This window comes from Eurosta solidaginis, chromosome 1 (assembly GCF_040869045.1).
Source record: "Eurosta solidaginis isolate ZX-2024a chromosome 1, ASM4086904v1, whole genome shotgun sequence".
Taxonomy (NCBI): domain Eukaryota; kingdom Metazoa; phylum Arthropoda; class Insecta; order Diptera; family Tephritidae; genus Eurosta; species Eurosta solidaginis.
The window spans coordinates 171141698-171213786 of record NC_090319.1 but is presented as its reverse complement, the minus strand read 5'-3'; the positions used below and the strand labels follow the sequence as shown (position 1 = coordinate 171213786).

Genomic DNA, 72089 nt, shown 5'->3' with positions numbered 1-72089 from the left:
CTGATTGTTGTTAGGCATCTGCCGATTATGATTATAAGCAACTGGTTTATAACCAGTGTCCACAGTATTGGTGATAAAACTCCATCCTGCGGCGTTCTTCTGTTTACAGATTTCGTTGCCTGGCACAGATCCCATTGCGATGTGATCATTCTGCAGCTTAACATGGAGCCGATCCAATTTGCTAAAGCTGGATGAACTTCAATCGAGTTGAGACAGTTTCCTTACCATCACTGCAGCTCTAACCATGCTTTCCGTCTTTGCGTAATAAACGCTGAATACGCGAGAGCTGAGTCCAGAAACCTTCCATCCAGATGAAAGCCATGGCTCCTATCAGCGCCACATCAAACGAGCCCTCCTCCAGAGTCAGGAGGAGCTCGAAGCCACTTTATTGTGTTTTAGGTTTATCTGTAAGCAGGAACGTAGCGACGGGGAGTTTGGGGTTGTAAACCTCCCCCTTTGCCTCAGGATCATTTGATTTTTTAGGTCGATACAATTCAAATATTTGATGTTTTTATGTCTAAGTTAACAAATTTCTTTATAACTCTGCTACGTATTTACTTTGTTGGTGACATTATATTTTTAATATGTAAGCATATGTATGTGCGAAGTGAACACATATATTTTAATCATATTCTGTTTTATAATAATTCTGCAATTTATTAAATATACAAATGTACATGTTAACTTTTACTATAATTTCATAAAGAAGTTTCCTTGTAAATTTGCCTAACGATCATCTACATACATATCAGAGAACAGCATAAATCGAACACAACAACGTTCGATTACATTCGGCAACATGATCGTGTTCAATGATCCAACTTGCTTAAACGAACATAATCCACATTGATTTAAAATCAACCAACTTATTGCATGCGTGAATATAACAAATTCAGGCGTTTGTTCGTTTGCCTCAACAGCGATTACATTCATCGCACAGTGTTTCGTGTAGAACAAGCTAGCTGGACAAAATTATTTTATGAGATTTTCCGTTTCATATGCAGTCATTTATTACAACTACGTCATTTTTTTTCAGCCATATGTTCTTTTTTTATTTTTTTTCCAAAATTTTACTTCATATGCATACATTTGCTTATTTCATATACAGTAACTCATGCGAATAAGTGACATATGTAGATCCAAAAAAATTTAAAGGAATTGTACTTAAATTGAATGGACTACAAATCTCAATACTCTAAAAAATTCTGAAAATTCGGAAAAAAATTTTAAATTTTTTATGAAAATTCGTCGAATTTTTCAAACATTTTTTTAATATAATTTGGTTTTTGTTATAAATCGTGACAAATTTTCTTGTGGGAAATTAGTTAAAATAAATTTGCGAAAGCGAAAATTGTAAGAATTGTCCAAAAAGGGGTGTCTACTTATTTATGTGAGTGACTGTACATATGTACATACATATTTCGTATTTATTTGAGTATTTATCCTGGCACTACAATTTTTACAAAATTATTTTATAGTACCAGTCAGGAATGTAAAAGTGAATTACAACAATAATAATAACAATGTAAATAATTAAATTAATTATGTGAAAATTACTTATTACAAAAACTTAAAAGTAAAGTATCATACAAAGTAGAAAAGAAAATAGATTTAAATTAAATAAAACCTGATCCAACAAAATTTATAGGGTAGGTTATCTTTTATAATTATGTTATTATTCGCTATCATCACTTTCATTCGATGAGTCACTTCTGGAATAGTCATGAGCATCAGCAACACTACTGTGAAAGCTTGAAACAACTGGGGTATTTATTGACTCCTCAACATTATCGGGGGACAGTAAATTTAAGACTTCTGAAGTCAGACTTTTAAATTTTTTCTTAGGTATCTCCCTAAAACTGTTAACTAAAGGATCCGATGTTATAAGCAACATATTCATAAGATCTCTATTCGTGGCTTCACGCGTCTGCTTTTGTGTGTTATCATCCCTGAATCATCTCAAATCTTTGTTACGGGCTTCCTGTGCTTCCTCAGAAAGTTGACCAATAGGTAAAATTGCTGATTTTATAATATCAGTACTATGCACTAAGATTTTATGAATAGTAACAGGCATATTAAACCACGGATAGAGATCTATGTATAGTTTTTTAGTCTCGACCGCAAATTTTTCAAATCTTTGGATATTTATATTGTACCGAGATGCTAATGCGCGAAGGAGAGTGTCGAATCTTTTGATGAGCCTTACATCCAATCCCGTAATCTCAGCACTAGCCTCAGAATTTTCGAAAAACCTGCGAGCAGTGTTGCCGTCGTTGGTGTTGCCGAAATCTGGTTTTGGTTTATCTACTATCTATCCAAGTACACTTTTAAATTTATTCTGGGTTTCGTTGGAACGTAGCTTTACACTCTCTTTATCTGCCTCATTCCTAAGCTGCCTTTTTTTTACTTCGAGGCGATAAATTATGTGAAGCAGGCATTCAAAATATCTTATCCATGCATGGAGAGTAGACAAACCAAAACCAAGATTATCTCGGTTAGGCGTAAAGTCCCGTAACTCATTATTCATATTTTTTGAAGTGGCACCACAAATATAACACTTTTGTGCGGAAGAAGTTTCAGTCAAAGCATTGCAAACTTTTCCGTCAATCATTGTTAGAAGCATATTGTGATTTACGGAAACTTCGTATTCTTCGAGCATGTACTTTGTTGGCAACAACGCATTTATCTCCTCTAAAACTTTGTTCGTTTCAAAAGCAATAAAATCTTTTATTTCTTTAGAAAAAATAAATTTAATTGGACGACAATACATGGTAGAAGAAGGTCGAGGGTTCTGCCAACAATGTTACCTTTTTCATCCTGTAATTGAAGAGGAACGAAAGAAAATATAAACAAAAACTCATCAGTGTCAGAACTGCATGTAAACTTTTGCTTATATGTGCTATGGCCAGAGCTTCCATAGCAACCCCACTTGCTGATTAAAGTATACGTCAAGTTTGTAGGTAATAAACTAACAATAACTTCTTGATTTGCTAAAACTAAACGCTCAACAATTTTATCTAATACGGACTGGACTTTAATTTCCGCACGTGTTTCACCCACATCAATTTCATTTGGATAGCAATTTGCCCTAACTTTTCTTAGACTATAAAATGATGGATAAACCTTATGGCCTGCCTTGATGCGCCACTTCCGAGTCGTTTTGTACCCATGAGTCGTCGACTTGCTATCTACGTAGTATGCTAAAGCTTCTACATTGCTCAAGCGACTTGCATCTGTCTCACATGTCATATTTTGCCGGATATTCGAGTGGTTTCCTGTGATTTTTTTATAATGTTAGCAGCATTTCTGTTGCCGACATACGCGTTGATACTTCTGCCACATAAAGTAACTCACCAGGCCTTCTAGATTGCAAGAGGTCATCCACTCGACGCCGTTTGGTTTTTTCACTGCAGCCAACAAAGCCCTTCTTTCGTCTTCCGGGGCCGGGGTTACCTGAAGAAGTGGTTGGTTGGTCTGATGGCAACTTTGAATCCACCGTTATTGTAAATGTGAAGTCTGGACCCGAAAGCCACACCGAGTTTTTATTCAAAAATCGCCCCTTATGTCTTCCAGAAGTGTTACACTTTTGATCCAGCTTCGACGAATATGCCGATATTTGTAAGCTTAAACTTTTTATCGAATACTCGGCTGATTCGTTCTTAAGTACAACAAAACTCAATAATTCTTTATATCTGGCTTCCTTCGAATGTTGAACCCAAATGTCAAAAAACTCCGTTCTTGGTACGGTTATAACTAAACTGTTTTGTGTTGTTGATTTTCCGGTGAATAGTTGATGATTGTCGTGCTGCCATCTTAAGTGTCGTTGATCGTTCTGATTTGTTATCAGTTGTGCAATATTTATATTACATTCAGAATATATATGAGCAAAAATGTCAAAGAAATAGCAAAAATCCCGTTATTTTGTTTGTTTTCTTTCATTTCTCATTACACTTTTCTTGGAATAAGAACTTTGTTTTTGTCCAGCTAGCTTGTTCTACACGAAACACTGTGCATCGGAATGAAAAGGCAAATATTTTTAACATTTAAATAATGTTAAATTTACAGCATTTTTTTGAAGTACACATCTCCTATTTTGAAATATGATGCAAATTTGACATTATTTTCCATGTGGAAACACATTATTATAATGTAATATCTACATTTTTTTCATGTCAAAAACACATTTCAAAAATTAAAATTCAAATTATTTGATAAATGAAAAAATAATGTGTTTTTTCAAATTTTAAACTGTAAAAAATATATTAGTGTTTTTTCCGTGTAGATATGACTTTTTTAAATTAAATTTTTTTCTATTCGATCAGTTTCTTTCTTTTGAATTTTATATACGTATACGTTAGATCTCATGCATGGGCTCAAAAAGCATGAATACTACTTATTCCTGAAGGAGGTACTTCGGTTTTTTTTTTATCAATTTATCTATGATTAATATTACAGGAATGCGATTCTGAGGCTTTTCCTACTGTTCACATGTTGAAAATCTTGTGTACGCTTCCAGTAACAATGGCAACGAACGAGAGATCTTTTTCAACTCTTAGGCTGATTAAAAACTATTTGAGAAACACGAGGAGTGAAAATAGATTGAATGGCTGTGCATCACTAAGCATCCACCGTGATCGAATTGGTACCGTTGATGAAGTTTTAGATGAAATGGCAAAGAAAAGCCGACACATGCGCTTAAGTTTTTAATGTAACCTTTTTCATATCATATTCTAAATACACATACTTTAATGTTAAAGCTAAAGACAACATTCTTTTTGATTTATTTAACTGAAAAAAAAAAAAATCTTTTGAGGTACATGGCTTTCCAGTACGACCCGCTTTGCAGGTTTTGAGGTTTGGTTCCTGTCGTTCCGGCTAATTCGCCTCCTGGTTCATGGACTGGGGCGTTTACCATTCCCCTTCTACCTTTTAAAAGTGGGCTTGTCAGGTTTAGCCGATCGCTGCCTCCTGGCTCTAGGAGCTTCTTCCTCTTCGATGCGGTTGCAAAATTGAGGGTTGTTCGCAGCAAAGCTCTCTTCTGTGAATTGTCTTCGACATTCTTCCACTGTGTCACGGGCCCATGCCAAGCGATCGCTCTCATCGTTGGTTGGGTGAACCACACGGTGAGGACAGATTTGGAAGAACTGGAGGTGGAGGAATTTTGGGATCAGCATCCATAGTCGGAGCTGGAAGGGAAACATCTCATAATGCTTAAACTTCTCGGACAAAGCGGAAATCTCTCTGCCTATTTCAGAGAACCCATCTCGGGCCTGTTTGAATGCCTCGAAAAAGTCTATTTCGGTAGGCCTACATTTCAAACAAGCCCAACGCACTCTCTTATCGTTATCATTAAGTGCGTCAACCACTCGTGCTGACAAACCGGCGCACTTCATATGGGCAAGCTCATCGCAAAGCCAGCATGCCACGAAGGGATGCGAGTCACTTTTTACTAAGCCATTTGGATATAGACACGACATTTTTAATAAACTTTAAAGAGGGTGAAGAATAAATATATATATAAATGCTACAGAAAACCGAGAATTTATAAAATAGGAAAAGTATGAATATTAATTGAACGATAGCACAACAGGTTATACAGAAAAAATACAACAGTTTGAAAGTAGTTGTTAGAAAGGGATACGCTGTATGCGCAGTTTGAGATGTACTGTAATAATACTGAACAGACCACGCAAACAGCTGTGACACTGAGGAAACAATGTGCACGCAAAAAATAAAAACAAAATACACTATTAAAAACTGCAGCCTATCAACAGACACAACACAAAAATACTCGGCAATTCAACTGCAAGTAAGTATGTACATATGTGTATATGCAAATTGATTGAAATTTAAATTTTTGATATTACAAATTTAAGTAAAAGCAAATTAAATTTAATTTAATTTTTTAATTCAGCATACACAATTATTTGACTTCCACAACTATGTGAACAATAAAACTATATTTAGGAATATTAAACACTATATTTATTGAAAAACAAGAGCACCGATAAAAAAACAACAACACAGCTTGGCGTTTGCGTTTGTATCTTCCGAACACAAGCCGTAGGGGAACGAATACAGCAAGAGCGGCTTAAATGGAAGCAGCGTTTTAATTCGCGACATCGTGCACCGAAGCCATATAACGAAGGTGATTTAGTATTAATCACTCATGTACGTCTCATAAATAAATAAATAAATAAAAAATGACCGTTATTTGGAGGAAGATTTAACAGACCTACAGAGGAGTCGCAAAAAATATTCCGTGGTGGGTTCCAATGACAATATGAAACCTTGGTGCACCTTAGGTGCCGAAGATTGCGACGAGACAAACACAATTATCAACGATTCTGAAGAAAATATATATATCGCTTCCCAAGGCAGTCGGTTCTGTGTACCGGAGCGACTCGGGATTTTTCCCGACCAAGGACTATCATTTCAGTGTTACCGTATTTAATTTGCTGTGTCCCTCCCACAAATTGTCATCCTCCCAGCAGCTCCTTGCAGCGAGAGTGCGCCATACTCTCCTGCTCCGGGAAGGTATCGGACCCAATTCGGGTCCGTCTCCTAACACCGGTCTTGAGAAATGGTTTTGCTGCGCTTGCAGGAAAATAATCTTTTTAGGATGGTCATACTCTTATTAGTGTGTCACGTGCAAGGGATGGTTGCATCGGACAGGTTGTTCTGGGCTAGATCACAAAAATCAGACGTCCTCGTAACTTTTATAAATCTTTTATGGCTCCTTGCTGTTCACGCCCAAGGGCGACACCAGCTCATACGGCGGCTCCCACTCATAACTACGATCTCCGTAGTAGAGTGGGTAGCAATGCCGGCAGCAATCGTGTAGGTCAGGGAAACAGACTCTTGCTCCCTACCACCTTTTGTACCGTTTGCCAGCATAGAACATATATGTTTGCGACATCCGCCCAATGTAGCTTCTGCCTTGGACGGTGCCACTTTCCTAGATGTTCTAGTCTTCGCGACGGAAATCCCCCGACGGGCTTCATTGCGCTATGTTGCCAGGCCGTATACCCAAATACACCGGGTACCGCAATGTTTACCCAGGGACGTACAGTCCCAGGCCCACAACAGCAATTGCGTCCTAGCCTTTCAGAACCCAGCTGTACTTCAGAATTCTGCAGTTAATTTCATGAAGCGGCACAACATCCGCTTTGCTGCCATTCCAGAGACTAAACTCACAGCAAGATCTGCTCTGCAGGCCTGTTCTGGGAATAATGTCCACAAAAAAGATCGCGAGAGCGGAAATGGAGGCGAACTCACCTTTATCATACACCACTCAGTGCAATATCATATATTTGATCCCGACATCGGCCGCAGGGACAATGTCCTAGGCACGGCTTATCTGTGCGGTCAGGCGATGTAAACCTAGAAATCATCAACATCTACATCCCTCCTGCCACCTCCTGCCCAGTGGATACCGCCTTAATATTAGCGCCTTACTCACTGGCGATAATCGCATTATCTTAGGCGATTTGAATGCCCATCACGCATTCAAACTTGCAGGCGGACAGCAGGGGTGAGATGTTGACGGATCAAAGAGAAGAAACGACGTTCTGCACAGTAAACGGAGACGCCCCCACTCGTATGGTAGGAAGCTGTCACAGTTCGCCAGATATGTCAATCGTGAGCGCAGGACTCGTAAACTGCGTCAACTGGCAGCCGATGGTAACATTGGAATCCGACCACTTGCTACTACTTATTTCGCTCGAGCGTACCGCCGCCTACATCGTCACCGAAAAACGCACTTTCATAAACTTTAGAAAATGAAAGCGGGATAAATACAAATCCTTTACAGACGGCCGCTTTGCTGCCCTCGCTATTCTGACTGATGCTCGCCAAGGGGATCGTGCTTTCCGCAAGGTCATTGAATCCTCCTCGGCCTCATTTTCCGGCGGAGGCGGCAAACTTAGCGAGAGAACGTGCCCTTATAAGATAGTTCCATCCCGGTGACCCCCAAATAAGGGATATAAACCAACGCATCAGATTGCTTGTGGATGAACACAAGCAGGCGAAATAGGAGGAGCATCTAAGTAGTTGTAAACTCTTCGCCGGTGTGGGTAAATTTTGGTCCACCGTAAAGTCCCTATCGAATCCCTCCAAGCACAACGACAAAATTTCCATCGTCTTTGGCGATAAAATGCTGTCGGATGCGAAAAAATGCGCAAGCGCTTTTTGCCGACAATATATAATGCATTCTACGGTTGAAAAATTTATACAGAGAGCCAACAGATACGTACATAAACATAAATACAGCGCGTCCGCAATTACCATCACCGTCAAAGAGGTTGAGGATGCCATTGGTCAAGCTAAACCATCTAAAGCAGTGGGCCCAGATGGCATAGCCATGCCGATGCTTAAAAGCCTAGGAAAAGAGGGTTTCAAATATTTAGCACATGTCTTCATGGAAAATGGAAAATGGCCAAGGAGAATTAAACAAGGGGTGCCACAGGGTGGTGTCCTATCCCCACTTTTGTTTAACTTCTACATATCAAAACTACCTTCGCCACAAGAAGGAGTTACTATCATTTCGTACGCCGATGACTGCACAATAAGGGCCACAGGTCCAGGCATACAGATCGATGAGCTTTGCAACAAAAAAAACTGCTACCTCCCTGATCTCTAGTTTTTCACCTTGCGAAATCTGACGTTATCACCGACTAAATCATCGGCGACCTTATTTACAATATGGACGTCCGAAATGTCGACCATTTTGAACATCCACGCCAATGCCACTACGCTACGGACTGTCTTACACCCCAAAATCTTGGGTGTGACGTTTGATCAGGATCTACATTTTGGTGAGCATGCAGTCGAAATTGTACCAAAAACACATAGCCGTAATAAAATCCTCAAATCTCTTGCTGGCAGTACTTGGGGAAAAGATAAAGAAACGCTCATTACCACTTACAAAGCAATCCCCGATATGGTCGCCAAGCCTAGAGACCACTCACTGGAAGAAGCTACAGGCCTGCCAAAATACTGCCCTCAGAACCGCCACGGGTTGCCTTCTTATATCCCCAGAACACCATCTACATAATGAGGCGAGAATACTCCCCATCAGGGAGAGAAATGAAATGCTAACCAAACAGTTCCTGTTGCATACCCAGAAACCTGGTCATCCCAACAGACGTCTGATTGATGAGCCAACACCGCCCAGGGGCTTAAGGAGTCATCTCCGTAAGCATTATGAGGAAATACGGCACCTGAGAGCACAGCCGTATGAAGCCCAAAAACACAAGCAGGTCCTCAGTGAATTCTACAAACAGGCGTCGGACCTCTATGTCAGGAATTGCCCGGTGAATCCTGTACTGAAAGAACAATATCCTAAACTTGCAGAAGAGGAACGCGCACTCCCTAGCTCAACTTCGATTTGGATACTGTAACAGGTTAAACTCTTACCGATTCAGAATCAACCCCGACATACAAAATGTATGCCCTCCTTGCAATGTGCCCCCACATGACACCAACCATCTCTTCAATTGTAATGTGGAACTAACGTCCCTAACACCCCTCTTATTATGGTCCACCCCTGTTGAAAAAGTAATTTTCCTTGGACTCCCGTTAGAGGATATTGATGACAATTTGTGATCGGCCACACCTATTGGATGGGGCGAAGCACTGCTACAACAACATCAACAACAAGATATAAATATATAAAGTTCCAATAATGCAAACTCGTCCAGGGGAGACAATTCATCAGGAACGGCCGATCTGTAAAGTTGCTTGGCAACCCTTTAGCGCATGACATAAGTACGATCGAATAACAAGGCAAGAGGGAGTAGAAAAGTATCAGTGAAAGCGAACGGTCGACAATTCTGAACATTTAACAATTATTAATTTCTTCTATTAAACATAGATCTTTAATTTATTTAATGATTTGGGAAAAATTTAAACAACATGACATCGGGATGGACAAGGCGACAGCTGTTTCGATTATACCTTATACTGTGGGTACATGCACGCGCTTTATTCAGCATCACATAAATAATGTTTTCCCTTATTTTTAGAATTTTTCCACTTTTGCTTTCTTTTAAATTTTCATGCATAGCACCCTGTAGTTTCCAACACTATTTTAAGCTTAACATCCTGTTCTAACATATGATTTTCGATACGAAAATTACCGATAACCTATGTGTTAGTAATTAACATATGGGTCTTGAGCTTACATTCGGCCCTAAAATCTTTCTTTTACTGAAGAACCATCGTGCCGAGAAGATCAGCGTTAATGTGTGTGGAAGTGAAGTTAGCTTAGAAAGTCTAAATATTTACTCGAAAGTAAAAGTAATATCTCGAGTGTTAATTACGCTAACTCACCTGCACTTAATCATTAAGTTCTAGCGATTCGGGATCGCTAAAGCCCGACATAGAAAGACAAAAAAAAAAAAAATGAATTCAACCCAAAAGTTATCATAACCTGAAAAAGAAGTCACATGTAAAATTATAAAGAAAATTAAGCTGCTTTCACATATGTACATTCTTCTATCTGTATATATGTAGATATACATACTTACCTCGGCTTAACCAAAAAGAAAAAAAATTAATTTTTAACTGAGTACTTACCTTTAGATACATTTTAGCCCCCTGTTAATATGGATTTACACTTACCTTTGTCATAGCTACCTAAAAGATTAAAATTTTGAATATTTGTAATTAGCATGGATTAATAGTTTTGTCTCGTACATACACATCTACATAGATGAAAATGTGATAAGTGTCCAAAGCTGACCTAGTTCCACAAAATATTATCAGTTAACATTTTTGTGCCCCTTTCTTCCATATTTTCTCAATCTCAACCAAATTAACACCAAGTCAAATGCTAATCTTTGCAAAGTTTGGGGAGCCTCTTAATTTCATTTCATAATCTATTAGTTTTTCTTTGTTTTTACCAAAGAGCTTAGCTCTTTGCTTGGTCTTATTTACGCCCACGTCGATGGCGACCAATTTATAATCCCAATCGAACCCAATGCGGGTCCGTCTCCTGACGCTTGCCGGAAAAAAATCGTTTTAGGACGGTCATACTCTTGTCAGTCTGTCACGTGCAAGGGATCGTTGCATCGGACAGGCAGGTTGTTCTGGGCTAGATCCCAAAAATCAGACGTCTTCGCAAGTTTTATAAAAGTTTTGTGGCTCCTTGCTGTTCACGCCCAAGGGTTCCCGTAGTCTACGCCTTAGCGCCTTAGAGTTTTGTTCATTTATATATAAGGCAGTTGATGATAGAAAAAGTTGTGCAAGTCTTTTTGTGGACATCACAAAGGCATTTGATATGGTGGACCACAATATTCTAATCAAGAAGCTAAAAGCTGGTTTTCGAGGTAACATCTTGGTTTGAATCCTACCTTACAAATAGAGTTCAAAAAGTAAGAGTTGGTAATAATCAAGTAAACCGAGCCTTATAACACTAGGATTACCCCAGGGCTCGTTTCTTGGTCCAGTTTTGTTTTTAATCTACATTAACTCTATATTTTCGTTACCATTTATTGGTAAAGTTACAGCCTTTGCTGATGACCTTGCCATCGCATATGGGTCTAATAACTCTTTTAACCCTTTTGCTGATATAAATTATGATGTTTATTTGTTAAAATATTGGTTTGCAAGCCATAAACTCGTGGCAAGCAACAAAACTAAGCTAATGTATTTTAGTCTTTGCGGTAAAGAAATACCAAGATCCGAAATAATCTTTCATGCGTCAGATTGCATGCGTCACAGGTTGTGCTCAACAAATTGTACTCAGCTGAACTCTTCTGTAATTTTTTACCAGATAGCAAGATGCGACAAGAAATGTTTCGGGATCGAAATTGTTCCTAATTTCAAATATCTGGGTATTATAATAGACCAAAATCTAAGTTGATCATCGCATATCTCTGCTGTCAAGCAATATATGCTATCAGACGTACGTTCTTTCTATACTTTAAGAAAAGTATGCCCTAATAGATTACTGACATTGGTGTATCATGGATTAATCCCCTCAAAATTGCATTACGGGGTCAGTTGTAGGCACCACCCCAGCCTACAGCACTAAGATTAGTCGCTGTTAGTCCTTCAGAAGTGTCTTATTCGAAGAATTTGCAACACTGGTCGTCTAACGCACTCTATGGATCATTTCAGAAAACTTAATATCCTTCCCTTACGTCACTTATATTATTTGAAAGTTTTAAAAATTTTCTTTAATAGAGGCGGGTATACACAAAGAAGTCCTATGTACATCCGCTACGGTCTAAGAAGCAAATCGTCTTCTCACATAACCGTGCCTAGCTTTCGGACGACTCCTTTTCGTAACTTCTACACCACATTATCATGTAAATTATTTAATAAACTACCTGCAGAGTTACAAACGATTAGAAAGCAAACTGTGTTCCTGAGGGAAGTGAAGCAGTGGCTTCTTGGTTTCAATCGTGAGGATATTGAAATTCTGTTGCGACCTATAATGTAATTTCTCGCTGTCTTTAAAATATAGTAATAACTAATTATATGAAAGTATTTACTTTGCACCTCCAGTTTTTTTATATTCAATAGTTATATTAAGCTCACTTAAAGATATTTCCCTTTTCTTTGGTTTTGTTCTTTTTTATATACATATTGTCACGAATATTAGAATCACTAAGTGATACTCACATCACATCGCTAGGGTGATTCTAAGCAGTATGTGCGTAAATAAATAAATCATTAGGGGGACTCATGAAAGCATATAAACTTATAAGGTGTAAAATTATATCAATTTACACACGCGGTTATATGAACGCACCTAGTAATACTCTTGATAAACTTGATTGTTTATCAGCTGTATTATTGCCAAACAAAATTTTTTTGATTGTTATACCAATTAAAAAATGCCAAGATTAAGTGAAAAATCAAAACTAAAACGCCTTTATTTGCTGATGTTGGAGATTTCTGATGAAAATGCCTGCTGTAATGTCTGCAAGGTTGCATTCCTTTGAGTTTACCGCGTTTACACAATGAAATGCGCGCGTAAATTTATACAAATTGTGTAAATGATTTTTCATAAAAAATTTAACAGCTCGTTTACGCACTAGATAAATTTATACGTTTACACACTTTATAAGGCATTTATACGGTTACATGAATCCCTCTATTATGTACACATTACGACAAGAAATATTTACATACACGCAGCGGGGAATACACATAAACACATTAATCGTCGTTTACCCACATGCATACAAGGCAGCGAAGAGATAACTCACACACAGATGTAGATAGTTAGTCAACAGTCAAAGTATTACTCACATATATACACGCATACGCCTATGTGTGAGTCTATAACCCTGCTAACCATGAGTGGATAAAAATTCGGGTAATCGTATACTGACGCTATCCAAAAAATTGGATAATAAGTTGGATAATTTTGTTCGGCGAGGCGCCGATATTATCCATGGTGAAATGGGATATTTCGTGTACGTGTGATCTTCCATCTCTGTCGCACTCATTCAGAACCATCATATCAAAAGTGAATAGCTGAACTGCTCTCACAATGTAATTTTAAAAAGGTTGCATACTTTTAGGCGCTCCAGAGTTGCCAGCCCAATGATAAATTAATCCATAATGCGAATTGAAAATACCTAAAAAATTGCAAAAACCCCACAAAATAACCAAAACCCCCCAAAAAATGTCCAAAATTTTTCATTCTGTGTTTTTATTGAGAAATTACGATTTTCAACTTAAAAATACAGCAAATTCATTTTAAGTAAGTATGAATAATTTAGATAAATGCATATTTTGCATATTTACATTAAAAAATATTTACAAAAATTCGTTTCAGTTCATTCATTATGTTAAAATACATTTATGTATTAATACATTTCATTTTTCTATTGACTAGTGTTACGTTTTGCTTTTCATTTAAAATCCAAATAAATATTTTTCTTATTTAAAATATAGTTCAACTTAAAAATACAACAAATTCATTTTAAGTATGAATAATTTAGATATATGCATATTTTAGATATTTACATTAAAAAATATTTACAAAAATTCGTTTTACTTCATTCATTATGTTAAAATACATTTATCTATTAATACATTTCATTTTTCTATTGACTAGTGTTACGTTTTGCTTTTCATTTAAAATCCAAATAAATATTTTTCTTATTTAAAATATAGTTCAACTTAAAAATACAACAAATTCATTTTAAGTATGAATAATTTAGATATATGCATATTTAAGATATTTACATTAAAAAATATTTACAAAAATTCGTTTTACTTCATTCATTATGTTAAAATACATTTATCTATTAATACATTTCATTTTTCTATTGACTAGTGTTACGTTTTGCTTTTCATTTAAAATTCAAATAAATATGTTTCTTATTTAAAATATAGATTAGATATCATTCTTTCAATTAAATTTAATAATATAAAATTTAATAAAATAAAAAAAAATAAAAACTAAATACTTTTACTTTCAAAATTTAGTTTTAATAATTTAAGAACAGTTGCAAGTTTTTAAAAAATAAATATATAAAACTATAAACATAGTTAAGCTCGAAAAAAACTTATGAAATTTGTTCAAATATATTATCCACTGACTTTGTATTGGGTATTTATAAGTAAGAAAAGTGTTTAACATAGGAAAGGAGTTCTGATGAGAATTCAAATAGAACGCTTTGTCGCATGCTTCGCTTGGACTTGGCATAAGTTGATCATAATTCAATATTCAACGAACTTTGTACAGCAAAATTTATATCGAAGAAAGCGAGGGATGCTACAAAACGTTCTATGTAAATCGGTATTGGGAATTGGAGGTTATTAACAAAAGAACAATATTATCATAAATGGTGGACTTGACTATTTATTATATTATAAATAATTTAACGTAATATTCGGAATCGGAAGTTTGAAAAAAAAAAAAACAAAACAAAGTATAAAAAGAAAAAGTGGATTTCACAACTTATTGTTAGTTAACTATACTAATCTTAAAGTAAATAATATAAAGTAAAGAAATATTAGGAAGTTATTTACACAGTTAAAGAATAAAAAATATTTTTGTCTAATAACAGCAACTATCGCCACTTTTATTCATTTGTCGTCAGTTCAGCAGGTGATTTCATTTAATACTTTGTATATTTTACTCTCATTTACGCCATAGTGAATGCGATAGTCGCTGTTATTACACAAAAAATTGCTATGCATTAAAAATTAAATAGTAGTCAGCAATTTAACCCCAGATTTTTTTTTCGTCTGACATGCTTAAATCTATTGCGACTTAAAAGTACATAATGCCTAATAGCTAAAATCTTATCACTATGTATACTTGCGAATGCCCCTATTGATTATTAAAAAAGCAAATATTAATATTTAGCGACAAAAAATTACTAATTTCAAATATGTTGATACCTACCCAGAACCATATCTACGACCTTTAGACTTGTAAAGGATTTCTTCCCTAATCCGCCGTAGCAGTTATACTCCCACGCCAACTCGTCAGTAAAGAGTGACTGCATGACACTCTCGATTGAGCCTTTTGTGCCTTTTAGCCGAAAAATGATGGCCGACTATAAAATTATAAGATTATATATATATATATATGTATTCAATTGTAGAGTGCTTTATTTATATATTAGATCTAGTAAAAATAGGGGCATACCATAGCATCAGCGTGAGCCTTATTGGTAAGGCACTCTTCCACCTTCAGCAAAGTTTCTTCTGATGACATAGGGAGCAAACTTTGTAAAAAGGTTTGTTCCTCGCTGCACACGTCTCCGGAGATACGGCCGATGCTTCTTTGCGTTTTGGCGGAAAGCACATTAACCTCACGCAGAACTTGGCCTTGAGTCTGCACCTCTGCACGTTCGGGCATCTAAAATTTAAGTTGAGTTTCATTAAACTAAAATTTGACTTATGGACAAATCAGGATAGCGGTAGACCAAAGCATTAAATCAAACACCAAAGATTTATCAATTGGTTGTGAATTAATGCCAGCACTACCACTCTATGGACTGAATTTATTAAAAAAACCCACCTTGTCGGCAATCACTTTTTCTAAAGCGGCTAGTCGTTTCAACATTTCTTCCTGCCGGGCCTCTATCCTTGAAACTGCAGCCAAAAGGCGTTCCATTTGAGTGACCTCTTCAAAGTCACTCTTTTCAGCCAGTGGTTGGGTGGCAGCACGTTCGTAAAATGTTTGGGAAGTTTTAAAGCGTCGTGATACTAAAAAACAAGAAGCATACAATTATAAAGAATTTAATGAGAATAATCATTATGATAGGCAGAACTAAGAATAAAAAAATTGCATTACCATTTGCCTGACTGGTTCCCGGCTCCTCTTCCTCGACAAAATTTTAATCCATATTTGACCTATGAAAAATTATAAAATAGATTATGTAATAATGGCACTAAAATAAATTTATTACCTACTGGGATTGCAAAATACTCAAAGTCTAGGTCTGCCTTACTTATGCTATAAATGCTCTCATCTATAATCTGACCTACTAAAATACCTAATCCAGATGAGGAAACAATGGGCTCTCTAAAAACGTCTGCAACTTGTGTCAAAATTACAACATTAAAAGTGTTTCCTTCGCTCTGTTGGTTGACTATTTTTAGGGAACCCATTTTACTGCTATAAAAAAAACTATCCCTGTCTTTGGTAGAACTTATAACAAATTTATCCATACTTGAAATTTTGCTGAAATCCGTAAAATTGCGCCTTTCTTCAATTCTCAAAAATAATTGCTGCAGTATATTATTTGGACTATTAATCATTTTCTTAATATATTGCATATAATTTTCGAATTTATATGCTGAAAAGTTATCTAGTGGACCGAACTGTTTAACGCAATCAGTTAAATGTAAAAGCCCGTGAACATTAAAACTAACAAAATCCGCACCGTATAATTCAGCAAACACTCTAACAAATTCTTCTAACATTTCATTCGCGACATTGGATTCTACTCTACAAGACTTCTCACAAGAGAGAAGTCTAATACCGCAATGTAATAGCAAAAAGTGAGAATACAGGTTGTCTGGAATGCAGTCTTTTAAAACGAACAAGCCTGAATACAATAAAAATTGGCGGTATTCTGTTGACTTCCAGTTTTTTACTTGATCCAAATCTCGGCTGCGTCTAGGGAATTCAGAGGGAACGTAACTGTTGAGAAACTTCAATTTTGCATTCATTCTTGTTACGTTCCCTCTTGTTACAAGCTTTTCAAGTAGTTTCTTCATTACTCCTAAGTCCACTAAATGCATAGGTTCTAAAGGGAACTGAGAAACCATGTCAATATTTACGGATTCTAACACATTTTCATTATCCCTAAATTGATCTAAATGATGTTGCATATCTACTCTATTCTTAAAAGAAATATCTGTTCTGGGTTCTGCTACAACTTGAGAAAAGCTCATCCTAGCTCCGAACCTCTGACCTACTTGTTCACATTTAGGGCAGCTTCTTGCCCCCGTGTGCGACTTGACACCAGTTACAAAAGATCGTGCTGGTGAATCGCAAGTGAAAAGCCTTATATCAAATTCTTTTAAAACTTCAGCGGATCCTACCTTTACTCCGTTCTGACGTAAATTATTTACTTCTGCGCAAAATTCCAATAAAAAACTATTTACGTCCGGCGGCTTACTCATTCCTGAGTAGCAAGCCATGAAAAAGGGCCTTGATTTGGGAAACTCTACTACGTGACCTAAAATTGGCCATAATGCCCTATTAGAACTTTTGAAAATTTTCAGTCCGTCTATGCCTACATCTATGGAAATCCGTTCCAAGTCTTGTAAAAAATTAAATTCTTCAAATGCGAAATTGTACTGTATTCCCAAATACAATAGCTCCCCCTCGGGAAAAGGTCTAATATAAACTGCTTCCCTACTTGTTCCCATAACTGTTCGAGCATCTAACGGTAGTCCTTTGAGTCCGGCGCCCTCCAAGGAACGTAGAAGGTCGGTAAGGCTGATTTGAGTTGTTTTTTGCCGGATCGCCCAACCTTTCAACGCTGATCGTATTCTGTCTGTGAGGCTTAATGTCTCCTCCAAACTTTCTACCAACTCATCGTCGTCAAATAAAAACCTCTCACTGTCGCTATCGCTATCGATATATTCTTCGTCAATATTTAAGTCAAAAGTAGTGGGCTCCGCATTGGGAAGTGGCTCATCATCGCTTGCTACTCTGAGAATAAAAGTATCCCTGCTAGTAGATGGTATATCATCACTGCCTACTTTGGAAGATTCGTTAAGGCCTATATGTGCTTCCCTACTAGTTGATGGTATATCATCACTAACTACTCTAGAAGAGTCGTTGAGCCTACGAAACTTGTTTACAGTTTCATCATAAACTGCCTTCTCCTTCCTCAAAAGTTTGTTAAATGTTTTCCTATTCATGTTTGTTTTAATGATAAATAGCTAATGGTTATATAAAAAAGATAAAAATAACTATGATTATAATAATGAAAATAAAACTAGTAATATTATTAATAATAATGATAAGAATAAAATAACAAATATAATAATGGCTAATATAATAATATTTGTAATAAAAATATAAAATGTGGTGTATGTCCTTTATAATTGACCCATAAATGAACTGCAAATAAGAAAATTAAAAGAAAAAATTAGTAAAATTTACAAATAAAACAGAAACAAACACATAATGAAAGCTACAGATGAATTAAAATAAGGTCAGGAAGTCTAAGTTGGGGGAAACTGAACATTTTATACCAAGCCGATTTTAGGCACAAAAAAAAAACTGAAATTGTTCAATAATATACTACTTACGGTCTAATTCTGATAGTAATCGGTAAAATAGCAATGCATAGTTTCGCGATTGAAATAAAATTAAAAATTAAATAAATGCTTCTAAACTACACCGGGTACTCCAATGCTTACCCAAGGCGTCCTGTCCCAGGGCAACAACAGCGTCCTCACCTACCACAACTCAGGCGTAGTCACCCGTCACTTACCCCTAGCGTGCTGACGCCTCCCCCGCTGCCCTTCAGAATTCTGCCGTTAAACTGTAATAGATAACTGTGAAGATCACTGAGATAGTCGATTTCATGAAGCGGTACAACATCTGCCATGCTGCGATTCAAGAGACTAAACTAACAGCAAGATCTGCATTGCAGACCTGTCTTGTGTATAATGTCCACAGAAAAGATCGCGAGAGCGGAAATGGAGGCGGCCTTGCGTTTGTCATACACCACTCTGCGCAATATCATCTGTTTGATTCCGACATCGACTGCAAAGACAGTGTCTTAGAACGTCATGGCCTATCTGTCCGGTCAGGCGATGCAAACCTAGAAATCACCAACATCTACATCCCCCATAAAATAAAATGATAAAGTTTCCATCGCCTTTAGCAATGCGCAAGCGTTTTCTGTGGGCATTTAGTAATGCATCTTTCTGTAGGCAAGGTTATAGACGTCGTGCAAGCAGACGGACGCATTAACAAAAACAAGACTCACCCATTACCATCACCTCCACAAGGCCAAGCCCTCTAAATCAATAGGCCCAGGCGAAATAGTCATACCCGTGCAAAAAACCTTCGCGCTGAAAAAATAAACAACATAACGCACGTTTTCAACCTCTCGCTGAGGTCCTTAGTCGTTCCCGAACAATGGAAAATTGATAGGATATTTCCACCACTAAAGCCTGGGAAACCAGCAAACGAAGGCGAGTCATATCGACCGTTCTCACTCTTTTCGTCAGTCTTTGCAAAGCCACCCATAAATATTACTTCCTCAAAAAGCATAACACTACCCGCGTTAAACGCCATAAACACTCAGATAAGTTACGGACTGAACCAGGAAAAACCGCAGCATAGGATGGTGCTCGTGGCACTTGACCTGTCCAAAGCTTTTGATACAGTGAACCACGACATGCTACTCGAACACATAGAAGGTCCACACCTTCCCCTTTGATTTTACAGGAACAAAACCGGTAAACAGGTGGTGGGGTTGATGGTGGTGTCGTATCCCCGCTTTTGTTTAATTTATACATACCAAAGCTCCCTTACCCACCGTATCTTATGCCTACGACCTGGAACCATTACCGACTAATTCCTAGGCCACTCTGTTTACGACGTGGAAGAAATAGATGACACATTGGAATGGGGTGAAGCACTAGTAACACAACAAAATAAAACCGAATATCACGATCGCAATGTTGAAATAGTGTCCAACAATGGTTTAGAGATAGAAACTATATTCGCGAAAACACCTTTCAACACAACTTTTTTTTTCTGTGTACACAGGAAATAATTTTTTGTACAAAAGGATTTTGCACGGATTAAATTTTGATTGCACCCCATTGGCGACCGGCCAGCGTCTTTTGACACCCTTCCCGATATTATTGGACGCGCATAAAGAGTGTCATGCTTTCGTATAGAATTGCCATCATTTGAACGCCTCAAACATTTTTTCCCGTTTTCGGATTCGCATTCTGGGTCCTAGACGCATATTTTGGTAATTCTATACGACAGTATGACACTGCTAATACGCGTCCAAAAATATCGAGAGAGGTGTGAAACGACTCGTCTTAACATCAGTACTAATAATCCGCAACCGGAAAATAAAAATTTTAACTCGTTCAAAAGATATTAACGAAAACCCGAAAAATGTCCCGAGGGTCCCTCAGAAACCGGGGGTGGTATCCATAGTATTTCTCAGCAGAACACCTTTCTGCGTTGGCGGCCTTCGGCTGCGCTTATAAAAAATTACCCTGGATGGGTCCAACACCGGTTTGGAGACCAAAAATAAAACGCGCAAAACACTTATGTTCACATTTTTTTTTGTGGGTAGAATAACATTACAACACCCACATGAAAATCGCCAACTTCAACTGCAAATATATCCGGACAGAGATTAAATTTTTCTTTTCCGCCTTCGGATTATTATTGTCGAGGTCAATAAGCGTCTTTTGACACGTCTCCCGATATTTTTGGAACCGTATTAGCAGTGTCATGCGGTCGTATAGAATTACCCATCTTTTGATAAATCTCCCGACATTTTTGGACGTGTGTTTATAGTGTGATGGGTAGTTCTCGACAATAATCCGAAGGCGGAAAAGAAACATTTAATCTCTGTCCGGATATATTTGCAGTTGAAGTTGGCGATTTTCATGTGGGTGTTGTAATGTTATTCTACCCACAAAAAAAATTGTGAACATAGGTGTTTTGCGCGTTTTAGTTTTGGTCTCCAAACCGGTGTTGGACCTACCCAACGTACTTTTTTATAAGCGCGGCCGAAGGCCGCCAACGCAGAAAGGTGTTCTGCGCAGAAATACTATGGATTCCACCCCCGGTTACGATTACCTATAGGCTCATCTTCATCAATACCGTATCCTTTTCATCAGCTTCTAGTACGTTTACTTCACTTATTTCCTCGATGATTAAACTGCAGATTATTTAGACGCGTATAACAATCGCCACAGGTATTCACTGGGAATCCGTCATGAGGCTGCACTGCAATTGTTGTAAATTTGGTCAGCTTTTTGGGTAAACCGGGTATGACGAACAAACCGTAGCTAGATCCATTCTGCATCTTTTTTAGGCAATTCCGACAAATCGAATTTATGGTACACATTTTTTCTTCCTTCATTGTGCATTAATTGTTATTAATTTTTACTTCTATTTATTTACAAATACACTATCTTTGCAAAATTTTCTGCGCTGTCAATAACGTCAATATCGCACGAATTTAAGTCAAAGAATAATAAGGAAAAAACAGATGTTGCGATGTTGCGAGTTACCAGAGAACTGCTATTTGGAACAGTTGCCTATAATATTACCTATGCAAGGTTCAGTTGGTCTTTCTTATACATACATATATTAAAATATCATTTGTAAAGATATGAGCGGTTGACTTTCAATAGAAATTTTACGTGACCCACGCTTTTTTTTTATGTTTGACCAATGCCCTTGATTGATGAGGAATGTGATGACTAGTACCTACCTAATTACTTCCTAGGTAATTCTTTACGACAGCATGACTCTGCTAATACGTGTCCAAAAATATCGAGAGAGGTATCAAACGACACGTCTTGACATCAGTATTGATAATCAGAAGGCGGAGAAGGTATAGTCTAGTTGATGGGTCGACTGCTAATACGCGTCCAAAAATATCGAGAGAGGTGTCCAGCGACGCGTCTTGACATCAGTATTAATAATCCGCAGGTGGAAAATAAAAATTTTAACTCGTTCAAAAGATATTAACGAAAAACCGAAAAAAGACCCGCTGGTACCTCCGAACCCGGGGGTGGAATCCACAGTATTGTTGCGCAGAACACCTTTCTGCGTTGGCGGCCTTCGGCCGCGCTTATAAAAAATTACCCTGGGTGGGTCGAACACCGGTTTGGTGGGTACAACATTTTGATGTTTTTGGGTACAACAAAAACATCAAAATAACAACCACATGAACATTTTCAATTTTGTTTGCAAATATCTCGGGAAAGAAATAAAATTTTCTATTTCCGCTTCCGGTCCAGGGTCAAAAGCGTGTTTGGGACACCTCTCCCGATATTTTTGAACGAGTTTTAGTTAAAGTAAAGAATTACCAAATTTTAATTTCCGCTTTCGGATTCGTTGTCTTAGATCCAAATCACGTCTTTTGAACCTTTCACGATATTTTTAGACGAGTTTGAGCAGTTGTGTGCTAAAGTAATGAATTACCGTCGATATGATCTGGCAAAGTTGATTTTGCGTAATTGATAAGCTGATTTTTGTTTACTTTTTACCAAGATACAATGTGCAACTCATTGCAGTCACCCGGGCTAATAAATAAATAAATTAACAATTGAACAAACTAGTTTCGCTAAAACTAAGAAAAAAATTAGATGAATTTTATTCAGTTTATTGAAAATTCAAAAAAATATGCTATCGAAAACTAAAATAAAATTAAAGAAAAAAAAAACTTTTTTAAAAATAAGCTTTTATTATTTTGGTTAATAAAATTAACTAAAAAGTAAACAATAAATTGACTCTAAAGAAATATAACACTTTATAAGTTCATTGTAAGCTTAAACGATAATTAGGCTTTTTTGTCTGCGACAAAAAAAATCTATATTGTTTTTAATTATATATTTTTAACATTAAAACTTTACACCTAAATTATTAAATCTTACAGTTTATATCACAGTCCTAATTGTTCTAATAAAAAACGTGTTAAATTTTGATGTGATAATTAAGAACATTTAGGATCTCATTTTCTTGCTATCGCAATGTAACACGCTTTTATTAGAACAATTAGGACTGTGATATAAACTGTAAGATTTAATAATTTAGGTGTAAAGTTTTAATGTTAAAAATATATAATTAAAAACAATATAGATTTTTTTTGTCGCAGACGAAAAAGCCTAATTATCGTTTAAGCTTACAATGAACTTATAAAGTGTTATATTTCTTTAGAGTCAATTTATTGTTTACTTTTTAGTTAATTTTATTAACCAAAATAATAAAAGCTTATTTTTAAAAAAGTTTTTTTTTTCTTTAATTTTATTTTAGTTTTCGATAGCATATTTTTTTGAATTTTCAATAAACTGAATAAAATTCATCTAATTTTTTTCTTAGTTTTAGCGAAACTAGTTTGTTCAATTGTTAATTTATTTATTTATTAGCCCGGGTGACTGCAATGAGTTGCACATTGTATCTTGGTAAAAAGTAAACAAAAATCAGCTGATCAATTACGCAAAATCAACTTTGCCAGATCATATCGACGGTAATTCATTACTTTAGCACACAACTGCTCAAACTCGTCTAAAAATATCGTGAAAGGTTCAAAAGACGTGATTTGGATCTAAGACAACGAATCCGAAAGCGGAAATTAAAATTTGGTAATTCTTTACTTTAACTAAAACTCGTTCAAAAATATCGGGAGAGGTGTCCCAAACACGCTTTTGACCCTGGACCGGAAGCGGAAATAGAAAATTTTATTTCTTTCCCGAGATATTTGCAAACAAAATTGAAAATGTTCATGTGGTTGTTATTTTGATGTTTTTGTTGTACCCAAAAACATCAAAATGTTGTACCCACCAAACCGGTGTTCGACCCACCCAGGGTAATTTTTTATAAGCGCGGCCGAAGGCCGCCAACGCAGAAAGGTGTTCTGCGCAACAATACTGTGGATTCCACCCCCGGGTTCGGAGGTACCAGCGGGTCTTTTTTCGGTTTTTCGTTAATATCTTTTGAACGAGTTAAAATTTTTATTTTCCACCTGCGGATTATTAATACTGATGTCAAGACGCGTCGCTGGACGCGATATTTTTGGACGCGTATTAGCAGTCGACCCATCAACTAGACTATACCTTCTCCGCCTTCTGATTATCAATACTGATGTCAAGACGTGTCGTTTGATACCTCTCTCGATATTTTTGGACACGTATTAGCAGAGTCATGCTGTCGTAAAGAATTACCTAGGAAGTAATTAGGTAGGTACTAGTCATCACATTCCTCATCAATCAAGGGCATTGGTCAAACATAAAAAAAAAGCGTGGGTCACGTAAAATTTCTATTGAAAGTCAACCGCTCATATCTTTACAAATGATATTTTAATATATGTATGTATAAGAAAGACCAACTGAACCTTGCATAGGTAATATTATAGGCAACTGTTCCAAATAGCAGTTCTCTGGTAACTCGCAACATCGCAACATCTGTTTTTTCCTTATTATTCTTTGACTTAAATTCGTGCGATATTGACGTTATTGACAGCGCAGAAAATTTTGCAAAGATAGTGTATTTGTAAATAAATAGAAGTAAAAATTAATAACAATTAATGCACAATGAAGGAAGAAAAAATGTGTACCATAAATTCGATTTGTCGGAATTGCCTAAAAAAGATGCAGAATGGATCTAGCTACGGTTTGTTCGTCATACCCGGTTTACCCAAAAAGCTGACCAAATTTACAACAATTGCAGTGCAGCCTCATGACGGATTCCCAGTGAATACCTGTGGCGATTGTTATACGCGTCTAAATAATCTGCAGTTTAATCATCGAGGAAATAAGTGAAGTAACCGTACTAGAAGCTGATGAAAAGGATACGGTATTGATGAAGATGAGCCTATAGGTAATCGTAACCGGGGGTGGAATCCATAGTATTTCTGCGCAGAACACCTTTCTGCGTTGGCGGCCTTCGGCCGCGCTTATAAAAAAGTACGTTGGGTAGGTCCAACACCGGTTTGGAGACCAAAACTAAAACGCGCAAAACACCTATGTTCACAATTTTTTTTGTGGGTAGAATAACATTACAACACCCACATGAAAATCGCCAACTTCAACTGCAAATATATCCGGACAGAGATTAAATGTTTCTTTTCCGCCTTCGGATTATTGTCGAGAACTACCCATCACACTATAAACACACGTCCAAAAATGTCGGGAGATTTATCAAAAGATGGGTAATTCTATACGACCGCATGACACTGCTAATACGGTTCCAAAAATATCGGGAGACGTGTCAAAAGACGCTTATTGACCTCGACAATAATAATCCGAAGGCGGAAAAGAAAAATTTAATCTCTGTCCGGATATATTTGCAGTTGAAGTTGGCGATTTTCATGTGGGTGTTGTAATGTTATTCTACCCACAAAAAAAAATGTGAACATAAGTGTTTTGCGCGTTTTATTTTTGGTCTCCAAACCGGTGTTGGACCCATCCAGGGTAATTTTTTATAAGCGCAGCCGAAGGCCGCCAACGCAGAAAGGTGTTCTGCGGAGAAATACTATGGATACCACCCCCGGTTTCTGAGGCACCCTCGGGACATTTTTCGGGTTTTCGTTAATATCTTTTGAACGAGTTAAAATTTTTATTTTCCGGTTGCGGATTATTAGTACTGATGTTAAGACGAGTCGTTTCACACCTCTCTCGATATTTTTGGACGCGTATTAGCAGTGTCATACTGTCGTATAGAATTACCAAAATATGCTTCTAGGACCCAGAATGCGAATCCGAAAACGGGAAAAAATGTTTGAGGCGTTCAAATGATGGCAATTCTATACGAAAGCATGACACTCTTAATACACGTCCAATAATATCGGGAAGGGTGTCAAAAGACACTGGCCGGTCCCCTGTTGTTGTTGTTGTTGTAGCGATAAGGTTGCTCCACGAAGGCTTTGGGGAGTGTTATCGATGTGATGGTCCTTTGCCGGATACAGATCCGGTACGCTCCGGTACCATGGCACCATTAAGGCGCTAGCCCGACCATCTCGGGAACGATTTATGTGGCCACATTAAACCTTCAGGCCATTCCCTCCCTCCCCACCCGCAAGTTCCATGATGGGCTTGGGGTCGCCAGAGCCTCGTCTGTTAGTGAAACAGGATTCGCCACGGATAGGTGAGGTTGACAATTGGGTTTGGAGAAGCTATATATTGCGCAGGCAACCTGAAGGGTTGCGCTACACAGCCCCTTGAATATGGTATTTTAGTCGCCTCTTACGACAGGAATACCTACCGCGGGTATATTCTGATCCCCTAACCCGCTGGGGGCCGGTCCCCTAATGGGGTGCAATCAAAATTTAATCCGTGCAAAATGCCTTTGTACACAAAATTGTTTCCTGTGTACAAAAACATTACAACAACCACACAAAAAATTGCAATTTCTTTTGCAAGTATCTCTTCACAGACTAAAAATTTGTGTTTTCATATTCGCGTTTCTGGGTCCAAAACGCATATTTTGATACATCTCCCGATATTTTTATACGTTTATATAGAGTTTTGTTGTTGTTGTTGTAGCAGTGATTTATTTAGAGTGAATAGAATTACCTAAATTAATTAACATACATATCTTTAAATATGTCCACATTCTTTTTCTTTGCCAACAAGATCATAAACAAATGGCACCATAGTATCCGCTTGTTACCCCAAGCAAACCAACACTTTCGAGGGTGGTATAAAAAGGCGAGCGTTTGCTTTCGTATTAAATAAGCGGAACATAATAACTATTTATTTCACATTTATATAAAAAAAAAAATTTTTTTTCTTTAGCTCACAACTGCTAAAACTAGTCATAAAATATCGGGAGAGGTGTTAAGAGGGCGTCTTTGAATCAGGACAACGAATACAAAAACGGAAATTGAAAATTTTATATCTCTGCAGAGATATTTTTAGTTGAAGTTGGCGTTTTTCATGTGATTATTGTATTGTTGTTGTTCACAGGAAAACATTTTGTATACGAAGGTAATTTGCACTGATTTAATTTTGATTCCACCTCCTTGGTGGTATATTTTTATCAGCGCGGCCGAAGGCCAAAATTCTATGCATCACACCGCCGGTTTCGCAGGGATCGGGGATCATTTTTCGTGTTTCCGTTAATACATTTTGGGTAACTGCAAATATCTCTGCACAGATATAAAATTTTCAATTTCCACTTTCAGATTCGTTGTTCTGAGTCCAAAGCTCTTTTATTGACACCTCTCCCGATATATTTTGACTAGTTTTAGCAGTTGTGAGCTAAAGAAAAGAATTACCAGCAAATATTGTGCCATCAAACACTTCAACTAATTTGGCTATCACCATAATACCTGTATTTACTCAGAACCATTCATATTATGACAATACCAAACAATATTCCTGATCTCGGTCAGGTCCATAATATGTAACACTGATTTGGTATCTTCATAATAAGGGCAAGTTCTGCAATATATTTCCAAATTTGCACTCCTACAACAACAAAAAAGTTAGTTATACTAAAATAACTAAACATTTACTTACCTCAGATAATCCAACGTTGAAGTGGCGTCTTGGAGAAGCCCTTTTGTGACTGATGAAAGCTGGTTTATTACGTTGGAGGTTTTTTTTTTGAACGTTCACTTTTCTGTTATATTTTTATTTTTTTTATTTTTAATGTCCTTACTCACTTGAGCACTTCTAAAATTCAATTTTTATTAAATTGTTTTGAAATTAGACGCGTTTTGCTTAAAAAATTTTCAAAAATGGTGGCGAAATGTGTAGTATCTTATTGTTTCATTCCCACATCATACTACTGTTTCATTCGCACATCTTAGAAATACCACAATTATGAAAAATGTCCCACAAATGTGAGTTGGTGTTAGTTGTGTCCAAAAAGAAGTTGAGATAGTATTGGTTTTTGAGGTGAAAATAGCAAAATGTGGTTAGCCATGGTTAGCAGGGTAAACTACAAATAGTTATACATATATGTAGCTCAATTACTAGGGTAAACAAGTAGAACATTCTACAAGGAGAAACATCTGGAATATCCCATCGATGCAGAAAAGAGTATAAAAGCGGCAAAAGCGGAGTAGTCTGACTTGAGTTTGATTTAAACACGATAACAGTTGTGAAGTATAAGTGTTATTCAAAGTAGTCTAATAAAGACCTTTTTGCATTATTAAATATTTGATTTATTTATTCGACAATTTAGCGATACGAACGTAAGAAGCAAGTTGAAAATAAGCGGAGTTACAGTAAATTCGTTACAATTGGTGTCAGAAGAGTAATTGTTGAATAAATTCCGAAGATTGCGAATACATCTTGGACATGGTAAAGTTAAGTGAATTAAGGATCCATCAACTTAAAAAGGAGTTGAAGAACCGTGGATTGAATACAACCGGCAATAAGGTCGAACTTCAAGCACGGCTACAAGAGGTAATGGAGTCGGAGGGAATTAATGTGGACGATGATGTCTTTCATCCTGATGGCGACGAGACAACAACAAAAATTGAGGAGAAAACCGAAACATCGCAGACAGTTACGAGCACAGACTTGAACATGATTTTGGCGGCAATATCTGCTCAAAAATCGACAGTGTCATCTCAACTGGCAGAACAGAAGACATATATAGCATCTCAAATGGAAGCACAAGAAACGCGTATTTCAGAAATGTCGTCGCAAATGTCATCTCAACTGGAAGAACAGAAGACATATATGGCATCGCAACTGGAAGAACAGAAGACATATATGATATCTCAGTTGGCTCAGCAGTTGAAAGCGCAAGAGGATCGCATATCATCGCAGTTGGAGGGTTTTAGTGAACGACAAGATAAAATGGAGGCTGAGATGGATGCTTTGAAAGATCGGATTCAGGAGTTACAATTGAACCGTCCAAGAACTTCAGCGTCTACTCTGAAGGAAAAATCACCAACGTTTGATGGTTCTGTTCCTTTCCAGGTATTTAAGCTTCAATTTGAGAAGACTTCAGCAGCGAACAACTGGAATGCCGAAGATAAAGTTGCAGCATTGTTCGTGGCTGTAAAAGGACCAGCTGCTGAGATCCTACAGACCATCCCAGAGTACGAACGTAACAGTTACGAAGCATGGATGGCTGCTGTAGAACGAAGATACGGAAGCGAACACAGGAAACAGATTTACCAAATAGAATTGCAAAACCGCTACCAAAAAGCTAACGAGACTTTGCAGGAGTTTGCTTCGGACATTGAAAGATTGGCTCATCTTGCAAATGCGGATGCACCCGTGGAATACACGGAAAGAGTGAAGATTCAGAGCTTTATAAATTGCATACGGGACGTCGAAACGAAGCGAGCCACATACGCGAACCCAAAGCAAAAATTTTCTGAAACGGTATCCCATGCATTGACTCAGGAAACGGCGTCACTATTGAGTAAATCAGCATACACAGCTCATCGTGTGGAAGTAGAAAGGCCAGAGTGGGTAGATACAATTTTGGAAGATCTGAAGGGATCACAACAGAAAAATGCCGGAGTTATGAAATGTTTCAAGTGCGGAAACCCAGGTCACATTGCACGTCATTACAGTAGCAATTGCAATAGTTCCAACAATGTGGGTGGCCGTAAACGCAGAGCTGAAGGAGATGAGCAAATCTCTAAGTCCACTCAATCGTTAAACTAAAACGAGTCAGCGTTTACTGACTGTAGATACGGGTGCATCTCATTCCATTATTCGAGCGGATTTAGTCAACAAGAAGATAAGACCATTGCATGGAGCAAGATTGCGTACAGCCACTGGAGAAGACACCACGGTCCTAGGAGAAGTAGTATGTGAAGTCGCAATTGGGAACGTCACGGTAGTATACAATTTTATAGTGGCGGAGATTGTTGATGAAATCATAATCGGAGTGGACTTCTTAATCGACCAAGGCATCAAGATCGATATGCAAAGCAAGGTGATGCGATATAAGAACATGGATGTGCCACTTAATTTCGGCTACGAGAGAGGCTACAGCAGTAAACGAGTGATGGTGGAAGAGAATCAGCAAATACCACCAAAATCAGAAGCAGTCATCTGGGCAAAGGTTGATGGAGATCGTGGGACAAACAAATTGTGGTTTGTCGAAGCAGCAAACAAATCAACACCGAATGTTCTTGTAGGAAAAACCCTGGCTATGACAAAACAAGATGGACGTATTCCGATAAGAGTACTCAATGAGTTCAATTCACCAATCAAACTTACCAAAGGAGCTATATTGGGAAGATGTCAAGAGGCTGATGTAATTATTAACTGTGAGCAGCTCCAGGAGCACGTTCCAACCAGCAACAGTGATCTTTCAAATGACATCATGGCATGGACGGAGGGACTAGAGGAAGATTATCAGAGTAAAGCAAAACAACTGCTCCTAAACTACGCGAATATATTTGACCAGGGTGGCTCCAAACCAGGCCGCACCAAAGTTGTGAAACATCAAATCGACACTGGAGGTGCGAGGCCGATCCGTCAAGCTCCTCGTAGTGTTCCACTTGCGAAGCGGGACAGCGGCGTCATCGAACCATCAGCTAGTCCATGGAGCTCACCCGTGGTACTTGTGAAGAAGAAGGATGGAAAAATGAGGTTTTGCGTGGACGACGTTACGAAAAAGGATAGCTACCCATTGCCAAGAATTGACGATACTCTGGACTCCCTATCTGGTACGAAATGGTTTTCCACACTGGACTTGAAAAGCAGCTACTGGCAAGTGGAGGTGAAGGAGGAAGACAAAGAGAAAACAACCTTCAGTGTTGGTGATGGTCTTTGGCAATTTACAGGGATGCCTTTTGGACTTTGTAATGCACCAGCTACTTTCGAGAGACTCATGGATCAGGTATTGAAAGGACTACATTGGAAAACATGCTTGGTGTACCTGGACGACATCATCGTATTGGGCAAGAACTTTGATGAACATCTTAAAAACTTAGAGGAAGTTTTCCAGAGAATAGCTGACGCTGGTCTGAAACTAAGTCCCAAAAAGTGTTCGTTGTTTAAAAAGGAAGTAAATTATTTGGGTCACAAGGTAACGACAGAGGGCATCTGTACTGCGAATGAAAAAATAGAAGCTGTAAAAGATTGGCGAAGACCACAGAACTTGCATGAATTAAGAAGTTTCCTTGGGCTGTGCACATATTACCGCCGATTTGTACCAAACTTTTCCAGCGTAGCCCATAGCCTTCACGAGCTTACAAGAAAAAATAAAGCTTTTCAGTGGAAAAAGGAGCAAGATGTGGCTTTCCAAACATTGAAAGAGCGGTTGTGCACTGCCCCAATGTTGGCATATCCGATTCCAGGAGCAACGTTTATTCTAGATACCGATGCGAGTGGATATGCTATAGGAGGCGTTTTATCACAACTGGTCGATGGACAGGAGAAGGTAGTTGCATATTACAGCCGATCAATTGGAAAACCAGAGAGGAATTATTGCGTTACACGGAGAGAGCTATTAGCATTGGTAGAGTGCATTAAACATTTTCATAAATACCTCTACGGGCAGCGATTCCGCGCCAGGACAGATCACGCAGCGTTGAAATGGCTCCTGCAATTCCGTAACCCAGAAGGTCAATTGGCACGGTGGATCGAGCGACTACAAAGCTATGACTTTTCCATTGAGCATCGAAAAGGTAGTACCCATGGAAATGCTGATGCAATGTCCCGAAGACCATGTAGTTTGGAATGTAACAAAAGCTGAGACTAAGGAAGACATTATAGATGTTCGGCTTATGACTAGACGTGTTCGGATGACTGGGACATGGAACAGCTAAGGAAGTGTCAGCTAGAAGATTCAGATCTGTCCCATATTATGCACGGGCTCGAACGAAATGAGAGACCGAATAAAGAGGAGATGTCAGCAGAAAGTCCTATTGTGAAGTCATATTGGGCCCAGTGGAATAGTTTACAATTGATATCCGGTTGCCTGTATCGAATATGGGAGAGTGAGGACGGCCATTGCAAGAAGAAACTGATAGTTGTTCCCAGGAAAAGGATTCCTGACGTTCTCAACGAGCTACATAATGGTCCAAGTGGAGGTCATCTGGGAATCACGAAAACGCTCGAGAAGATTAAACAGAGATTCTATTGGGTTGGTTGCCGTCAGTCGGTCACTGAGTGGATTGCCAACTGCGAGGTTTGCAGCAGAGCCAAGGGCCCAGAACACGAAGTCATGGCCAGATGAAGCAATATAACTCATGTGCACCGTTTGAAAGGATTGCTTTAGATGTCGCGGGTCCATTTCCTACTAGCAACAGCGGAAACAAATACGTATTGGTGGTTATAGATTATTTTAGCAAATGGCCAGAGGTATACCCAATCCCAAATCAAGAAGCGGAAACAATTGCAGTCTTGGTTGTAAATAATTGGGTTGCAAGGTATGGTGTACCAATGGAATTACATTCTGACCAAGGCAGGAATTTTGAATCAGCTGTGTTCCAAGAAATGTGTAAAATACTGGGCATTCGAAACAACTGCATTGCATCCTCAGTCCGATGGTATGGTGGAACGATTCAATAGAACCTTGGAGGAGCACTTAAGGAAAGTAGTCGACAAGTACCAAAAAGAGTGGGATACGCACATACAATTATTTTTGATGGCTTACCGACCGGCAGTGCATGAGACAACGGGCCAAACCCCCGCAAAAGTAATTTTTGGCAATGACCTTCGACTGCCAGCCGATTTGGAGTTTGGGATTAATGCCGATGCGGAGAGAAATGCCAAGAAATCCACTGGTGTCTTGGAAGAAGAGATGAGAGAAATACACGATCTTGTAAGACAACGAACAAAGATTATGAGTGACAAGATGAAAGCCAGATACGATAAAGCAATTAATTCGGAAGGTTTTCAGGAAGGCGATTTGGTGCTGTTATATAACCCACAACGGAAGAAAGGTTTGTCCCTGAAATTGCAGTGTAATTGGGAAGGCCCATACAAAATTTTAAAGCGAATCAACGATGTAGTTTACCGCATACAAACCATCGGCAAACCACGAACCAAAAAGAAAGTGGTTCATTTGGAGAGGCTAGCAGCGTTTAGAGCAGGAGATTTGTCTGATCGGAACGATCCGACTTAGGTGGAGGGCAGTGTCACGAATATTAGAATCACTAAGTGATACTCACATCACATCGCTAGGGTGATTCTAAGCAGTATGTGCGTAGATAAATAAATCATTATGTACACATTACGACAAGCAACATTTACATACACGCAGCGGGGAAATACACATAAACACATTAATCGTCGTTTACCCACATGCATACAAGGCAGCGAAGAGATAACTCACACACAGATGTACATAGTTAAGCGCCAAATACACGACACGAACATTTCCGCGAACATTCCCGTTATGTCATGTTTCTGCGACCTTTTCTGTCGTGTATGGTGGTGTTTGCCAGTTCGCGCAAATGTTCCCCAAAAATCAAAATATTTTAATTTTTGGCGAACATTTGCGCGAACTGTTCGTGCGTGTATGGCGAAATAGCTCATAATGTAGTAATTTCTGAACGGAACAGACGTGCGCGGAAAGTAAAATGGACAATAAAATATTCTGGGTGAATTTATTGAAATGTATAAATCTTTGCCATCATTGTGGCAAGTAAAAAGCAAAGATTATTGTAATAGAATTAAAAAGAATAATGATTAATCGACTTTAATCGAAAAATTAAAAGAAGTAGATCCTGATGCCACAAAGGATACAGTTATAAAAAAAATAAGTATTTTCGGGCGCAATACCGGCGTGAATCAAAAAAAAGAGAGATAGTTTGAAGTCTGGTGCTGGTGCTGAGGATGAATATGTTCCTATTCTTTGGTGCTATGATTTGCTATGCTTTTTGAAAGATCAAGAAGAACCTTTGGCAGACGTTACCACAATGCAGGATGAAAATACAAACACATTTGAGGTAAGAAAAAAAGTCAAAATTTTATTGTTTCTTTTTTTTTGTGAACACAAACATTCATTTTGTTTTTATTCCGTAAATGATTCACTTTCTTATATTTAATATATTGTTCTGCCACGGAACTGCTCCCACTGTATTAAAATAATTACAATATTTTTCTCGAGTAGTTTTTGCTAAATTGGATGCATTCTTTGCACTTGAAGCTTGAAGAGCTGTAAGTCCATGGTCATTATGCCAATAGGCGTATTCTATCGCTCCGGGATCTGTTTCTTCAACATCGAATCCACCTTCAAAATACGTCTCCTCGTTTTGCCTCCGTAAAATGTTATGCAAGTAGCAAGAGGTTAACACAATTTTCGTGACTTTTTCTGGTGATAAATTAATAGTTTGTAGGAGAATTCTAAATCTTGATGCTAAAATGCCTAAACAGTTTTCAACAATTCTTCTCGCCCGAGAAAGCCTGTAGTTAAAAATTATTTCTTCTTCCTTGAGTGTGTTGTGGCTAAATGGCTTCATGATATTTTCTAACACGGGAAAATCATCGTCAGCTACGAATACAAATGGTAGTTTTTCTTCGCAGTTTGGAAGCGGCTGAGGGTCAGTAATTTTCAATGTTTTATTTTTTAGAGATGAAAAAAATTTTGTTTCACTAATAAGACCGGCATCAGATGCTCTTCCATTTGTGCCTACATCCACCATCAAAAATTCGTAATTAGCATTAACCATTGCCATTAAAATGATGGAAAATTTTTTTTTATAATTATAATAAAAAGATCCAGATCCAGGTGGCTTTGTTATATTGACGTGTTTTCCATCAATTGCGCCTATACAATTTGGGAAGTTCCAGCGTGCATCAAAATTTTTCGCTTCTACCTTCTTCTTCTTTTTCTGTGTGTGGAAGCTGAAAAGTAATGAAAAACTTATAAATCTTTCTTTTTAGGAATTCACTGTTCGACCAAGCAAAAGAAAAGTTTCTGAAGAAGATACACTTATTAAAATTGCATGCGAGAGACTTGCCAACAGCCGCGAACCCACAGAAGGTGACTCCTTGGCTCAATCGTGGGCTTCGCAATATAGTGAAATGGAGGCCTCCCAGAAAAAGATTGCGCGAAAAATCATATCAGATGTTTTATTTCAAGGTTGCTTGGGAGCATTGGAATTTAGACACGCTGTACATTATACGTCATACCCACTGTAATGTATCATTATGCTTCATACCCACTGTAACACACTTGCAATAATACGTATCATGAACTCCAAATATATTTTAGTAATAATCGTATTACAATATTTTCCAACATAAATTATTGAAATAACCCAGACGGTTAACTAACATCAATGGAATGCCGAATATGAAACCCTTATCCGTTCACAGCTAATAAATTACTTATTACATACAACCCATTATGGGAACTAACTAAAATACTCACATCGATATTCCAACGTTGCGAACAGGCATACAAACTTACAAACTTACGTGTATGCATAGCATTAACCAAAGTACTCACATTGATCTGCTGACGTAGCTAAATATCATATACAAAACTACATGTATAGAGTCATGCATACAAAACTACATGTATACAAAGACTGTATACAAACTTACATGTACTCATACCCAATTTTCAATGTACATATTTTTAGGTATTAGTATTAAGATATTTATGAATGTATAGGTTAAGTAAATTACTATATAAGACAAAGAATTTATTGAATAAACAGAGATTTAATGTTTGCACATCGAAGTCGTAACTTCTTTTCATTTTCTCCAAACATTTCATGGCGATCCTACCAGTCTAGGTCAATAACTAGCACAACTGCTAAAAGATCTAGCTGGCCAGAAGAGCCTGTCGGTTCGGAAAAAATAAATAAAACAGGATTCGCCTGTAAGTCAAACATTTTAACTGACTGGAAAAAATCCTGGCAGTCCGATCCTAAATAAGCATAAAAATTTGCTGAACAAGCAAATATTGCTAAAACGATCGACTGGAGGAAATTCCGCCAGTTTATAAAACCAGGACAACAAGTAAGTCCTGCAAAATTGCAAAAATTTTTTATATGATGAAAGAAAGAATCGACAACGCATCTGCAGTTTAAAGACCTGCTAATTCTTCAGTTGGATGGTATTCAAACCAAGGAATTATTTTCATACACCACAAGCAATGCTGAAATATTTACACATACATACATGGCTAATCGCATAAAAGGTGGAATAAATTAGGACAGGAAGATACATGGCTACATATATAATCGCATAAAAGGTGGAATAAATTAAGGACAGGAAGATACATGGCTACATATATAATCGCATAAAAGGTGGAATAAATTGAGACCGGAAATACATTAGCAATCGACGGAGTACCGGTTGAGACGACAACAAAACTGACAGCTATATAAATATAAGTAGGTATAAAATTTAGAAACAAATTGGGCGGCCTTTATGGACGCTAAACAATGAGCAAAAACGAAAGTTTTTGCTTAGGATTTTTTTTTGTCCTCTTTAAGTAGGAATTGAGATATGAAAGAAAATTAGTTAAAAAAAAAAAAAAAATTTTTTTTAGAAACACACTTGTATTAAACATTGAACAAATTTTTTTTTTAAATTTAAAAAAAAAAATATATATAATTTACCTTTTTAAAATTTTAAGTAAAATTTCGTTATGGAAAAAAAGAAGTAGCAGGAAAATTAAAATTTCTTAAATTCAAAAAAAAAAAAAGTTATGCAAGAGATAGAAACGGTAGAAGAATTTCACAGAATTTTTAAAAATTGTGAAGACACTATAAAAGAATTCATAAAAATTTCTGAGAAAGTTCATGAAAACCGTAATACTACTATACAAGGTCCGACACCAATTACTATAGAAGAGTATTGGCGACGGAACCAATCTGTAAAAAAGGAAGAAATACCCAAAATACCTACCCGAAAAATCCGAAAAAGAAAACGGGGAGGTAAACAATTTAAAATAAAGAAAGAGATAGCTGAGACTTATAAACAATTAAATTTAACAACAAATACCGAAGATAGGTTAAAATTAAAAAAGAAAATTAGAGAACTGAGAAACAAAAAATAACTTTTTGGGTTAATTGAAATGTCATCTAATACTAAGTCATATACTGGTTGACAAATAAATAAATAAATAAATACAAATTTTCTTCGTAAATTTTTTTTCTAAAAAATGGCATGCTGGGAAAACTATATTAAATAGTGTACTAATAGATATTGCAAGATAGGAAGTTGGTAAGGAAAATACAAAAAACAATGTCGAAAATAAATTGGTCAAGTATGAACCAAAAGAAATTATAGAAAATAATGAAAAAATCTCCGATAAATGGTTAACTATATTTTTTGACGACCATGGCAAACGTTTGAAGGACAATGAATTGAGGGCATGCACCTGGAACGTCCGCTCCCTGAATGGGATTGGTGCAGATGCCCGGCTGGTTGATGTCCTCGTCAAAGCAAAATCTGACATCACCGCCATCCAAGAAATGTGTTGGACGAAGCAAGGAAGAAAGAAGATCAAAAATTGTGACATATTGGAGTGGCCATGCGAATAAGCGCAGTTTCGGCGTCGGATTCGTGGTGGGAGAGAGACTTTGTCTGGCGTTCACGCCTGTGGACGAGCGTCTCGCCGCTATTCGAATAAAAGCAAAATTTTTTAATATATAATTCATCTGCGCCCATGCGCCGACAGAGGAGAAAGACGATGAGGTGAAAGACACTTTTTATGAACAATTAGAACGCACATACGAGCGCTGCCCCCGTCATGATATAAAAGTCGTGCTTGGCGACTTTAACGCCAGGGTGGGCAAAGAAGGTGTTTTTGGCCCTACAGTAGGAAAGTTCAGCCTACACAATGAAACTTCTCCTAACGGACTGAGGCTGATTGACTTTGCCGGTGCTCGAAACATGGTCATATCAAGCACGAGGTTCATGCATAAAAAGATACATCAAGCTACATGGCTGTCTCCTGATCGAAATACTCGCAATCAGATCGATCACGTTGTGATAGACGGACGGCATGCCTCCAGTGTTTTAGATGTGCGAACGATCCGAGGACCTAACATCGATTCGGACCATTATCTCGTTGCAGCCAAAATACGCACCCGCCTCAACGCGGCTAAAAACAAGGAACAAAAAACACAAGGAAAGCTAGACGTCGAAAAGCTTCAATCACAACAGACTGCCAATACTTTCGCAACTCGACTCTCACACCTGCTCTCTGAGGGCACAACTCATCCTGAAGGAATACAGGAGCAGTGGGAGCATATCTCCAAAGCACTTCATACTGCCGCCGAGGAAAAAATTGGTTACCGGCGGCCACGAAAAAACAACTGGTATGATGAAGAATGCCGCGTTGCAACCGAAAGAAAAGACGCTGCCTACAGGGCCACGTTAAAAGCGAGCGCGACAAGAGGAGTGTGTGAACGCTATCGTGAGTTTAAAAGGGAAGCGAGACGCCTTTTCAGGAAGAAAAAAGCAGAAGCAGAAAGGCGTGAGTGCGAGGAGCTTGAGCTGCTAGCCACCAGGAATAACGCCCGAAAATTCTACCAAAAAATACGGCGACAGATGGAAGGTTTTAAGACCGGGGCAAACTCCTGTAGGAATGAAAACGGCGACCTTGTAACTGATGTCCAGAGAGTGCTTAGATTATGGAGGGAACACTTCTCTGCTCTCCTAAATGGAGGCAGCAATTCACCGCGCAGAGATGAAGAACCCGATCCCGCAATCGATGATGATGGAATATATGTCCCCCGCCCGATTATGACGAAGTTAGAATAGCAATAACCAGATTGAAAAACAACAAGGCCGTGGGCGCTGATGGATTGCCAGCGGAGCTATTCAAGTTCGGCGGCGAGGAGTTGGTAAGGCGCATGCAGCAGCTTCTTAGCAAAATATGGGCGACAAAAGCATGCCCGACGGTTGGAATCTAAGTGTTCTTTGCCCAGTCCACAAGAAGGGGGATACTGCAAAATGCACCAACTATCGTGAAATCAGCCTTCTTAATATCGCATATAAGGTCCTTTCAAGTGTATTGTGCGAAAGATTGAAGCCCACCGTGAACCGGCTAATTGGACCTTATCAGTGCGGCTTCAGACCTGGTAAATCTACCATCGACCAGATTTTCACAATGCGCCAAATCTTGGAAAAAACCCGTGAAAAGAGAATCGACACACATCACCTCTTCGTCGACTTTAAAGCCGCCTTCGACAGCACGAAAAGGGGCTGCCTATATGCCGCTATGTCTGAATTTGGTTTCCCCGCAAAACTTATACGGCTGTGCAAAATGACGTTGAGCAACACCATCAGCTCAGTCAGAATTAGGAAGGACCTCTCCGAGCCGTTCGAAACTAAACGAGGTTTCAGACAGGGTGACCCCCTATCGTGCGATTTCTTTAATTTGATGCTGGAGAAAATTATACTAGCTGCAGAACTTAACCGCACTGGAACAATATACTATAAAAGCGTGCAATTACTGGCATATGCTGATGACATTGATATCATCGGCCTAAACACCCGCGCTGTTAGTTCTGCTTACTCCAAGCTGGAAAAAGAAGCGGTAAAGATGGGTTTGATGGTGAATGAGGACAAAACGAAGTACCTGCTGTCATCGAGCAAAGAGTCAGCGCATATGCGCCTTGGCAGCCACGCTACTGTTGGCAGCCATAATTTCGAAATAGTAAAAGACTTCGTTTATTTAGGAACCAGCATCAACACTAGCAACAACATCAGCACTGAAATCCAGCGAAGAATCAATCTTGCCAATAAATGCTACTTTGGACTAGGTAGGCAATTGAAAAGTAAAGTCCTCTCTCGGCGAACGAAAATCATACTCTACAAGTCACTTATCGTACCCGTCCTGCTATATGGGGCAGAAGCATGGACCATGACAACAGCAGATGAAGCGGCTTTGGGAGTGTTCGAGAGAAAAGTTCTTCTAAAGATTTATGGACCTCTACGCGTTGGCGATGGCGAGTACCGAAGAAGATTTAATGATGAGCTGTACGAGCTATACGCAGACATCAACATAGTCCAGCGAATTAAAACGCAGCGGCTGCGCTGGCTAGGCCATGTTATGCGAATGAAAGATGATGCTCCGGTCAAGAAAGTGTTTCTATCGGAACCCGCCTATGGAAGCAGAGGTAGAGGGCGGCCCCCACTCCGTTGGAAGGACCACGTGGAAAACGATTTAAACTCCCTTGGTGTGACCAATTGGCGCCGGTTGGCGGAGCGAAGGAGCGACTGGCGCGCCTTGTTGGACAACCATAACCGTTTAGACGGTTAAGCGCCAATTAAGTAAGTAAGTAAGAAGTAATATTTGTTTGTGTAACTGCATTTTTTATCGCAATTGCAATTATAATAAAACATTATATAAAAAACAAATTGAGACAATTAAACAATGTACAAAGAGTTTAAAGGAAATTTTAAAGAGAAATGAATACATGGCAAGAAATCCATAATAATTTAACAGAAGAAAAACTAAAAGCCGATAAATCATACAAGTGCATAAACAAGAATACTACCATAAAAACAGAAACGATAGCAAAACATTTTAACATAATTTTAGAAGCCTTAAATGCTATAAAAGAGTTGATTAGTAAAGTAAACCACATACTTACTAACGATCACCAAAAAGAGGCTCAACAAATTTTTTCAACAGTAAGGGATAAATTAGTATCTTCATTAGCAAGATATAACATCGAAATCCCTATACCAACTACTATAGAAGAAAGTTTCCAAATTGATTTTAACTCCGTTCTAACTGAACTTCCAAGAAACCGTACCCCTTCACCATCATTTAGCCAAACCCCATCAGTGGAAGATCATAAACCACTGCATAAAACACAAACAACAGCAAATCCAAAATTCGCATAATTCCTTCGATTGCCCCTGACAAAGATGGTCAGGAAGCAATTGGAAATTCTAGGACAGTGGAAGTAAGCAAGACTTAACGAACAAAAAATACTAATATTTTACAACCGGCCCATAACAACAAGCATGAAGAAAAAGTCACAAAGAGAACATATGTATATATAATAAAGCGCTATATAAATTTGCAAGAAAAGACTAGTCGCGCTCGTTTTCATCTTAGGATAGAAAAATGGTAGCGTAGAAAAATTTTCAAGCAACCAGATTGTTGAGGAAGTTATTGACTTAGGACAATATTCGACCAGGCATAAAAGAAATGCCGGCAATCCAGGACTTGAAATTTATAAGGAAAACACAGTTGTCCTGAGGGAAAAATTAGTGAAAATAATTGAATATTTACTGCAGTAGGCGAATTTATAAAATAATAATTGGTACCCAAGTTCTCTAAGACCAAACAATAGCACTAACCAAAGAGGTTGTGCATGTGACAATCCCGGTATAAAAATAAAAATATTCTTCATAAATGTTATAACGATTCTGTCTTGGTGGCCGCCGCAGAAATCGCATGAAAAATAAGGTCAAATAAATTGCTGGAAAAATAAGAAAAACAAATTAAAAGATGGGATAATTTTTGCATCCACTGTACCTTTTTTCCATTAACCAGCTAAACTACTACAACAAATATAAATTACCTCGCTCTTCCACCAACTACAGCTACTAAATTTCCCGAATAATTAGCTATACAATTTTTATTGATTTTAAGTTTAATGTAACCCTAATAAAATAATATAACAATGAAAAGGTGTTAAGAAATATATATAAGTATGAGGTGTTTCAGCTATAAAAACTCGCTTTTATAGAAACCATAATTTTAGGAAAAATATTTTTTTTCCTTAACTCCGATAAAATAGAATAGGAAATAGTAATAGCAAATATCTTTTACGCTAAACAGAATTGAATAGTAGTAAGAAATATTCTTACTTCAAATTCCTCAATAGCTTAGAAAATATTAATAGGAAAATATTTCGATAGGAAAATAAGTTGCATGATAAAAATGGGAGGAACAATAAAAATAATTAATAGTCCATCTAAAATATCTCTTAGAAAGAATCTAAAAAGAAATATTCCAATTTATTCAATTGTTTAATAATAACTCATATCTAAACAATTGAAAACAATTTTTTTTTCTTCTGCTTCATATTTCCATACAAATATTAAAAATAAATTCTAAAAACAAGCGGATTTTAGATGGGTCGACACATTTAAAATGCGATTTGTCGAGATTTTAATTAACGATTTTGTCGCTTGCCTTATCGATTGTGCTATTCACTAACTTAGTTTTAACGAATCGAAATAAATTACATTTAAATTTCGTTTTAATAGTAGAAAGGTGGCAGCACAGCTTACCGAAACCTAAAAAATGCGAAAAGCACAAAAGGAGTGCCAAAAATAAATAAATTCCGTATACTAACTGCTTTTAAAAGTTTTTACATATTTTAACAAATGGTAAGTAAATGCGGTATTCATTTTTTTTTCTCTGTTGATATCGCAGTTATTCTTGTACCCCTTAATTGACCATCAAGTTTAGAAATAATATCATGAGCCAAGTCTAAGGTTAGTCGGTAAAGCTTTAGAAACTCCGTTGCATTCAAGTGGAATGGGTCATCTACTTCTCTATAAACCACTGGCGATGGACTTAGTAATTCCTCATTTTGTGATAATACGTACGCAAAGTACTAAAATGCCATTTGATTTATAAATAAAGCAGCTTTTCGTGTTTGAAAGTATTTAATTAAAGTTCCGATTTTCTTTTTTAACTAAAATTGCCAGAAATATTAATATCGTGATTTTTAACGAAGCCAATTTACTTGCCGTTTATTTACCGACACAGCTGATAGTCGATAAACGAATATCGATACAAAATAGTTACTGAATAACGAAATCGTTATAGGTATCGATTCGCAAATAAAGCGATGGAAAATGTCGTTAAAAAAGTTAGTGAATTCCACTACAGGAAGCAATTATTGAACAAATACATAATTGGGCCCATCGAAATTATTTATAATTTATTAATATGGTTATCCCGGCACAAAAATTTAACAAAAATTATTTTACAGTGTCAGTCGCTTATAACATAAATTCCTTTCCTTAAATTTATAAGTAGTTAATATAGTATTATCAAGGAAAGAGAAGGGAAAGAGAAACTGAGGAATGTAACAATGGGAAGACGGAGTAGAAGGGAAGGTAGAGTACAGTATTTAATAATAATAGAAACAACAATATGAGAACACGATTACATAAGTCGTGGCAGTTTCGAGAAAAGTATATATAGCTAGGAGATCTGTAGTGATTAACGAGTATTAAAAAAACTAGTTACCTAATTTTTAAATTGCAGTATATTAGAGAGAAATCTTAAACTAACTGGGAGTGAGTTCCAAAGACGTACCGCACTAATAAAGAATTGATATTCAAATGTCAAATTTCTGTGCCTAGTGTAAACAAGCTGAGCTGACCTTGATGATTGTAGGAACTGAAGGATCTGGTATAAATAGTTAGGTTCCTTTGTATGAATGGCTTTGTGTATAAGCAACAGTGTTCGGACTTATAACAGATTATCGAAGGAAATAGTTAGCAACTTTTCAGCAAACGCAGACACATGGTCAAGTCTTTTTAGCCCAAATACATATGGCAATGTCGTTATAGACAACATTAAGCTTGTTTTACATACAGAGTCACAATTAGCATAAATCTCACAGCCATTCAGTAGCGTGGGTATTGAGTACGCTTTTGCAAGAAGAAGTCGAATGTGTAAAGGAGTAAAATACTGTGGGGGGGACTTAGCTCAGATCAGACAGGAATATTATTGACCATTAATGATTAGACAATTTAAGCAATATGCAAAAAATTGCAACATATGCAATAACAATAAATATGAAAGGCATCCGAAATTAATTCCTATAGGTGAAGCATCTATACCAGAAAAAGAAGGAGAACAACTCCATATAGACATCTTCTTCGCTCAGAAATTAAAATTTATAACATGTTTGGATTCTTATTGCAAGTATCTAGTTATTAAATATATTGAGGATAAACTAAATTTAGAAGATACAATTTTAGAACTTTTACAAACATTTCCAGATGTTAAAAGTATAGTTATAGATAACGAACCAGGTTTTAGTACGATACGGTTTAAGTCTTTGATGGAATGGTTCAACATACAGATTTACTACTGTGCGATACGTCACAGTACTAGCAACGGACAAATAGAGATGGTTCATTTCACACTAATATAAATATGTCGATGTTTAAAGCAGAAACATAGTTTAATAAGTGATTATGAGTCAATTAGGAGGGCGGTTCAGAAGTATAATAGGACAATAAATTCAGTAACAGGTAAACAACCTTGTAATATTTTATTTAATAGGGAAGCACATGGAACTATGAAGGATATATTAAGAAATGGAGCATCACAGCAAAAAGCGGGTTCAAAAAATTATCGTAGAGGTGAGATTATATATGAAAAGTTATACGAGGAAAGGACACAATTGGTCACACCAAGGGAGTTTAAATCGTTTTCCACCTGGTCCTTCCAACGGAGTGGGGGCCGCCCTCTACCTCTGCTTCCATGGGCGGGTTGCGATAGAAACACTTTCTTGGCCGGAGCATCATCATTCATTCGCATAACATGGCCTAGCCAGCGCAGCCGCTGCGTTTTAATTCGCTGGACTATGTTGATGTCTGCGTATAGCTCATCATTAAATCTTCTTCGGTACTCGCCATAGCCAACGCGTAGAGGTTCATAAATCTTTCGAAGAACTTTTCTCTCGAACACTCCCAAAGCCGCTTCATCTGCTGTTGTCATGGTCCATGCTTCTGCCCCATACAGCAAGACGGATACGATAAGTGACTTGTAGAGTATGATTTTCGTTCGCGGAGAGAGGACTTTACTTTTCAATTGCCTACCTAGTACAAAGTAGCATTTATTGGCAAGAGAGATTATTCGCTGGATTTCAGTGCTGATGTTGTTGCTAGTGTTGATGCTGGTTCCCAAATAAACGAAGTCTTTTACTATTTCGAAATTATGGCTGCCAACAGTAGCGTGGTTGCTAAGGCGCGTATGCGCTGACTCTTTGCCGGGTGACAGCAGGTACTTCGTTTTGTCCTCATTCACCATCAAACCCATCTTTACCGCTTCTTTTTCCAGTTTGGAGTAAGCAGAACTAACAGCGCGGGTGTTTAGGCCGATGATATCAATGTCATCAGCATATGCCAGTAATTGCACGCTTTTATAGTATATTGTTCCAGTGCGGTTAAGTTCTGCAGCTAGTATAATTTTCTCCAGCATCAAATTAAAGAAATCGCACGATAGGGGGTCACCCTGTCTGAAACATCGTTTAGTTTCGAACGGCTCGGAGAGGTCCTTCCCAATTCTGACTGAGCTGATGGTGTTGCTCAACGTCATTTTGCACAGCCGTATAAGTTTTGCGGGGAACCAAATTCAGACATAGCGGCATATAGGCAGCTCCTTTCCGTGCTGTCGAAGGCGGCTTTAAAGTCGACGAAGAGGTGATGTGTTTCGATTCTCTTTTCACGGGTTTTTCCAAGATTTGGCGCATTGTAAAAATCTGGTCGATGGTAAATTAATAATTACTGAACTTGAAAACACAGTGGAAACAATTACATTGTCAAAAGTAGGAATATTGAATACATTAATTTTTGATATGGCAAAACTAAAATAAATAATTAGCGACGAAAGAATTAATGTAACAATATCAGATCTTGTGGATGTTTCAAAATTTAAAATTGCACAAAAAACAATTTAATAGATATTTATATTAAGTATCCAAAAGTAAAAAACGTATGTAAATTATTTAAGGCTATAGCCGTAGCACAGAACGATGGAAAATTGTGGATTGAAAATGAAATTATGCGTGAAAATAAATTTTATTTAGTAAAATTTTGTAAAAAAAGAATTAAATAACGCGTTTTGTATGATAAAAGAAAATTATACATGTTTTTCAGATATGTTGAATAATAGACATGCTAATTGTACAAAAAATAATGAAAAAAATTAGTCAATAAAAATTGTAAAAGATGGTGCTATAATTGCATCAGGCACACATACGGTTCATAATCACACAATAGATGGAGTTTATTTAATAAACTTTCACGATAATGTAACAATTGATAATAAAAAATATGAAAATCTAACAGGAAAAATTTTAACCATTTAAAAGAAGGAATATTTAAACCATTTTTTGTAAAAGAATGCATTGAAAAAAAAACATTGATTTGAAATTGGACAATTTTAATATACTTACTCCAATGGAACAGGAAACAAAAAGAAATCCCATTTGGTGGTCGTTTACAGCTTTGGCATTAATAACAATAACAGCACATTTTGTTTATAAATTGATTATTTATATTAATTTTCAGATTCAATTAAAAAAATCAAAAGAGAAAGAAAGAATATTATTGAAATTGTCAAATCAAATCAACCACTTAACAGCTTTTTATTTGAAAAAATCAAAAGAGAAAGAAAAAATATTATTGAAATTATCAAATAAAATCAACCACTTAACAGCTTTATATTCGAAGACGGAACGCTTCGATTTAGAGGTGGGGGTGTTAACGCCACCTCTCACACAGGGCACTTAGGCATAATATAAACAAAAACAGTATCAAAACGGTATCAAGCAAATGTGCCAAACATGTCATTGGCACATTGGCAATTAGGCAACGGCCATCAACTCACACCTTCTATAGAATTATGAACTGAAAATAAACTGAGCTAAGCTTGAATTCCTAGAATGTTAGGCTGGATATTGTAACTAGCCTCAAGAGAATTTTTGTGTATAAGAAGATGAAATAAAGAAATTCAGCAAGTTCTGTGCGGAAATGCTGTCCGAATAGTTCTCTCCATTATTTGAAGGCAAGGGTTTAATAAGTTTTTTTTTAAAACTTATTACGGCCAGGCCAAAACTTAAGTTGCATTGTGTTTGCACAGTAGGCCAGTAATATGCAGTGGGTACATATAATACGTAGATGGGTGTTGTATGAGGGATAGATATTGTGGCGTAGTATTTGCTACGTTACCGTCCGCTCCTACTTCGGTGGACGAAAAGTTTTTAAGTTTTTAGGTAAGTTTTTTTTCCATTTCATTTCCCTACATGACAGGTACTCGTTACCTAATCGATTACTTAATCGTCACCGATAACTTGGTCACCAATTATCGTCTTAACCACTTTCACATTGATGTCGTGCAAAAAGTAACGCACGCGCTCTCTCAAAATAGTGTACGTGTGACTTGCTTTCTCACTCTTACCTATTGTGTTTTCGGCATTCATTCCCGCTCGATGTTATTTACATTTTGAAGTTACTTCTTTAGGTATGTTTTCGTTATCGCTAACCAAAACGTATGCACCAACAACAATACCGGCTACCGTCTGTCGAATCGCTTTTTGCATAAATGAAACGCGTTCTTTTTGTTTAAATAATGTTTAATTAATTAATAATTCATATTTATAATGGTTTATACAATTCAAATTATTGCCTTATGACCCTAGTAAACTTTATATATTTGTATATTGACACAGGGGCGGATCCAGCACGATTTGGGAGGGGGCGATTAAGTCAACTTTTTAAGTCAGATGAAGTGACCTTAACATTTTTCATACAAACACACATACATATATACACCCATCTACAAAAGTCATCATCACTCAAATTTTTCCAGCTTTTACTAAGTTTTGCTTCGAACTTCATTATTTTCGACATTTTTATAAAAATATGTATTATTATATAACACCAACAATCCAAATATACACTTAAGACTTTTTAAAAAATTCGGGAAAATTCCGCGAAATTTCATGCAAATTTTTAGCTTTTTTTTTAGTATTTTTTGAAATACATATGTACATACATACAGTGTTGCCCTTGTGTCGCTTTGCGGAGATTTCATCCTTTTTAGAACATTTTGCTCTTTTGAAAACTATTTCAAATAGTTTTAGAACTATTTTGGGGCTCAATTTTTTACCATGTCATAAACATCAAAATTAAAAATGGACTTGATTATTTTAAGAAGTATCTATAGAAATATGACTCAGAAATTATATCCTTGCGAATTTATATGAAATCCGACGTGTCAGCCGATATCAAAACTATGAAATAAAAGATTTATTTTTATGTGTGTATATCTTTTTTCAAAGTAGGGCAATAGGATCACTTAACACACGTTCTCAGATTTTTTAGCACAAAGAAATAATTATCACAGCATTTTAAGACGGACCCTGACATTACTAAATTGACAAATAAACGATTGACTAAGCAGGCCTGAACCGTGATAAAAAATAAATAAAAACAAATATATACTTGGCGCGATTTATCTCAGAAAATATTTAGGCTGAGCTTCTCTTCAATTTTGCATCTTGCCCTCTTTAGTTTTTCCTACAAATATACGAGAGGGGCTTTAAATTTTTACGCCGACTTCGAACGGCACCTGGAAGGCAGATGAATTTTCACTGAGAAGGGTTTTAATGGCAGAAACTTTTCGGAGTGTTTGCCAAACCACTTTCGAGTGCGACCCCGCTTAGATATGATTTTTTGTAATTGAATGACATTTTTTCTTATATTTTGATGTTGCTTTTGCGCGGGCCTTGAACCCAGCTCCCTCGGTGTGGTAGGCGGGGGACGCTACCACAACACCACGGCGCCGCTAGAGTCTTGAAGTTAAGCTTAAATTCCGGTTGAATAGATATTAGATGAAAATAACAAGTGTTCAGTGTCCAGTTACCTGGCGATTGTTGTTGTTGTAGTGCTGGTCTACCTACCGATATTAAAAGTCGTTCATTAGTGTAATATCCACGTAGTGAGCTTCTCCCACGAACACGCCCGCGTCTAGTGCAACGATTGCTCAAATCAGCCGCATGTGAAGGATCTTAAGTTACAGGCATAGTTGACCTCGCTTACATAACTGCTTGATTCGAAAGTAAAAACCAAAGCCAAATATAAGAATCAGTGTTTATGAATAACATATTTAAAGTAAGCTCTTACAAAAACGTGATCGGCGGCTACATCCCCATGTAGGTAATGTGGTGTTCCACCTTGTATAAACGTATGTAGGTACTGTATGTGCTCAACCATGCAAATAAACATTAGAAGTAACATTATTTACATAAATTGGTACAGTTTGATGCGCAGCAGGTGCTGGTACGAAAAATTTTGAATGAATAGCTTTAATATATATTGGATGTCCAGCTGGGCTTCGGTTGTGCCAATATGTAATGGGCTGCTCCGGCTCTTGGTATGGCTGTATGTATACAATACGCAACGAAAAACATTAATCTTTTCATTACAATTGACTACCCATCACCAATCAAGCTTTCCAATTTGTAGTTGATCTGATGGGTAAAGTTCCAATTCATGGGGACGCGGCATAGTTTGTACAAAAAAGTTCCAACTCAGTGGGGCGCGGCATAGTTTGTACAATAAAGTTCCAACTCAGTGGAACACGGGATAGTTTGTAAAATAAAGTTCGCTAAGGCTCTACAGCTCACTTCACACATCAGAATAATTTTCATTGACTACACACGCATATTTTGGCGGAATATATATATTTTTCGAACTCTTAAAACTTATACCTTAATGTGTACAATAACCTACATACTAATATATTTCAATAAATACACATTTAAAGCTACGTAGCGTTCTCTTATTTCACTTTCGAGGAGAGGTTCCTGAGTTTGCGAGCTATATCACGACACATTTGTTCGGGTGAGATATTCACACAAAAAGGGACCCCATTTGCTATAGTTTTGTTCCAATACTACACAGTATGTGCAATTGCATTATTAGTATATTGCGTGGCCAAATTAATGCTTTTACTTGATCTATTGATAGTGTTGCTTTGATTACTATTACACATATTGATTTTTCAACATCAGTTTGCAGAGTCATATTAGTTTTGTAGGTATAGTAAGATCAGACGTAGCAGAATATAGCTAGAATATCAGGAGTATCACATGAATCCAAAGAAGCATTGTGATTCATTTCGTCACCTCCGCTTTCATCCATATCCGGATTCATTACATACCCGTCATTATAAATAGCTTGTAGACACCACATAGATGCAACCATACCCTCAGGATTTGCCGTTCATCGCGTTGGCCATCTTCACCAGGTATATATTGATATTCGGGCGAACAATCGAATGGACCACTCATAATTGTATATCTTGCATATGTGAAACATATAACGGTGTGCCAGTGGCTTGTTATGCAGCTGGAGCTGGATGATACATTGCATTTTGCGTTGCAAAGTAGGCGACATATGTTTTTGTTGATTTAGCGCGTCCATAAGGTCGCCGATGATTTGGTCGGTGACAATGTCAGATTTCGTGAGGCAAAAAAACTGGAGAGATCAGAGAGAAAGCTGTTTATTTTATTACAAAGCTCATTGATGTATGGGCCTGGGCCTGTGGCCATTATTGTGCAGTCATCGGTGTAGAAAACGATAGTTGTTGTTGTTGTAGCGATAGGGACACTCCCCGAAGGCCTGAATCGCACCGATGCTTGCCGACCAGTTGGGGAATTGGCGGTCCACCTTTTGAGACTTGAGGGAAGGGACGACCCTTCCAGGTCTTGCCGTAACGTGGCGTGGTTGACTGTATCAAAAGCTTTTGACAGGTCTAGCGCAATTCCGCAAGTCATTTGCGTGTTAATGGCTTTAACGTGTTTGGTAGTGCTATTTAGTTTTCGAAAGCCATGCTGATGTTTGGCAAGACGGAAATTTGCATTGAAATAGGGAAGCAGAATGGCTTCAGGAGTCTTGGCTACTGTCGATAGGAGAGATATCGGACGATAAGAATTTCCTATGTTAGTTGGTTTCCCAGGCTTTAATAGCGGAACCATCCTGGCCATTTTCCGGGGAAGACGAAGGTGGACAGATTGAAGACATGCGCTAGATAATTAAATCCGTCTTTGCCTAGTGTTTTAAGCATCGGCATGGTTGTGCTGTCTTATATGGTCACGTTCTCTCGCTAGAGTTGCGGCCTCCGCTGAATAAAACGAGCCGAAGCCGATTCAATGACCTACCGGAAAACACACTTCCCTTGACGGCCATCAGTCCGGATAGGGAGGGCAGCAAAACGATTGTCAGTATAAATTTTGCTATCATCCCAATTTCTTTTCTTAAAATTTATGAAAGTGCGTTTCTCAGTGGTGATGAAGTCGGCAGATCGCTCGAGCGAAAGGAGTATGGTTAGGTGGTCGTATGCCAATGTTACCATCGGCTGTAAGTTGACGCAGTTTACTAGTCCTGCGCTCACGATTGATATATCTGGGGAACTGTGACATCTTCCTACCATACGAGTGGGGCGTCTCCGTTTATCGTGCAGAACGTCGTTTCTTCTATCTGGTCCACCAACATCTAGCCCCTGCTGTCCACCTGTATGTTAGAATGCCATAGATCGTGGTGGGCCTTGAAATCGCCTAAGATAATGCGACTATCGCCAGTGAGTAGTGCGCTGATGTTAGGGTAGTATCCACTGGGACAGCAGGTAAGAGGAGGAATCTTGTTGATTTCTAAATTTACATCGCCTGACCGGAGATATGCCTTGACGTTCCAGGGAGCTGTCCACTCTCAAGATCTGTGGAAGTTATACAGAGATCTTGCTGTGAATTTGGTCTTTGGTTCGCTGCTGATGTTACGGGGAGACGTCGTCACTCTGGGGGTAAGTGATGCGGACTACGCCTGAGTTGATTGAAGCCAGGACGCTTGGGCGCATTGGGCAGATTTCGCAAACATATATATTCTGTGCTGGCAAACGGTGCAAAAGATGGTAGGGACCTACTCGTATGCTAGTGCCGGAAAGAGGGGTAGAATAAGACGGTGGGATGAGCTGATGCTCGGAATTGCTACATACTCTACTACGGAGATTGTAGTAATGAGTAGGAGCGGTCGTATGTGCTGGTGGCGCTATGGGGGGCGAGCAGCAGCGGGTTGTTGTGGCTAGCTGAGCAGCGGGCTGCTAGAGGATAGTGGGGGGGGGCCTAACGCGCAGACTACGGGCGCCAGCAAGGAGCCACAAAATATGGGTAAAAGTTACGAGCACGTTGGGTTTTGGGGTCAAGCCCAGACCATCCCGTCCGATGGAACCATCTCTTACACGTGACACGCTGACAAGAGTGTGACCATCCTAAAATACTTCGACAAATGCAGCAAAACCATATCCCTGGACCGGGATCAAGTACAGGTCCCGGATTGGGTTCGATACCTTCCCGGAGGAGAAAATGGCGCAGTCCCACTGCAAGGATCTACTGGGAGTATGGCAATTTGTGGGAGGGATGCAACAAATTAAATGGGGTTACACTGAAATGACATCCCTGGTCGGGAAAAACCCGCGTCGCTCCGGTACATGGAACCGACTGCTTTGTGAAGCGATCTAACGAGTACTCTACTACAACAACTACCTGCTACTATAACACAACCCAAATCTTAAAATTAATAACTGATAACCCCTTTATTAATAGGCGAAAAACGATTGCAATAATTCCTTACTTGTTCGGCGCACAACCGCAGCTGCCCATCCTTTAACAACAAAAATCCAAACGCTCCTGTATTTGCATATTACGTGGATAAAGGGCTAATTAAACTTCCTTAACCCCAACGCCATAGTTGTAACCATACCCATATCCATAACCATCTCCAATGTGATCGATTAAAGCTGCCTTAAACTAAAAGTCGTGAAAATTGTATAAAAATGAAGAAACCGCAAAAAATTGCAAACACATTCCCCAAAAAATAAGTCTCTTAGTCATAACGTATCCAAAACAATGAATAAAATATAATCTAATGGTATGGCACCATTAATCGATTACATTGATTTCCATAAGGTAGGTTCGATCAGCTTTTTTATCTGGTTATGGTTATACGGTTATAAGTCAACTTTAATGGCCCTTAACGTCAATGCATAAAGTGTTCCGCTCAACATTCGGCATTTCAGCAATCATGTTACGAATTTTATTCATATATGCAGTAACTGTTCGTAATAAGTATGACGAAAGTATAATCATTTTGCAAACGTTCAATTACTTGTTGGCGATTAAGTGTTTGTTGAGTGCGCGGAGGATGATTCGGCGATTAAACGATTATTCTTAAATATCAAATAATATTAATTTTGTATTCATAGATGCATGTAGAAAGTTTGTATCTACCTGGAATGATTCAGATGATCAGATGATCTAATTGTTCGGGTGTAACATCCCAAGCTAATTTCGCCAAAAGGTTATGCACATTCTCAACAATCGCTTCATGTTTGCCAGCCTGTGCACGCCATACTGTATCCAAATCCGCAAGTGTTAAGGCATGTTCTTTTATAAGAAATGGTATTCAGTCCAAATCTAAATATTCCCTCGAAATTTTGCTCTCGCGGATTTTTTTATTCCTGCGGAAAAATTCCTCCAATTCTTTTCTCCTAGGGAGAAGAGTAATTGGGGAACGGGAATTTCGAATTTTCGAAGTCAGCTGTTTTGTCAATTGCAATTTCGTTGCCCATTTCTTATTTGCTTAAAAAATTGAAAAGTTTAATTATTGCTGCGAATTTGTTTTAAATTAAGAAATAAAATATAAACAATGCACAGTATTGCATTTCATGTGGTATTCACTGAAATGAGTAATGAATTGGTGCCACAGCAACATCAACAGAGGAGCATAAGAAGAAGAAGACGGCGGGATAACACAAATCCGCCGGAATTGCCTGCTTCCATTCAACAAAGCAATTTTCTGGCGGCCAAGTCGAGTTGAATTCATCTTTCGTCATATGCCAAAATCTATTTAAGCCACCATAAAAACCTTTAGCAATTTCTGGATGGCTGCATCAAATATACCGAGAGCTCTTCCGTTGCTTATGCTATATTTTCGACTTAAAATAAAGAATATTGTGTTAGAATGTACATATTTTAGCAGAAATTTGTAAAAATAAGTGTTCTTTCTTAAATGAACCAATTTCCTTGAACTGTTTCGATGCATTCCCTTTAATTTAACAAGTGAAAAAACTCCTAAGTAATGACAGAGAAATCTTCCTCTCACTCACATTCATAATACCTACTTTTTCCCCTTAACCGGTTTCCGCTTTTTCGAACATTGTTCAGAATAGGAGGAAAGGGAAAAGTGAAAAAACTCACAAGGAATTTTTATTTAGAATACGAGGAATGGGAGAAGGGAAAAAAATCGCACGGAAAATGTGTTTAGAATGGGCTCATTATCTTCTCCAGCTTTTCAACATATTGTAGCTGATGCAAGGAGTCTTTCGAGCACAATACCCAAAACATCAGAATCTTTGATATAACTCTAGTACCATATAAAATCACAATGAAAGAGCCAATTTTTTTATATTAAATTGTTTACGTGTACTTACAGCCATAGGCTCTGCCGTCAACCAATCCATTCATCATCGGGCAAACAATGTTGTTGTTGTGTACAATGTGAATATGAGCTTAGCACTTTATTGATTTCATTTAGTGCATTCATTTTACCATTGAAGGTAGATATGTACTTGCAATAATCGCAATATCATTTCGAGACGAAACATTTCCAGATCACGTATCAATTCATCTTGTCCAGGCAAACGACTTGCTAACACACGTGCCGACTTTACAATACCATTAATATAATCGTTACACCCCTCTGGTTTGGTTTCACGCTTCAATAAATCATCAGGTAAACTATCTAATAAATCCATCACAACATTCTAAATTGGCATACACTATTTAGCAATGGTTGCAGGTGTCAACAGCTCGTCGTATTGCCCAAATCAATGCAAGTGTCAATTTGTTATCCTTGCTCTCGTCGGACGTGCCGCCTTTTGTTTGCTCTTGATTGCACACCACAATAATATTATCAACATTTTCGAATGTTTGTTTATTTTTATTGTTGCATTGTAAAATATTATCACAAGCGTTCCATTGATTTTTTGATATAGGTTATCAGTTTCCAATTCACCAATTTCTTCCAGCGTAGGGACGTGATGGCCGTTCGTTGTCGGACAAGTTGAATTTACACATAAATCTTTACTTAAATCTATTACATTAGTTTCCTTACAGATCGTTAGATCATTATAACTTTCACAATCATTTTTTATTCCGAACAGTGAATATTTTCCTTTTAGTATTTCTTTATACTCAGTTTTTATTATAGTATTATTTGCCTTTTTTATAGGTCGTATGACAATTCTTCTAAATATTTCATTCAATTTCAGCGGTATTTTAGCCATGTATAAAATTTCCATTCCTTTACTTAGTACATTTATTTGCAATATTTCTAGTGCTTCTTCGGCACTTTTAAATGGTATTTTTTCCTTTTTCGTCTTGTTAATTGACAATTCTATTTCTTCTTTGCTTAATATTACTGAATTCAATATATTTTCTTTTACCCATTGGATGACATATTTTATATTTATTAGCTCTTCCTTAATTAACCTAATTCTATTTTGTAAATTTATTATGATTTCTGTTACAATATAATATTTTCTTCTGTTCTAATAGTGTTTATCATTCTATCAACTAGTTTAGTTATATTATTTATTCGTTTTTCAAATAGGTTATTAATTATTACCTGATCATTATTATTTTCATTTAAATTATTTAAATTATTTATCATTATGTTTAAACCATCGTGATCGGGAAATCCGGCTATGTATTTCCATGCAGTTACCAATATATCAATAGATCTTCATGTTTTATAATTGATGTTAGAGTGTTTATGTGTATTTAGCATTACAAGGGTTTGGATGGTTTTATGTTTGAGGAGGGGATATAGGAAGTGATCGTTAGGGATTTAGTTATTTATCTCTTCATATGTCTCTGTCAAAAATTGTTCGTATTTTACTAAGTCGATGAGGTGAATAAGTATGAATGTTCCGTCTTGTATTTTCGCTTGTCCATTGTCTATTGCTACTAGTTGGGATTTGCTGTAGTCTAGAATTTGGATGTCTGAAGAAGAGGAAGTAATCGTGATTAGGAGAATAAGAAGTTTGTAGAAGTCCATTTTATCTGGAAATTTAATTAGGTTTTTATTAGAGATTTGTGAATTGTTCGTCCTGATACTGTTTTAACCATTGTCCTGTGGGTTTCCAAAGCTTCCTCCTTTTTATACTTTGGAGTTAGCTTGGAACCTAGTCTTTGTTTATCTTAATATAGATTATTTCTCCTGGTGAGAAATCCTTATTTTCATGTCTATTTTTGTTGTGATATGAGAGCTCCTGTTCCTGTTTTTTCTTGCGTAAGGCAATGTTTTCTTGTCCTTCTGTTCTAATTGTTGTGGGTCACTCTATTTCCGAAAAATATCCCTATGGGTTTATTCTTTGTCGTTGAGTGAATCGACGAATTGTATTCCTGTACCGATTTAAATAGAAGTTCTTCGAATGTTATTGCAGGCTGATTGCTTTTGAGAGGCATCTCATGATTTCTGAAAGTGTGCTGCGGAATCTTTCTACTTGTGCTACTGTAAGGTGGTGTGGTGTAAACGTTAATCGATATTTCAGCCCTAAGTAAGGATGAGATTTAGGCAGAGTTAAGAGACTTTTCGTTATCAATTACAACAAGTCTTGGTATTCTAAATGCGATCATTAGTTCTCTAATCGGATCTTTAATGTGTAGAGCAATACTCTTGAAGGTATCGCTTCAACCTGGGCGTATTTAGAAAATTTGTCAATTGCGGTAAGGACAAATTTTTTTTCAGTATAATATAAGTCAACGTGAACTATTTCACCTGGGGACTGAGGAATGGGGGTCGGCTGAATTTGCGGTTTTGCTGGGGGCCTATCGTATTTTTGGACACGACAAGTTGAACATTTTTTTACAAATTGTTCAATTTTCGCATGCATTCTTGGAAATAAAATTTTCGTAAAATTTGGGTTTTTTTCTTCGCGGCCGTTTCTGTGAGCTCATTGATGTTCTTAGATGATAATTTGTTCCTGTTCTGTTTCTGATGTAACGTCCTGAAGTAGAGTTTTTGTGTAGCGTATTTTAACATTACTAAAGTGGAGAGGAAATATTTCCTGAATTTTACCCATCAACCCTTCTGTAGTGTACAGACCGTTGACGATCTAAATATCTTTTAAATATATCAATGATGTCCTGTGTAGAAAAGTTTGGCTTTGTAATTGTATGCCTGTGGAAAGTAGGTAATGTTAACTGGAACGAGTAGCTATCCTCGTTGCCAAATATTAGAAACAATTGGTTCTTGAAAGCATTTATGGAGGCTTCAGTGGCATGGATGAGAGGGTGTGAGGAGCTTTCGCTGCTATGTTCTGTAGTTGTGAGGGTGTTAATATCGGTTTGTGGAGGTCTGGATAGTGCGTCTGCAACAACGTTTGTTCCGGGCTTATATTTCATTTCATAGGTCTATTCTTAGAGGATACACTTCCATATTTTCATTTTTCCATTGTGGTTTTTATTACTCAATGCAAAAGTGAGTGGCTGGTGATCTGTGTAAATTACAACCTTAGCGGATCCATACAAGTAATTTCGTAATGAAGTGAGTGCCCAAATTATTGCCAGCATTTCTTTTTCATTTGCGGCGTAATCCTACTCAGTTTTATTTTGTGATCGAGATATGAAAGTTATTGGTTTCCCAGATTGTTCCAGGACAGCACCTAGAGCGTAATTTGAAGCGTCTGTGGTAAGGTGGAATTCTTCCTTGAAATTAGGGTAGAATAGTATGACTTCTTTTGATGTTAATGCTGATTTTATTTTATAATTTGATTGAAATTAGGCTTTCTGACCAATTTGTTTTGAAGAGCAAATTATATAAACTTGTTCGACCCTACGTTACGCTAGGCTTCCTAGCTTCCTCAGGGGTGATCTATTTATTTGCAACAACAAATATACATTAGACATCAAAAAGTCATGGCATATACGTGCAAATATATAACAATACTTACAAAATTTAACTTAATCCTATTTTAAACTAAAGGGCATAAATCAGTACCACTCTTAACTGGTATCATTGCCATACTAAGTTTTGATCATAAACATAAAATGTAAGTAGCTGCAATAAAGTCAGTATCTTCTTTCTTGTTTACTGTGTTTTCTCTTTTTTCCATTATTCGCAAACTCTCAAATGTGCATCGTGTTCTGCCTTTTTTGTTTTTGTCTATTATTTTTGTGTTTATAAGATCAGCTGAGTGTCCAGTTGTAGTAGTGTGCTGTGATAAGGCGGTGGTGGTTTTCAACTTCCTTATATCTACTTCATGCTCTTTAAGTCGGACTCCCAGTGCTCTCTTAGTCGTCCCTTTATATAATTTTTCACACTTTTCGTTTTCTTTCCCTTTGCATGTGATTTCATATATGACATTGTTTTGTTGCAGTTCTTCTATGGGGCTTTTTGTTTGTGTGAATATGGTGACTAGTGTGCGATTAGATCTGTATGCTAATGATATAGTTGGATTGTGGTGGTGATTATTTTACTGAGATTCTGGGAGAGGATTTGAATATATGTTGCGCTGAAATATTGCTTTGTATCATTTTATCTATGTGTTTTTGTTGTTGTGTGTAATGTACCTTAACTTTGGTACAAATTACTTTTGTTAAATAAAATGGAACGATTGAAAAGGCACGTGTTTAATTATAGTTCGTGTCTAGAACAATCTTCAATAATTGTGCAGTAATATGTATATATAGGAATGTGTATTGTGAATCGATTGTATGTGTGTTCCTGAACCGATGATAGGTGTGTTCCTGACATCCCTCCTTTTCAGCGGTACTTTGCGGGTGTTTTAATTACACGTCCAGAGCGAGTGCGTGGTGGATGATTGAGGCTAGCTGCATCCTGTGGTGTAGCGGGCGTGGAAGGTTCAGCTTCACGAGGCACATCATCTGGCGAACACTGTTGTGTTGTGGTTTCTGTAGGTGGCTGTGTTGGACTCGAAGAACTTTGGTTTTTTTGGTTCAACAGTAGGACGATCTGTGGACGAGTTAGGATCAACGTCGAGGGATGAAGTGGATGGCTTAAGATGCCATGTGTTTCTTCTGTATATGGCGCCATCCTCGGTTTGTACTCTGTACGAGCGGTGTCCTTCTGGTCTCACTATATAAGCTGGAACCCAGTTATTATGGCTTTGTCTAAGCAGTACTTTCTCTTGCGTTGTGTATTCTCTACTCCGTTTTTTATTTCTATCTGCTGTTTCTTTCTCACCTTCCTTGAGTTTTGTTAGTTTTTTGCTTACGTTTTTTATTATTTTTGGATTGAGTAGCTTTTCATTGGTAGGTAATAGCATTCTGGTTCTTCTGTTCATTAGTCGTTGAACTGGAGACCCTAGGTCCATGCGTGGAGTATTCCGATGATGCAGCAGCGCTAGCTGTATGTCGGTGTTGTCTTCGAGGCACTTTTTCATCAGGTTTTTTGCCTCTTGCACATAGCGTTCGGCTAGACCATTTGAACGTGGAAAATGAGGGCTCGAAATTCTATGTTCAAAGTCCCATTCTTTCTGAAAAGCCCTGAAATCGCTGCAATCAAATTGTTTACCACCATCTGATAATAGTACTTCCGGGATGCCGAAGGTAGCAAACCATGTCTTAAGTTCTTTAATGACGTTTGGTCATTCTTGGCCAGAATAAATTGTCACGGGCCAGTTTTAGCATGCCTTGTAGTCCTTTATGACTAAGGTGGCAATGTTTCATTACTAATGGCACCATTGAGTTTGGAACCAATACTCTGGGATCTTTAAAAATTATGTCCTCGTAAACGCTGAGAGCCTCTCTGTAGTACTAATATTTTTTGAGATTTACCGACACTTTATTGATGGTCTCTGGCCATCCTTTTAATATGGTTGACTTTAAATCATTAAGTTCTTTACTTTTTGAGGTCTCTGCTTTAAGTTCGTCTTTTCGCGTTTTCGTGAATGGTACAATAGCACATATTTGTAAATTTTCTGTATTTAAATCTTCACTATCTAAGTTTTCGCAGTCTCTACTCAGTAAATCTGCTACATACAATTCCGTAATTTTTTTATAAGTGACTTTTGGATTATAAGGCAGGATTTGATACATGATTCTTTGCAATCTTGGTGGTGCATCTTTAACTGGCTTTTTAAATATTGTCTCAAGAGGCTTATGGTCGGATTCAATCGTTAAATCTTTGCAACCCCAAATGTACATGTGAAATTTTTTATATGCAACTAGAATGGCGTTTGCTTCTTTTTCTAATTGGCTATAGCACTGTTCAGTTTTTGTGAACGATTTCGCACAGTAAGCGATCGGCTTCTGTTTTTGTATTAGTACTCCGCCACATGCATAACTACTGGCATCTACTGACAGCACAATTGGCGCTTTAGTGTCATAATACCCTAGTACTGGTGGATTCTTCAACAGATTTTTTAATTTATTGAATGCTTCATTGTGTTGCGTAGCCCACACCCACTCAACATCTTTTCGTAATAATTGTCTTAGTGGTTGGGTGATATCTGCCAATTTTTTTATAAATTTCGACACGTATGTTACCATACCCAAGAATCTTTGCAACTCTTTCACGTTTTCCGGTTGCTTAATTTTTGTTATAATTTCTATTTTTACCCCTTCAGCGGAGACTATATGTCCCAGAAACTTTACTTCTTGTGTATTAAAAACGCATTTTTCTTTATTAAGCTTAATGCCTGCTTTTCTGAATTTGTCAAGTACCTCTTGAGTGATCCTCTCTAGTTCTAGTTTGCTGGTGGCATGCAAGAGAACATCATCCATAGACACCTCCGCGTTCTTTACGTCCGCTATCAACGAACTCATTACTTGTTGGAAAACTTCCGGAGCCGATGCTAAGCCAAATGGCATTCTTAAGCAAGAGTATCTTCCGAATGGTGTACTGAATGTCAGATATTCTGAAGTACGGGGTGTTACTTGCAGTTGCCAAAAGCCTTTTTTACAATCGAGTAACGTGAACCACTTAGAGCCGTGGATGCGGGCTGTAATTTCTTCTAACGTAGTAAGTGGATAATAACGTCTTTTGAGATTTTTATTTATCTCCGATGGATCTAAACAGTCTAATTTTATTATTTTTTTACTACGACCATGGGTGACACAGCCGGTGTCGGCTTGGTTATGGGTTTAATTATTTTTTGCGCTACCATACTATCAAGCTCATCTTTAACCTGTTGTCTAATAGTATGCGGGATTTTTCGCGCAGGGCATATGCTTAGTTTCGGATTTTCTATTAAGTCTATGTCGTACTTGTATTGCTTAAGGCAACCAATTCCTTCAAACAAGTTTTCATCAACCGTTAAAGTTTCAATACGCTTCACTAATTTCAATTTCTCACATGTTGACTTACCAAGCACTGCTGTAACATCCGCTTTGACAACTAAGTATTTTATGGGTACCTCTTGTTTTTTAATAAGCGTGTCTATGACCACTTCACCCAGTACGGGGTTTTATGGTTTGAAAACGATGTTAATTGCTTTCTTGGCGATGGACTGATGTGGACGTCTATTTTCTTTATTACTTCGTAGTTTAAAACGTTGCACTGGCTACCTGTGTCAAGCTTAAACTTTACCATTACGTTTTTGGCCAGCGTAGCTTTTTCATACCAATCTTGGACGTCCACACTGTCTAAATCCCCACCTACCGTAGACACTACAAAACTGTAATCGTTGATTTCTCGGTCTTGGACCAATTCGTTGACCGTTTTGCTTTTGCAACATTTGGTAAGGTGGCCTTTTCTTTTGCATTTTTGGCAAACCTTTTTAAAGGCCGGACAGTTACGGCGACCGTGCGTGGTATCACACCTATTGCAGTGAAAGGGTTCATCTTTTTTTGTTAGTTTGTTTGATGTCTCTATTATTTTGCTTTTTGTTCCACGTAACGGCGTCAACTGGGGCCACTTGCTTCATTGTTGTTACCTGGATCTTAACTTGCTCTGCAGAGTGACATATATCTATTGCTTTTTCCAGGGTTAATTTCCTTTCCGCTAGTAGTTTTTATCTTTTTGTATCATTTGTTATACCTACTACTATTCTGTCGCGAATTAAAGTGTCTTCTAACGTCCGGTAGCCACAATTTTTAATTTTGCTTCTTCGATCTGTAACGAATTCATCAAATGTTTGACACTCCTTTTGTGCGATGGTGTTGAATACATATCTTTCGTACGTTTCGTTGATTTGGGGTGTAAAATATTCTGTAAATCGCCTTTTGATTGTGCTGACGCTTTTTTTTATCACTTTCTGTTAAATTAAAAGTATTGTAAATTACTGCTGCGTCATTTCCTACCGACGACATGAATACTGCGACTTGCACTTCTGGTTTCTTAGTATCCAGTTCTGTCGCGATCGCGTACCACTCGAATTGTTGAAGCCACAATTTCCACTCGTTTGCCACATTTTGGTAATTGTTGATGACAAAACTTTTTGGTGGTCTAATATTGTGGTCCGGTTTTAAGCTATTAGTTGCTGATTCTGGCACTTTTTCGCTTTAATTCGGGTTTCGGCACCATGTAATGTACCTTAACTTTGGTACAAATTACTTTTGTTAAATAAAATAGAACGATTGAGAAGGCACGTGCTTTATTATATTTCGTGTCTAGAACAATCTTCAATAATATGTATATTCAAGTGTGTACAATAATAAAGTGGTTGTGCAGTGTATATATAGAAATGTGTATTGTGCATCGATTGTATGTGTGTTCCTGAACCGATGATAGGTGTGTTCCTGACATTGTGTTTTGTTTGTTATTGATTTCAAGTATTTTGTGTTCAGTTAAGCTTTTTATTAGAGTGCCTGGGTAATTGTTGCTTTTCAGTATTTTGTCTATTTTCTGAAGATTCGCATTCCAACATTTTTTGTCGCTTATAGTTAGTACTTCATGTATTAGATTTTTTGCCGTATTTATTTTGCATTTTAAGGGTTGCGACGAATGAAAATTTATTAAGCTTCCGGAGTGCCCCAATTATTGCCAGCATTTCTTTTCCATTTGCGGCGTAATTCTCCTCAGTTTTATTTTGTGATCGAGACATGAAAGTTATTGGTTTCCCAGATTGTTCCAGGACAGCACCTAGAGCGTAATTGAAGCGTCTGTGGCAAGGTGGAATTCTTCCTTGCAATTAGGGTACAATAGTATGACTTCTTTTGATGTTAATGCTGATTTTATTTTATTGAAAGCATCAAAGGCATCGCTATCGAACACAACTGGCTTTTTGCTGGAAGACTTTTTTGACGCATGTCCATCTTCCCCTCTTAAAAGCGAGGTCAGAGGTTTTGTTAGCTTAGCATAACCTCTGATGAAGCGTCGATAATAGCCTGATATGCCAAGAAAATATCTTAAGTCTTTTAATGTTCGTGTACATGGGAATTCTTGAATGGCCTTTACTTTGACGGGATTGGTTTTTGTACATATGAGGGTTATGATAAATCCTTAAAATTCGACTTCTTGACGAAAAAACTCGCTCTTGTCCAGCCGGAGTTTCATGTTCGCTTTTTCTAGTGTATAAAAAATGTTTCCACGTTTTGAAGATGGCTTTGTTCGTCTTTGCCAAACATTATTATGTCATCTATTTAGACATAACATATTTTCCCTATGTGCTCCTTCAGTATGTCGTCGAGTGCTCGCTGGAAAATAGAGGGTGCGTTTTTTAATCCGAACGGAAGTCTTGTGAATTCGTACTTCCCGTTGTTAGTCGAAAATGCTGTCTTCTCAATGTCGGATTCCTTTAACGGAATCTGATGGAAGCCACTTCTCAAGTCAAGAGTCATTTCCCAGTTGTGAGATAACCTCATTGATTTCTGGGATTGGGTAACTGTCAGCTATTGTTTGTGTAGTAAGTTTTCTGTAATCTATTACTAATCTATATTTTCTTTGTCCTGATGCATCTATTTTTTTTTGGCACAACCTACACGGGTGAGTTATACGGTGAACGGGATGGTCTAATGATTCCATCTTTTAACAGATTTTCTATTTCTTTTGTTACGAAGTCTCTCATAGCAAGGGGGTATGGATAATATCTTGTATAGACTGCGGTATCAGAGGAGGTCCTGATTTCTCCTACTACCGTAGTGGTGTATGTTAGTTTTTCATCGGGCTCTATAAAAAGATGTGGATAACATCTAGTCAAATGATGTATGTGTTGTTTTTGTGTAGCTGTCATATAGTTCAGTTGGAATTAAATTTTATTAACGGTTGGGGAAAGTTTTTTTCTATGTTTTATTCTTAAACCATTACCCAATGTTAGCATGAACCAATAAACAGATCCCGCATTAAAAAATGAGAGAGCACAAAATCATAATTAACTGTGAAATAAATTTTCTCGTCGTGATGTCACGCTTTTGACAACATATTTCATTGCTGACCCAGTGTTCAGACTTTATTCCAATCGGAGTATTTTGCTCCGCTCTTATCTCCCTCTACATTTTTTATCTCAAAAGTTTATTTGGGTCGAGTTGAAAACTAAATAGTATTACCAAAGAGCATAAATAAACAAGAGATATCACTTAACATGTTTGCTTCGAACCCAAACTACTCGCTGATTTAGATTGTGGTTACTGACATTTCTTTTTAAGGCTGTTCGCGAACACACGGCGAAAACCACGGTTTCCACTTCGGTCTCTGTTTGGTGCGCTGGTACTTTTTTGTCAATTTTGGTGCTTTTTAAGCAAGTAGCCGCGATTTTGATATTTTTGTCGTTTTCACTACTGCACAGATTCAAAAATCGTTCAATCAGTTAATTGTAGCAGAACAAAGGCAATTCGGGCACATAAAGGAGTAATGTCGGATTTTACAAAAAACGAATTTTTAGATAAGTAGTTGATGAAGTTTTGGTGGTTAGATATTTCGATCGAATAAATTAAAAATGTATTTCAAAATCACGTTTGCTTCATGGTAATTTAATAAAGCTTGCCATTGATGGAGCCAATAAGATGGCCAGCGAAAAAATTAATTGAAAACAAAATTTCACATTTAGTGCATTCCATCGAATCGACTTGAACTAGGTAACCTGTCACTCTGCAAAATGTATGAGTTTGTACTGTCTGTAAGAAATATTTCCACGATTTCGTTATGCCACAATTTGTATGCTGCTACGACTTTGTTACGAGATATTATCTCATTAATTCTCATACATCAGATGATGAATAGCACTGTGATATTGAAATATTTTGGGTCTTATTTATGTATATGGGCAAGTTGCCTTTAACTTTTAGCTTTTATTCTTAGTGGCGGCCACCGTGGTGTGATGGTAGCGTGCTCCGCCTATCACACCGAAGATCCTGGGTTCACGCCCCGGACAAAGCAACACCAAATTTTAGAAATGAGGTTTTTCAATTAGAAGAAAATTTTTCTAAGCGGTGTCGCCCCTCGGCAGTGTTTGACAATCACTCCGAGTGTATTTCTGCCATGAAAAGCTTTCAGTGAAAACTCATCTGCCTTGCAGATGCCGTTCGGAGTCGGCATAAAACAAGTAGGTCCAGTCCCGCCAATTTGTAGGAAAAATTAAAAAGGAGCACGACGTGAATTGGAAGAGAAGCTCGGCCTAAAATCTCTTCGGAGGTTATCGCGCCTTACATTTATTTATATTTATTCTTAGCTTTAAAAAATTTTATTTCGCTTCTTTTAGCCTTTAATTTTTTTCCATATAGCTTTTTTCTGCAAAAAAGTTCTGGCAACACTGCTCTAGTGTCTTGACATGCGGCGAAAATTAAAATGAAAAGTGGGAAGCAACTGTCAGTAACCGCAATCTTTTGTAGCGAGTGTTTGATATCAAACATACGAACTGACGTCTCTTGTTATGTATGCTCTTTGGTATTACTACCTAATATCTTTTGGTTGAAGTTTTTATTATATACGTATGAAAACCTGATTGTTTACAAGTGACGATTGGATGAAAATAGGTGAATTCATTTTTCGTGTCTTAAGACATGTTTCTTCACATTCTACTCACAGTTTTTGTACTTTTTTCGTACGGAATGAGAATAGAAGGAGTAAAATGTTAACAAAAAATATGTCCGGGCGCGATCTGTAAATCCTGCCAAAATTCAACGTGCTGTATGTTCTTGAAGTTTTATATAAAAATTAAGTACGTTGAGTCAGTGAGGACAGCTAACCCAGTTTTGCGATAACAGTCGCCAATTGGGGGCACCAAGCGAGGTCAAATTTTCCTCCAACTATCTCTCCCAATTCAGTGAAGGTCTTCTCTTTCCTCTGTTTACAAACTGCCGGAGCGTGTTCGTTCATCCGCATAACATGCCCCACCTAGCGAAGCCTTTGGATTTTCAATCGCTGCACTATCATCATGTCTGCGTAAAGATCATATAGCTCATTATACCTCCTTCGATACTTGCTGTCGACATCACGCATAGGACTATAAACCTTCAGGAGAACTTTTCTCTCGAATACTCCAAGAGCCATCTCATCTTCTCTCGACACCTTCCATGATTCCGAGCCATACATCAGGATAGGTATGATGAGTGACTTGTAGAGCGAGAATTTTGTTCTTCGAGAGAGGACTTTACTTTCCAATTGCCTAAAGAAGCACTTGTTGGCAAGAGTTATTTTCCGTTTGATTTCTATGCCGACATTGTTTTTGCTTTTAATGCTGCTTCCCAAATGAACGAAATCCTTCACAGTCTCGAATTTGTATCGGTCAAAAGCCGCGATGACAGCAAGTATTTCACCTTGTCCAAATTTACTGCAAGACCCACTTTTTTTGCTTCTTTATCTTATACCAACTCTTCACCTCCCTGTATGAACAGCCATTACTTGGCACCTTGTGATTTTTTAGCCGTGATATTGGATGCCGGAGAGTGTTTTTCATCATCGGCGATCGGGGTATCGGGTTCGTCTTCCCCCACACTCTGTACGTCAGTTACCAGGTTGAGATTTGAGGATTTTATTACGGCTCTGGATTTTCGGTACAATTACGGCTGCATGTTCACCAAAATATAGATCCTGATCGAACGTCACACCCAAGATTTTGGGGTGTAGGACAGTCGGTAGCGTAGTGCCTTTGACATGGACGTTCAAAATGGTCTACATTTGGGACGTCCATGTTTTAAATAAGGTCGCCGATGATTTAGTCGGTGATAATGTCAGGGGAGATCAGGGAGGTAGCCGTTTATTTTGTCACATAGCTCATCGATCTGTGGGCCTGGGCCTGTGACAGTTATTGTGCAGTCATCGGCGTAAGAAACGATAATAACTCCTTCTGGTGGCGAAGGTAGCTTTGATATGTAGAAGTTAAACAAAAGTGGGGATATGACACCACCCTGTGGCACCACTTGTTTAACTCTCCTTGGTTTAGATGTTCGTTTCGAAATTGCACCGATGCCTGCCGTTCACCCAGATAATTTGCGGTCCACCTTTTAAGACTTGGGGGAAGGGTAGGTCTAGCGTAACGAGTACTGTTCTATGGTGGGGGTTTTGATTTATACCGCAATTTATCTGGGTGCTAATGGCATTTAGCGCTGTGGTAGTGCTGTGTAGTTTTCTAAAGCTATGCTGATGAGAGGCTAGTGGCAAATGTGCCTTAAAATGGGGCAGTAAAATGGCTTCAAGCGTCCTAGCTACTGGCGATAGGAGAGATATCGGGCGATATGACTCTCCTATGTTAGGTGGTTTCCCAGGCTTGAGTAGCGGGACCACCTTGGCCATTTTCCATTTTTCGGGAATGACAAAGGTGGAAAGAGACATGTGCTAAATATTTAAAACCCTCATTTCCTAGGCTTTTAAGCATCGGCATGGCTATGCTTTCAGGGCCCACCGCTTTAGATGATTTAGCTTGACAGATGGCATCCTCAACCTCTTTGGCGGTGATGGTAATTGGGGACGCGCTGAATTTATGTTTATTTGCGCGGCTGTTGGCCCTCCGTACAGCTTTTTCAACCGTAGAATGCATTATATATTGTCGGCAAAAGGCGCTCGCGCATTTTTTCGCATCCGACAACATTTTATCGCCAAAGGCGATGGAAATTTAGTCGTTGTGTTTGGACACATTCGATACGGACTTTACGGTGGACCAAAGCTTACCCACACCGGCAGAGAGGTTACAGCTTCTTAGATGCTCCTCCCATTTCGCCCGCTTGTGTTCATCCACAAGCAATCTGATGTGTTGGGTTATGTCCTTTATTTGGGGGTCGCCGGGATCGAGCTGTCTTATAAGGTCACGTTCTGTCGCTAAATTTGCGGCCTCCGCCGGAAAGTGAGGCCGAATTTCGGGAATTATTCCGGCGGGAATAAAACGAGCCGCGGCGGATTCAATGACCTTGCGGAAAGCACGTCCCCTTGGCGAGCATCAGTCGGGATAGGGAGGGCAGCAAAACGGCTGTCTGTAAAGGATTTATATTCTTCCCACTTTTCTTTTTTTTTCAAGTTTATGAAAGTGCGTTTATCAGGGACGATGAAGTCGGCTGTACGCTCGAGCGAGATAAGTATTGGCAGGTGGTCGGATGCCAATGTTACAATCGGCTGCCAGTTGACGCAGTTTACGAGTCATGCGCTCACGATTGATATATCTGGAGAACTGTGACAGATTTCTACCATACGAGTGAGTGGGGGTGTTTCCGTTTATTCTGTAGAACGTCGTTTCTTCTATTTGATCCGCCAACATCTCACCTCTGCTGTCCGCCAAAAAGTTTGAATGCGTGATGGGCATTGAAATCGCCTAAGATAATATGGTTATCGCCAGTGAGTAAGGCGCTAATATTAGGGCGGTATCCACTGGGGAGGGAGGTGGCAAGAGGGATGTTGATGATTTCTAGGTTTACATCGCCTGACCAGACAGATAAGCCGTGACGTTCTAGGACATTGTCCCTGCGGCCGATGTCAGGATCAAATATATGATATTGCACTGAGTGGTGTATGATAAACGCGAGACCGCCTCCATTTCCGCTCTCGCGATCTTTTCTGTGGACATTATACCCAGAACAGGTCTGCAGAGCAGATCTTGCTGTGGGTTTAGTCTCTTGAATCGCAGCAATGCGGATTTTGCCGCTTCATGAAATCGACTATCTCCGTGATATTGCCAGTTAATCCATTACAGTTTAACTGCAGAATTCTGAAGTGCAGCGGGGGAGACGTCACTCTAGGAGTAAGTGAGGGGTGACTACGCCTGGGTTGTGAAAGGCTAGGACGCAATTGCTGTTGTGGCCCTGGCACTGGACGTCCCTGGATAAACATAGGCGTAGCTACGGGACGCCCTTGGGCGTGAACAGCAAGGAGCCACAAAAGATTTATAAAAGTTACGAGGAGGTCTGGTTTTGGGATCTAGCCCAGAACAACCTGTCCGATGCAACCATCTCTTGCACGTGACACACTGACAAGAGTATGACCGTCCTAAAAAGATAATTTTCCAGCAAACGCAGCAAAACCATTTCTCAGGACCGGGATCAGGAGACGGGCCCGGATTGGGTTCGATACCTTCCCGGAGCAGGAGAGTATGGCGCAGTCCCGCTGCAAAGAGCTGCTGGGAGGATGACAATTTGTGGGAGCGACACAACAAATTAAATGGGGTTACACTGCAATGACAGGCCTTGGTCGGGAAAAAACCCGAGTCGCTCCGGTACATAGAACCGACTGCCTTGGGAAGCGAACCTCAGAGAGGTCCTCGTTCCTGCCTGTACGAACAAGTATTGTATGGGAAACTTTATCAAAACCCTTGCTAAAATCTGTGTAGATTTCATGAGTTTGAAGGTTTTTTCTCAAGTGTCCCGAGAATTGCAAGGTAAACCCCAGCAAGTTTGATTCCTTAGATTTAGCTTTGCAGAACACATGCAGAGATGGGTGAATGCTTAGGGAAAAGTGTTTAGTAACAACACACTCGAAAACTTCGGTTAAATTTTGCTATTCCTCTTTAGTTCGTGATGCATGATTTACTGTCATTTTTGTACAGCGATATTATAAACGATTCTTTCCAGAAAATAGGTAATATTCCTTGCTTTAGAAAGGCATTAAATATATTAGTGAAGGGCTGCTAAAGAAACTCGTCGCGGCCACTAGAAGAAGAAGTTTTGAGACTTTCTAGATGTAATAATACATCAGTAGAAGATATCGAAGGAAATCTCGCACAGTCAATATGCAATTGGCATATCATCACTTGAAATGAAGTTGTTGAATTTCATGACGGAAGGAAATCTGGTAGTCTTACGCTTGGAGTTAACAAAGCACAAGAACGACTTCGGATTGTAAGAAAGACAGTGGCGTAGGAACCGGGGGAATGGGTGTGCGAGAGCCCATCCATCATTTTTCCATCCAATCCGTCGATTTAGTGGATTTAGTGTTTTTAAATAAGGGCGGCGAAAAATCTCATTGGCCCGGCGATTTTGGCGATTTTAGGTCCACCTATGAACGATTTTTTGACAAAAGTATCTGGCAATACTGACTTGTATCGCTAGTTTCAATAGCAGCTGATTTCAGTAACCATTTGCTCTGTTATTGTTGCCTTACCACAAAAGTTAAAAAAATGTTTTTATAACTTTGATTGGATAACGGTTGGTTTTACAGGTATAAATGAGTCGAGATAGACATAGACTTCCATATATCAAAATCATCAGTATCGAAAAAAAAAATTTGCAATTGTTTTTGTTTTCGAAACGAGCTCAAGGCCAGAACAATAATTTTTTGTAATGATTATTGCTTGTTCTGGCCTTGAGCTCGTTTCGAACCTTGAATCCTTTATCAATAGGCCGATAAAACAAAAACAATTGTTAATAAAGCAAGAGTACTTGGGAAATGTCAAACAAAGTAATTGACAATAAACAAATCCAACATTATCAGTGTCTTGCAACAGATGGCGTAACGCTGATTAAATATAGTTGGTAAAGAGGAATTGAAGTAGCAATTTATCAGTCAAACAATCCACTGCTGTATAGCTAAATGGTTAGCGCAGGGTGCTCAAAGCGTACTGATTTATATTTATTTTTATATATTTATTTATTTATTACGACTGTTAGAGCCTAGATCAACACCTAAAAGCATTATTGCATTAATTAACAATATGTACTATGTACGAAATTGAACTTAAATTAGTATCTGTATTTGAAACATGAATTTGAATTTGAAACATGTATTTGAATTTGAAACATGTATCGCAAATTCATTCGAATCGTAATATTTATTTTATATTCCTTGATTTCGCATGAGCATATAATCTTTTCTTAAATAAGTTATTATCACAATTCTTAATTTTTTCAGGTAATTAGTTGAATCATTTTAACCCTTTGTAAAAAAGACTATTTTTTTCAGACTCCGTTTTGTAATTAGGTAATTTAAAATCATGTCTCTGCCTCTTATTTCTGTAATGAACCTCGTAGTTAAATTTAATACTTGTTTTTAGAAAATCAGCCAAATTTCCGGTTTTTATGTTGTATATAAACTTCATACTGTGGAAAAATATTTGCTGTTTTACGCTCATCCAATTCAAATTTTGTAGCATATCTTTAATGGGGGAATCAAACGCGCATAGCTTTATTCTGCATTTTTTGTAGTTTATCGATTTGCGAATCCTTCAAGATAAAGAAAATAGTACAACAATATATATATGGCTCAATTATGGACCTATATACTTTTGCTTTATAATAACTACTCAAGTTTTTACAGGTTCTTTGAATGAAATATATTTTTTTAGCTATTTTACCTGTTATATAATCAACATGGTCATCAAATTTTAGTTTGCAGTCTATTTGAATGCAGAGATATTTAATCATCTGCACCTTTTCAATTTTAGTATTATTTATTTTAATAGTTTCAAAATGAGCAATATTCTTCCTTGTTATTACCATATATTTAGTTTTTTCAATATTGATTTTTAGTCTGTTATCACACATCCATATAAAGAGCATCTAAATCACTTTGCAGTTTTTCTCTTATTTCATGTTCATTCCTACCATTTATGGAAATTAGTGCATCATCCGGAAATAGTTTTATGGTACTGAATTTCAATATAGACTTAATATCATTAATATAAATGTTAAATAAGATTGGCGCTAGCACAGAGCCTTGGGGTAAACCAATCTTAACGTCAACTTCGTCCGATAATGCTGAACCAATTATTGTTCTTTGCGTACGATTTGTTAAGAAATTATCAAACCAATCTAATTCAATATCTTTAATACCAATGCTTGATAATTTTTCTAATAATATTTTCTGATCAATAGTTTCAAAGGCTCTTTTGAGATCTATGAAAACTGCAATGATCGACTTTTTGTTATTAAGTTCTTCTTTCC

The 72089-nt window shown here is 37.8% G+C and overlaps 2 protein-coding genes and 1 pseudogene across 2 annotated transcripts; 1 reads left to right on the top strand and 2 right to left on the bottom strand.

The window, feature by feature from the left end:
- Window positions 1–14308: 14308 nt before the first annotated feature.
- LOC137239760 (uncharacterized) lies at window positions 14309–16309 on the bottom strand. Its single transcript, XM_067765394.1, has 5 exons — window positions 16274–16309; window positions 15998–16185; window positions 15623–15835; window positions 15377–15530; window positions 14309–15301 (listed from the first exon to the last, which is right to left on the bottom strand). Exons 2-5 carry the CDS (start codon window positions 16091–16093, stop codon window positions 15186–15188), a joined length of 579 nt encoding a protein of 192 aa, XP_067621495.1. The 5' UTR covers window positions 16094–16185; window positions 16274–16309; the 3' UTR covers window positions 14309–15185.
- Window positions 16310–16316: 7 nt separating this feature from the next.
- Window positions 16317–18342, bottom strand: LOC137238547 (uncharacterized). Its single transcript, XM_067763678.1, has 2 exons — window positions 16409–18342; window positions 16317–16332 (listed from the first exon to the last, which is right to left on the bottom strand). The coding sequence occupies exons 1-2, from the start codon at window positions 17857–17859 to the stop codon at window positions 16317–16319; spliced, it is 1467 nt and encodes a 488-aa protein (XP_067619779.1). The 5' UTR covers window positions 17860–18342.
- Window positions 18343–28968: 10626 nt separating this feature from the next.
- LOC137238543 (uncharacterized) lies at window positions 28969–46560 on the top strand (annotated as a pseudogene).
- The last annotated feature ends 25529 nt before the right edge of the window (window positions 46561–72089 follow it).

What these genes read in the sequence shown, in the direction of transcription:
- LOC137239760 (XM_067765394.1), bottom strand. Translation starts at nt 16,093, where the DNA reads ATGGAACGCCTTTTGGCTGCAGTTTCAAGGATAGAGGCCCGGCAGGAA. An exon ending in AAAAAGTGATTGCCGACAAG is followed by an intron (nt 15,836 to 15,997) that starts GTGGGTTTTTTT and finishes CTTAAATTTTAG; the next exon opens with ATGCCCGAACGTGCAGAGGT. An exon ending in AGGCTCACGCTGATGCTATG is followed by an intron (nt 15,531 to 15,622) that starts GTATGCCCCTAT and finishes ATAATTTTATAG; the next exon opens with TCGGCCATCATTTTTCGGCT.
- LOC137238547 (XM_067763678.1), bottom strand. Translation starts at nt 17,859, where the DNA reads ATGGGAACAAGTAGGGAAGCAGTTTATATTAGACCTTTTCCCGAGGGG.